At 54.7% G+C, this 57,888-nt stretch overlaps 1 protein-coding gene across 1 annotated transcript; it reads right to left on the bottom strand.

Annotated features, from left to right (window-relative positions):
- Positions 1 to 27,057: 27,057 nt before the first annotated feature.
- LOC102445197 (programmed cell death protein 1-like) lies at positions 27,058 to 40,801 on the bottom strand. The gene is made up of 5 exons (XM_014578548.3): positions 40,267 to 40,801; positions 32,628 to 32,966; positions 30,893 to 31,066; positions 29,752 to 29,786; positions 27,058 to 27,771 (listed from the first exon to the last, which is right to left on the bottom strand). Exons 1-5 carry the CDS (start codon positions 40,337 to 40,339, stop codon positions 27,565 to 27,567), a joined length of 828 nt encoding a protein of 275 aa, XP_014434034.2. The 5' UTR covers positions 40,340 to 40,801; the 3' UTR covers positions 27,058 to 27,564.
- Positions 40,802 to 57,888: the final 17,087 nt, after the last annotated feature.

Below are 57,888 nucleotides of genomic sequence, written 5' to 3'. Positions count from 1 at the left end.
TGTTGGCGGATGTGGTTGCCTCAGCTCCAAAAAGATCGATTGGCATTGGAAAAGGTTCCAAAAAGGGCAACAAAAAAGATGAGGGGTTTGGAATGAGGAGAGATTAAAAAGCCTGGGACTTTTCAGCTTAGCAAAGAGGAGACTTAAGGGAGGATAGGATAGAGGTCTGTAAAATCATGAGTGGTGTAGAGAAGGTGAATAAGGAATAGTTACTTAATTGCTTCCATAGCAAAAGAAGTAGGGTTTGCCAAATGAAATGACTAGCTGACAGGCTTAAAACAAACAAAAGGAAGTTTTTCTTTGTGCAGTGCACAGTCAACCTGTGGAACTCCTTGCCAGAGGATGGTGTAAAGACCAGCATTTTAACAGGGTTCAAAAAAGAACGAGATATGTTCATGGAGGAGAGGCCCATCAATATTTATTAGCCAGGATGGGTAGGAATGATGTCCCTCAGCTCTGTGTGTCAGAGGCTGGAAATGGGTGACAGGGGAGGGATCATTGGTCACTGTCAGCAGACAGGACACTGAGCTGGATGGACCTTTGGTCTGACCCAGTCTGGCTGTTCTGATGTTCTTGTGAATTAGTGGAGGTGCATGCTGGTGGGTCTGTCTCACTGTGCCTCTGTGTGTTTCCCACGTCAGCTCAGCACTCACCTGTACCTCTAGTTCCAGCACCTCTGCCAGTGTTCCCTGCAAGCTGAGCACTTGGGCAGCCACCCAGATGGCGCCCAGCTGATCAGCAAAACGCCCAAAGTACCTACAGCTGGCAGCATATGTTTCTACGGGTGGTGCACATCTGCATATGCCTCAGTGCATATAACAACATTTATTCTGCACAGATATGGAAACAAGGTAAGAGGAAACACGGCTCCAAAGCATCGACAGTCGAGATAGATGACACTCAGGAGAGGACCCAGCAAACGCCCCTCACTCCGTTCCTTGCTAGTTTCATTTTGTTTTAACTCACTTCCTACAAATTTGTCCACCCCAAGCTAAGGTGCATAATCTCCGTAGGCCAACACTGGTTATGTGGCTCATCCTTTATCACCTCCTGCTACGACTTCCCCTCCCTACCTCCATAACCTCTTAGGGTCGTTCCCCTCCCCCGCCACAAATGCCTTGCAAAGGTTCTTACCAGAATGTTGTTTGCATCTCATGTTCCTTTCCGCCACGTCTTGCCTGACGCTGCCATTTTGATCCTGCCCATCTCTTAGGGACCTTTGCCCTGTGTCCTCTGTATGCTGAGCATTTTGGCGGCCACCCAAGAGAGATTCCAATGAGCAGAGCGCCCCCAGCTGGCAGGCTGTGTTTCTACTGGTGGTGCACATCCGCACATCGGTGCACATAGTAAAATTTATTCTGCACGTAGCTGGAAAAAAATAGAGGAAACGCTGCCTGGAACCAATGACATTTCCTTTTGAAATGCAATGTCTTTGGCTGGCCTCAGCCTTCTCTCTAGGATCATTCCTATGAGCAAGCAAAAACCTGGCCAACAAGTTACACATCCGGGGGAAACGATTTTTTTCTTCCCCGTGGGGTGTTGTTTTTTGTTCATGTTCATATTGCACTCGTGACTTGCGTCTTCAGTCGCAGCTCAGAGTTGCCCTGTGCCGGGTGCTGCACAGGCACCGGGAAACAATTGCGACAGTCCTAGCGGGGGGCTGGAGGGGGCACGTGCCACCGCGCCTGTCCTGCTGTATTTGAAATGTGTTTGGAAAGCAGCACGCAGCAGGGCAGCTCTGGAGGGATGAAACCTCTCAGTGCAGGGTTTTGTAGGGTGTCCAGGGAGAGTAGATAAAAGCAGGAGTTTACTACTCATGCTTAGGTGGGGACGGGTCTACTCCGTAAGGGTGTTTCCTATTTATGCAAGTGTCTTAGGGTATGTCTGCACTTCCACCCTCTTTTGAGAGAGGGATGCCAATGACGACATTCGAAATTGCAAATGAAGCCGGGATTTAAATATCTTGAGCTTCATTTGCATATTCGCGTTATGGCGCTATTTCGAAATAACAGATGCTGTGTAGACGCGGTTATTTTGAGAGAAAACCCTTCTCTCGAAATACCCCTTATTCCTCATACACTGAGGTTTACCGGTGATTTCGAGAGAAGGGTTTTCTCTCGCAATAACCGTGTCTCAACAGCGTCTCTTATTTCGAAATAGCGCCATAATGCGAATATGCAAATGAAGGGCAGGATATTTAAATCCTGGCTTCATTTGCAATTTCGAATGTCTTCCTTGGCATCCCTCTCTCAAAAGGGGGTGCAAGTGTAAACATGCCCAAAATGAGTCTGAGGCCGGCTCCCCTGATGTGGACGGGCTACCTCGATTGAGAGCCCCAGGAGGTGCCGTAGAGTCATTACTCTGAATGGCCCTGGGAAGGCGCTAGTTCGAAATAGCAGCCGTGGGGCGTCCACATTACGGCTCTTCCGAAATCGCTATTTGGGAAGAGGCGCTATTCCTCGTGGAAGGAGGTTTACCAAAGCCGGAATCAGCCGCCCGTCCTTTTGGATCCATTTCGAAATAGCGGAATGGCCGCGTAGACGCGCGCGGTATTATTCCGGAATCACGCTGCTGTGTAGACGCATCCTGGGTGGAAACAAAAGGGCTGCAGGAAGCCAGAGCATCAATCCAAAGGGACGGTCCGTCCCCAGGAGGGCTCCTCGCGTGCAATCTTCCGCACGCACCCTAGTCCAGCTCTCTCCCGAAGGGCTTGGCTATGCTCACTGCTCCCCTTTCACGGGTTCTACCTGCCGCTTTCCCCCGCGCGGCGGTCTCCATAGCAGGGGCGGGCAGCTGCCTTGTTTTCGCTGCTCGGGGAGAGGCTGTTAACCCCCAGCGTGTACATCCCCGGCTGCTGCCAGCCCCAGCTCTCGCTCTCTGGCTGCCGGAGCCTTTCATGTGGTCCCGTCGAGTCCCGGAGCTGTTTTTCGAGGGCTGTGCCCTGAAACAGACTTTCCACGCTGGCAGCCGGGGCAGAGCCGTTTGTGGGCTGCTCGCTTTCTCCCCTTGTTTCCACGACAGGCCAGACAAAACACCGCCTACCTCCCTCTCCCCTGCTCAGCGTGTTCCTTGAATTCACAGTGGCACTGGTAGCTGACGCCCCGGCCCCAAGCCGAGCTCCTGCCACGGTCTGGGGGGACGCCAGGGACCCCGCAGCCGTTCCCGGGACACGCGAGTCACGGACACCAGAACAGGACCCCAACAGCAGAGTGTGAAACTCTAGATGTTCCCATGACCGATCCTTTTCCAGCAGCCCCTGCACCCGATGACAAGCCCCGGAGGACCCTTCCTTGGGGGCTCGGATGCCACTGCCAATAGGGACAGGGGAGCGATCAGGCAAAGACGGGCTGTGTTGTCTGCCTTAGAGAGCGCTTACCCCCCAGAGCCATTCCACGGGTGATCAGCAAAGCGCCCTGACCTTTGCAGCCAGAGCACGGGCCCCAGACAGACGCGTCTCCCTCCTACAGCGGAAACCAATGTGCTCTGGCAGCTAACGCACGCTGTGTCTGGGTGAGAATGGTCTTCACCATACCCAGCCCTTCCTTGTAATGCCGAGAGCACGCCAGGGAAGCAAACACTGAGCGGGGCTTCTTCGCATGGGTTCATCTAGCCCCCGGTGTTTGGACGTGGGGAGCCCGGGGGGACAATAATAAACTGATCAGTGGCATTAGGAGGAAGGAAAGGCCTGGCCAGTTAGCCATCGTCCCCGTGGAAGCCCCACGCACAGCCCCTCTCCCAGAGGACAAGACTCGCCTTCAGCCTTGCCTACAGCAGAACCCAAAACTTGGCACAAGCCCGGGACATGAATTTCCCCCTCTGATCCCGGCAACAGACCCGTGGGCCGATGGTCTCTGCGTGGGCCAGGGAGCAAGCCCGTCGTGGGGCCCGCAAGCCCCAGGTCCGTAGGGATGGGAAGAGAAACTGGCAGCATTACAGCCCCGGGCACCTGTCCGTTTCTCTCGCTGATCCGGGTTTTAGAGGGCCATAATTAGCATTTGCCAATTTCACCCTTGTCATCAAGGGCTGAACAAAGACATGAACTGGATCTGCCGCTACATTCAACGCCCTAAGGACAAGAGCAGGCTAGACAGACACCTGTCAGGGATGATCTAGACCAGGGGCAATAATTTTTACCTGGGGGCCACTGCCCCAGGCCACCCCAGAAGGGGCGGAGCTGCCCCACCCCCACACCATGATTGGTCTGGGGGAGGGGGAGCCCCTTTGTCCCCGCTTCCCACTAGGCACCCATGCCCTGAAAAATGCTTGGCACGCTCCCCCACCCCCAGGCCAATCATGGGCTTTGAAGTGCCCGGGCTCCTCGCAGGATGGGGGCAGAGTCGAGAAGGCTTCGGCTTTAATTGGTCTGGGGGCAAAGGAGCAGCAGAGCCTCTGTGGGCCGGATCCATCTGCTTTTTGGGGCAAATCCAGCCCACGAAGGCACTTCCCTCCCCCCCTCCCCCCTGATCTAGACCGTGCTTGGTCCTGCCATGAGGGCAGGAGACGACTTGGTGGGTCTCGAGATCCCTTCCCGTTCTAGCGTGCTATGCTTCTGTGGTTCTGACATCCAGTATCGGGCATTTACAGCCCGCTCGGTTAGCAGGGACACTCTCATTGACAAGAATCTTTTTCCTTCTCTTTCCCTCCCCATCTCCCCTCTGTTTCTGCGGTTTATTTGTCCCTGGGGACCCCTTGCTCCATTCACCGAAGGAAGTGGGCTGGGCCCACGAAAGCTCACGAGCCCATCGGCATGTTTTGTTCATCTCTCAGGTGCTGCAGGACCGTCCGTTGTTTTGAATATTTTTTTCCGGTTGCAGACTAACACGGCTGCCCTCCGAGACATGCGTGTCTATAGCGTGTATGCGGTGCCTTAGCGTGAGCCAGACACTGAGACGAACAAAGATACCGCCCCTGCCCTGAAGTGCTGGCAGGCTAACTCTATACGCTGGGCTGGGCTCTTTGGGGTGACTGGCTCTGGCTGTCTCCCACAGTGACAAGCAGCATACCCCTCCAGGAGTTGTGATCGCTCTGCACAACCACATGGGAAGCCCACGCCCGGATAGATCGCAGAGCCACTCCTGAATTGCACGGGGGGGAGGGGGAGGGACACCAGCCAGATCCCCCCAGCACTGTAGCTCAGGAAGATACGACCTTGCACTGTGGAAGGTGAGCCGTGCAAAGGTATTCATTGGTTCACCACTTCATCGGTGGAAATGATTCATTTCACCCAATGAAATGAATAGGCAGCAGGTTTTAAACAAACAAAAGGAAATTGTGCTTCACTCGGTGCACAGTCAACCTGTGGAACTCCTCGCCAGAGGATGTGGTGAAGGCTAGAACTTTGACAGGGTTCAAAAAAAAGCTAGATAGATTCCTGGAGGTGAGGTCCATCAATGGCTATTAGCCAGGATGGGTAGGAATGGTGTCCCTGGCCTCTGTTTGTCTGGAAATGGGTGACAGGGGAGGGATCATGTGAGGATTACCTGTTGTGATCCCTCCCTCTGGGGCACCTGGTGTTGGCCACTGTCAGCAGACAGGACACTGGGCTAGATGGACCTTTGGTCTGACCCAATGTGGCCGTTCTTATGACGGTGGATACACGCCAGCCTGTGCAAACCTGAGCAGATTTACCAAGCACTTCAGGCATGCTCCCTCGTACAGATCAGGAGTAAAACACATGTATTGACTGCAAACAAGATTGAAGTGACTGTAAGGGATAAGCACAAAGTCAGGGTTAGTTAGTTCCCAAAAGAAATAAAATATAAGCGCACAGGCTCTAAACTCTCCATCCAATTCAACTGGGCAACCGCGGGCCTAGATGAATCTGTTTTTTCTCACCCCACTGGATATTGCAGTGTGTAGGACACAGGTTTGACCTGTCCTGTCCCATCCTGACCTGACCCTGGGGAGGTAGGACTCGAACCCACAACCAGACTGGAAATTTGGGCCAGTTGCCTCCACTGGAGTCTTCTGAGTGTCCTCGTGGCTTGCAGCATAGGTGGGGAAAGGAGAAAGGCCCAGCCTGGAACTCCTGGGCTCACCTTTGTAACCTCAGTCCCTTGGGGGGTGCAAGCCCAGTGTGTCTGGTGGGCATTGCTGAGTCCCCAGGGAAGGCTGAACAAGTCCCCCGGTGTGGCCTCATGCAGGGGCATCAGGGAATTGTCTGAGGGACGGGGTGCACCGACCCCACACTGGGTTAAGCCGGGCGACCTGGCTGAGAAGGCCCCGCCCCACAGCTCTGCCGGGCATGCTCCAGCTGGTGGCCGGCTATAAAGGCTGGTGGAGCAGCTCAGTTTAGGCCCGCCGCCGCTGAGGAAGGAGGTGCCGCGGGAGCTCCCGCAGGAGAAGCAGAGGTGCACCCCAACGCTGTCGCCAGGGAACCGCCGCAGAGGCCCCCAGGCTGGAGGAGGGAGACGGAGCAGCCGACGAAGGAGACAGGCAGGAAGTAGCCCAAGGTGGGGAGTTGTAGCATGGGTGCTTGGCGTGTCTTGGCAGGATTCCCTGCTGAGCGAGTGGTGGTCTGCTCCACCACTGACAGGGCCCTGGACTGGGACCCAGTGGAGAGGGTGGGCCCGGGTCCCCCTACCCCTTGTGCACCAACCCCACAAGGGGCTCTAGCCTTTCCTGTACTATTGACTCTGGCTGCTAGGCTGCACTGCCCTCTGCGCAGGGAGCCGTACTATTGACTCTGGCTGCTAGGCCGCACTGCCCTGTGTGCAGGGAGTGGTACTACTGACTCTGGCTGCTAGGCCGCACTGCCCTGTGTGCAGGGAGTGGTACTACTGTCTGGCTGTTAGGCCTTGTTGCCCTGTGTGCAGGGAGCTGTACTACTGACTCTGGCTGCTAGGCTGCACTGCCCTGTGTGCAGGGAGCGGTACTATTGACTCTGGCTGCTAGGCCGCACTGCCCTGTGTGCAGGGAGCGGTACTACTGTCTCTGGCTGTTAGGCCTTGTTGCCCTGTGTGCAGGGAGCTGTACTACTGACTCTGGCTGCTAGGCTGCACTGCCCTGTGTGCAGGGAGCGGTACTATTGAATCTGGCTGCTAGGCCGCACTGCCCTCTGCGCAGGGAGCGGTACTATTGACTCTGGCTGCTAGGCTGCACTGCCCTGTGTGCAGGGAGTGGTACTACTGACTCTGGCTGCTAGGCCGCACTGCCCTGTGTGCAGGGAGCTGTACTACTGTCTCTGGCTGTTAGGCCTTGTTGCCCTGTGTGCAGGGAGCTGTACTACTGACTCTGGCTGCTAGGCCGCACTGCCCTGAGGCAAGGGAGTGGTGATGGATTCCCCCTCTTCCCACCCACAGGGGTTATGAAATGGACTCATGGACATGAACTACATAACTCAAAGGTGGTTTGAGCGAATTATTTCATGTAACCCATCGAACTTCATGTCATGACCTGCTGGTTCTGTTGATCTTACTCTGTTGTATGTATCATTTGTGTGTGTAAAATCAGACACGTGGAGTGGGGAATACTCGGTGAGTTTCCAATGTGTGAATGGGAGACACGGAGGGTGTTACCTGCAACTTCTAGCTGAGCCCCTGTTAAACAATCTTTGCCCTTCAGTCTGAGCAGTGGTTGGTAGGGAGAGGCCTTAACTCCTTCACAAAAGGAATAGGAAAGGCGATGCCGAGGTCCTTTGGCTGGGCTGCACCTGAAGGAAGGGGCCAGGGGCCCCAGGGTGGGGGCGAGAGCCCTGGTTTGGAGGGGCAGCTGGAAAGAGGTTTTAGGGTGAGTTTGACTAAGTTTGCGCTGAGGTTTCAGTGGCGAATTAGTCAAGCGGTTTTGTGTCTTTTGATTCGTAACCTACTTTGCTCTGCCGACTTTCACTTATTCCTACTGAAATCCTGCTGCTTCAACTTAATAAAACCACTTTTATTTTCTATCAAACCCAGTGGAAGCGATTGTTACCGGCGGGGGGGCAACCGGTGGGCACATTCCCCCTTTCCTTGCTAAAGGGGGCTCACCTAATTCTTAGGGGTCTGATCCCATCTGGGGAGTGTCTCTCCGGAGGCTGGGCCCTGAACGGCACTCTCCTTGGACCTGAGGAGGTTCAGTGTCTGTGCTGCGTCTCCATGGGGGCAGGGACCTCAGCTCGGGGCCTGGGCTGGGGGAGACCAGAGGAGCTGGCCCAGCAGGACCGGGCGGTGAGGGGCCACAGAGAATGGGAAGGCGAGAGGCAGTGGCCATGTCAGCACCCCGGGAGGTGCCCCCGAGGGGTCGTCTGTGACCGCACCCCGTCACAAGCGGCACCACTAACTTTGGACATTAGGAGACCAGAGTTGAGCCCCAAAGGAGGGGACTCAGAGGCCTGACGCCCCCCCTGAGGGGAACAGGCGGACTCGCCCCGCGACAGTAACACTCTCACTTCTCCTAGTCACACACGCTCTAAAGACAGGCAGAATTAGCCTGAGCCGTGACTTTCGGTGGTTCCTCATTGTCCCCCTGATCCTTTACACAATGCGCGTGGCATGCAAGATCACAGGTCTGTGCAAATGACGAGATGGGAGGAATGTAAAAGAGTCGTCGACTAGTCGATTCTCGGGTAGTCGAGTCAACTACTCGCCTCCCCCCCTTGCTGCCTCGATATCAGAGACAGCAGGGAGGAGGGAACAGGAGCGGGTGCGCTGGGGAGGCAGAGGTGCAGCACTCCGGGACCTGGCACAAGCCGGGACTGCACAGTCTCCCTTATCGACTAATCATGTAGCCCAGCGTTTCTCAAACTGTGGGTCGCGGCCCCCGGGGGGGTTGCAAGCAACTAAGAGGAAGGTCACAGCTGGATTCGGTTTGGCACATGCGACCCCTCTCCCCCGGGCCGCTGGCAAGCTGTTCAGCATGGCCGGGGCTGTGGGATTCCAGGATTCAGCTGCAGCAGGAGGCAAGGCGGCGGGAGAGTGAGGCCGGCGCAGGAGCGGATGCATGAGGGGCCGGGCGACCGAACACTTCCAGCTGGGAGAGGGCGGGGTCCCTCAGACAGAGGGATGGGGATTGGATGGGGGCAGAGGACCCGGAGGTCTATAAGGGCACGTGGGGGTCAGAGGAGGAGGCAGAGGAGACACAGGAGAGGAGAGGAAGGAACCAACTAAGCAACGGGATGCAGAGCGGCAAAGAGGCACAGAAGAGAAAGAGACGGGGGAAGGAGCCTGCAGGGGGAAGGGCGTTGAGGTCCGCAAACGCCGTGAAGGAACCCCAGGAGGGCAAGAAGTCTGGTGAGAAGGGGGCAGGAAGCGACCCAGGGCAGTGGGCGGGGGGGGGGGTCACAAATTTATTTAGCATTTTAGGGGGGGTCGTGGTATCACAAAGTTTGAGAACCCCTGGTGTAGTTGATACAAATTGTGGCTGCTGTTACCCCAGCCCTGTGCTCTTGGGGAGCCAGGGGGTGACATTCATGGAAAACCATCCCCCCCCCTTCCCCCAGCCCTCTGCTAGAATCAAAGCAAGGAAAGTAATTAAGGAAACACCCCAGCCTCATTTGCATTGAAGATAGAACAGAGGGACATCTCATTAGCATACAGAATGGAGAGCAGCTCTTCCAAAGCAGGAACCGCATTGAACTATGGGATACCGAAAGCAGAGAAGCACTGCCTGATGGGAAATCCCTGCTCCAGATGCTAATGAACCCAGGCCTGCTCACCCCCCAATTAGTCATTATCAGACCAATTCTAGTAACGATCCTATTGACATCCAAAATACTCAAACTGCCCAGTTGCAGTGTGAGCTCGTTCAAGGAACATCCCCCAGAACCGGGGTGATCCGTCTCTAGTGTCTCTCTTTGAACTATTGTCCTAGCCCTATAAAAACTCCTCCTCTTGCCCAAGAAAAACTGTTCTGATACCTGGATTTAAACTGCATCGGTTCCATTGAGACTCCTTCATCTCCTGTCTGATCGTGCGGGGGGCTCTGCTCTGCTGGTCTGCTGCCCTCTGGACCCCCGGCTCCCATCACCATCTGGGAACCCCGATCAGTGCAAGCTCCGTGGAGTGGTGAGGTCTCTCTCTCTCTTCCCCCTTCTCCGTTCCCCTCTTCCCCCCCAAGCCTAGCCTCTTGACTCTTCCCTATGTAAACTGTTATATGGTTAGCTAGCCCTAACATTTGTAATCAGTTTCAATTTAGATTTAATATGGTAACTGTTCTGTGTGTTTGGCTCTCTCTCGATAGATAGATAGATAGATAGATAGATAGATAGATAGATAGATAGATAGATAGATAGATAGATAGATAGATAGATAGATAGATAGATAGTAGCCCAATGTCTGTGACTCTGTAATGCTGAAACGCTGGCTGTTCCCTCTGGGCAGCACAGTTGCTTCCCACCATGGTGCTCAGCTGACTTCTGCGCCGCTCAGCCAGGCCGCCGCGCGGGAGCAAGCGATGTAAGTGGCCGTTTGGGTTCCGTGCTCCCCATGCAGCACGGGGGTGCTGCATGGGGAGCGCGGGGCCCAAACAGCCGCTTGCTTCTGCGCAGCAGCCCCGCTGAGTGGCGCAGAAGTCAGCCAAGCGCCACGGTGGGAGGTGAAGGGGGGGGGGCGGTGACGTACATACCCAGGGGGCGGGGCCTGGACAAGCATGCATCCCCAACGGAGATAGAGGAGAGCAGAGAGAGTGAGAGGCAGGAGGAGGAGAAGAGAAAGAACGAGAGAGAGAGAGAGAGAGGCAGGAGGCGGAGAAGAGATAGAGAGAGGCAGGAGGCGGAGGAGAGCTGAGGGGGGGGGAGGCAGGAGGAGAGAGAGACGCAGCGAGAGACCGGAGGCTCAGGAGAGAAGGCTGACGAGGAGGAGAGATCTGAAAATCCCATCTTATGACGGGCTAATTGGCTAGTGTGTATATATAATAACTTCCATTGTTAAGCTGGTTGCTTCTCTCTCTTTCTCTCTCTTTCGCTCACTCTTCCTCAAGGGGTGTTTTGGCTTCCCCATTTGCTCTGCAACAACGCTTCTTGTACCCAAGTTACAGATCCCTGTAGTGCCCAAAATCCTGTGGGGTTTGCTCATCGTGTGGTTGACCAGTGAATGACTGTGGGGTGAAAGTGGGGATAGGGGGTGCTGAACCTGGGGGCGTATGAGGATGGCAGCTTAACGTGCTGTTTAATTCAACCCACTGAGTCCAAAGGCACATGAGGGTGCAGTGTGGCATTGCTGTTAAACCAGTCTGCTGAATCCAGGGACATATGAGGGGTCAGCGTGTGAGTGCTGAGTACCCAGTCCTCTCAGACGTGCTCTGTTAGCGGGTGTGAGTGTCTGGGTGTGTCGCTAAGGTGGGAAGAACCCCATCCTGAGGAACCTAGTTCCTGCAGGAGAGCTCCAGTGGGAGGGGGAATTGGCAGCAGGGAGAATTCGGCTCCATATGAGAGCACAAGTAAGCACAAGCAGCACACGGATAGAATTGTGAACCTCCCCCCAGACCCATCAGAGTAACCCTAATCAATGAGCATACCTCGGAGTATTGGGCAGATCTGGTAACACTGCTAGGTTACAGTAAAAACAAGTAGTTCCGTGGCACTTAAGACTAACACATCTATTAGGGTTTTAGAGTAAACTTTCATGAGCTACAACAGAGCCCTTGTTTACACCGGCACGTTTTGTCACCAAAAACTGTCTTTTTGGCAACAAAACAGTGAGAATGCAACTTTTGTCGGGAAAAACACAGCTGTGGCGACAAAACACTTCCAGCCCTGTGAGAGACTTTTGTCTTTTCCCCTCCCTTTATTGTCCACAAAGAGCCAGTGGGGACTCTGCTGTTTGTTTTGTCAAGAGAATTGGCTTCAATCAGTGTCCCACAATGCCTGCCCCGATGGCTCTGCTCAGTGTTTCGTGATCTCTGCGGCCCTGCAGGCCCGTGCCCCTTCCCTTTCAAAGTTCCGGGAAGTATCTGATAGCTGAGTGAGCTGCTCTGTTTGGGGAACAATCAAAGAGCAAATCTTTGGAATGCTCCTGTTCTGCCCTGCTAGGAACACAGCGGCAGGGAGGCTGCTGCTGCAGGGGGAGGACTGGAGAGACGGCTGCTGCTTTGACGTTCCTCAGCACAGAGAACTCCCAGAGCTAGGAGGGCATCCCAAAAAGCATAGGGATCAGCTCTGCATTCCCACAGCACTGCACTTTGGGATGCTTACCCACAATGCTTTGCTCTCTCTGTGCACAGAGAGCAACCTATGTGGCCACAAAATGTTGACAATGCGAGGCAGAAAAATCTGGTTTGACCGGCTTTCACTTTTGGTGACCTTTGCATGTCAACAGCACTTTTGTTGCCAAACCTCCCAGTGTAGACAGAGCCTCAGAGACTGACGAGAAAAAGAAACATAGAAAAAAAAACAGATGCAGAGATGGCCCTGTGACATCACTGCTAATTAAACCAGAGTGGATGTGGCTCATCTCCAACAGTGGTGAGAAGCTGAGAATACCTGAATGGGAAATTACCGATTGTGATGTGAGAACCATTCCATGTGGTTGTTTAGACCGTGGTTTCGGGTGTGACATTTGCATATGGATTCCAGCTCAGCAGTTTCTCCCTGCAGCCTGTTTCTGAAGTTTTTCTGTCTGCGAATGGCAATTTGCAAGTCCGAAACTGTGTGCCCAGAGAGGCCAAAATACTCCCTCCCTGGGTTTTGTATGTTGCTGTTCATAATGTCTGATCTGTGACCCTTTATTCTTGTGATAGAATCCTAGGACTGGCAGACACCTCAGGAGTCATCAAGTCCAGCTCCCTACCCAAAGCAGGACTAATTCCAACTAAATCAACCCAGCCAGGGCTTGGTCAAGTTGGGACTTAAACACCTCTAGGGATGGAGATTCCACCCTCTCCCTCGGGAACCCATCCCAGTGCTTCCCACCTGCCTCGGGAAATAGTTTTTCCTAATCTCCAACCTAGACCTCCCCTACTGTAACTTGAGCCCATTGCTCCTCGATCTGCCACCTGCCCCCACTGAGAACAGCCTCTCTCCATCCTCTTTGGAACCCCCCTTCAGGGAGTTGAAGGCTGCTCTCAAATCCCCCCTCGCTCTTCTCTTCTGCAGACTCAACAAGCCCAAATCCCTCAGCCTCTCCTCGTAGGTCATACAAAAGACAGGACTATGTAGCACTTTAAAGACTAACACGCTGATTTATTAGGTGAGGAGCTTTCGTGGGCCAGACCCGCTTCCTCAGATCAAATAGTGGAAGAAAATTGTCACAACCAGACTAACACGGCTACATTTCTATCACTACTCATAGGTCATGTGCTCCAGCCTCCTCATCATTTTGGTTGCCCTCTGCTGCACACTCTCCAATACGCCCACATCCTTTCTATAGTGGGGGGCCCAGAAATGGACGCAATACTCCAGATGTGGCCTCGTCAGTGCCAAATAAAGGGGAATGATGACATCTCTGGATCTGCCGGCAATGCTCCTCCTAATGCAGCCTAATATGCCACTAGCCTTCTTGGCTACAAGGGCACTCTGACTCATATCCAGCTTCTCATCCACTGTAACTCCCAGGTCTTTTTCTGCAGAATTACTACTTAGCTGGTAGGTCCCCAGTCTATAACAATGCTTGGGATTCTTCCGTCCCAAATGCAGGACTCTGCACTTGTCCTTGTTAAACCTCATCAGATTTCTTGTGGCCCAATCCTCCAATTTGTCTAAGTCACTCTGGACCCTATCTCTGCCCTCAGGCATATCTACCTCTCCCTCTAGCTTAGTGTCATCCGCAAACTTGCTGAGGGTGCAATCCATCCCCTCATCCAGGTCATTAATAAAGATATTGAACAAAACCGGTCCTAGAACTGAACCTTGGGGCACTCTGCTAGAAACCGACCTCCATCCTGACATCGAGCCGTTGATCACTACACACTGGGCCCGGCCTTCTAGCCAGCTTTTTATCCATCTTACCGTCCATTTATCCTATCCACATTCCCTTATTCTTGCCAGCAAGTTATTGTGGGAGACCGTATCAAAAGCCTTGCTAAAGTCAAGGTATATCACATCCACTGACTTTGCCATGTCCACCGAGCCAGTTACCTCATCATAGAAGCTAATCAGATTGGCCAGGCACGACTTTCTCTTTGTGAATCTATGCTGACTATTCCTAATCACTTTCCACTCTTCCAAGTGCCTCAAAATGGATTCCGTAAGGGTCCCTTCCATGATTTTTCCAGGAATCGAGGTAAGACTGACCGGCCTATAGTTCCCTGTATTGTCCTTCTTCCCTTTTTTGAAGATGGTCACTACATTTGCCCTTTTCCAATCGTCCGGGATTTCTCACAATCTCCACGACTTTTCAAAGATAATGGCCAAAGGCTCCTCAATGACATTTGCCAACTCCCTCAGTAACCTTGGATGCATTAAGTCCGGACCCATGGATTTGTGTACGTTTAGCTTTTCTAAATAGTTCCTATCCTGTTCTTTACCTACCAAGGGCTGTCCATCTTCATCCCATCTTGCGTCACTTAGTGCATTAGTCCGGGAGCCCACCCTGTCCGTGAATACAGAGGCAAAGAAAGCATTGAGTACTTCAGCTTTCCCCACATCATCTGTCACTAGGTTACCTCCATCATCCAGTAAGGGCCCCACACCCTCTCTGATCACCCTGGTATTGCTAACATGCCTGTAGAAACCTTTCTTGTTACCCTTCACATCCCTTGCTAGCTGCAATTCCAATTGTGCTTTCACCTTCCTGATTACTCCCCTGCATTCTCGAGCAATATATTTATATTCCTCCCTAGTCATCTGTCCAAGTTTCCACTTCTTATAAACTTCCATTTTGTGTTTACGCTTGCCAAGGATTTCCCTGGTAAGCCAATCTCGTCTCCTACTATATTTGCTTTTCTTACTGAGCATCGGGATGGTTTCTTCCTGTGCCTTCAATAAGGCTTCTTTAAAATACTGCCAGCACTCCTGGACTCCTTCTCTCTTCATGTTAGCCTCCATGGGGATCCTGCCCATCAGTTCTCGGAGGGAGTCAAAGTCTGCTCTTCTGCACTCCAGGGTGTCTATTTTGCTTCACTCCTTCCTTTTGTCAGGATCCTGAAATCAACCCTCTCATGATCACTACTTTCCAGCTTGCCACCCACGTCTACTTTCCCTCTTAGTTCCTCCCTGTTTGTGAGCAGCAGGTCAAGCTTTTGCGTAGACAGTCCAGTTTGTCCAATGTCCGTGGCAGAGGGGCATTGTTGGCACATGGTGGCATAGATCACATTAGTGTATGTGGTTAGGTCCTGTGATGGTGTCACTAGGGTGGACTAGATGTGTAGACAGAGTTGGCAACCGGGTTTGTTGCAGGGATAAGTTCCTGGATTAGTGTTGTGGGATGTGAAGCTGTTGTTTTTGCTGACAGACTAAGACGGCTATCCTCTGACACTTAGGTGATAGTACCCACTCATCTTCTATTGGTATAATTGGTGAAGATTTTCAGAGCGGCCTAGGGGATTTAGACACATGCCTTCCATTTATTTGAATGGCAGAGGTGTCCAAATCCTCTAGTCTGGACTGAAAATCTCAGTGTATTTTTGAATGGTAGTAAAATGCCCATGAAGTTAGCCATTGCGCATTGTAACTTTTCTTCTTTGTACCCCTATAAGCCTGCCTTTCGAGAAGGGGTAGATGTGGTGTGGATACAACAGACTTTCCCCCAGCCTCTGCTACCGCTGCAGAGGAAGGAGCGTGGTAATTGACTCTATTTCCCCCCTGAAGTAATGGGTTTCAAATGCCCTTTAATCTCCAAACTGGTGATGAAAAAAGTGCCTGTCGCAGATCGAAAGTAACCCAGCATCTCTTTCTAGACCCTGCGCCTGAAATACTCCCCACCTTAGAAAAGTGGGTGTCATGGAAATCAGCCTCACTGTTATTAGTCGCAACACTCAAATCATTACTCCTCGCGTCCTGAGACTCCAGAGTCACTGCTGGGCTTATTAAAGTCTCTGATTTGCTGTTACTACAGGGGACTTTCCTATCACCGCCCACGAGGCTGAAAGTGTGATGACGTCCTAGTCCACCTACCAGCCCTGTCCAGGCGCCCTGCCTCTTCCCGGCAGTTGCCGTGGAAACGGAAGCACTCTCCCCCTCTAGTACCAGTGGTGATATCTCCTGGGGGGGTAGAAGGCCCTGCCCCTACCTCATTCATGGCTGCTCATCAGAATAAATGGAGCTTTAAAAAGACAGACACCCCTGGCCAGCGTGTGGCTTCCTTGCTGATTCACATCCCCTGAAACTGTTTGTGCATAAAAATAAGCATCCGTCTTAATCAAACCTCAGCGCTGTTGATGAGGCAGGGTTCCTAACTGACAGGCCTCTCCTTCACCCTACCCCTCCATTTCTTCCTTCTCTCTTATCCGGCCTCCCTTGGGGCACAGCAGCCCACGGCCTCCAGTCACCTCTGGCTCCCTCTCTTTGTGACCCACCCCCATGGGCAGTGGGTAGCCTTGGAAGGGGAAGGCTGTGCCTCCCCAAACTGCCTGGCGTGGCCATGCCCACCCTCTGCCCCCAGGCCCCTTCCTGCCTGCAGCCAGTAGTTCCCCAGTTCCCAGTTCTTCTGTGGCTGAGAGACTGGGGCAGGCAGGCTGAGGTTGGGGTGCTCCCCCATCTGGAGGTGTTGGAACTGCACCGTCCCCCCCCCCCACCACCACCATCACCAACGTTCCTGCCCACTCCGGCCACACCACCAGTCTGGGGCCAGAGCTGCCTCAGAGGGATGTGCGCTCCAGGCTCTGGTGGGGGAGGAGGGTGGAAGAGGAAGGGTGGAGGAGGGGCCAAGGCCTAGTCTCCCCAATGTTCACCCATCAGCCATGCCCACCCCCTGCCCTGCAGGGCCCAGTAGTTCTCTGTTCCCTGTACCACACGAACTGCTCAGTCTCTTGGGGGCCTCCCTATGTGCTGCAGGCTCCCTGCACCCCACTCCGCCCCACATCTGGCTTTCAAGGGTCCTCTCTCTGTTTCCATCCAAAGCCTGCGGGGGGGGGGGGGGTATACAGGCACCACACATGTAGCTACCTGCCACGATGAACGGCTCTGGCATGGGAGAACGGCTCCAGCAAGGTAGCAAGACAGTACAGTGCTAAAAACAGCAAGGTGAGCAAGGGTGCCATGGCTCAGGCATGTAGACAGCCAGGCAGGGTTCATACGCTGGTGTTCAGGCATGTAGGACCCTCTGGTCTGCCCACATACACTGGGCCTTACTGTTATTTGCTGCTGTGCTTGCCGGACCTGCGGTGTCTACACTCTGCAGCCTGTCCTAGGTGTAGCTGTACCTAGGAAGGCTATCCTAGTGGTTACGGCAGCAGGTGCGTGTGCAGGAGGCTAGAGCTCAGGTCTGCGCTCTGCCACTGCTGCCCTGTGTGACCTTGGGCACGTCACTTATTCTGTATGTACCTCTGCTCCCCCTCTGCCCAAGCATCCTGCCCTGGCTCCCAGAGAAGCGCTCCGAGGGGGGCCGGTTGGTAGCTCAATCAACATGCTCCTTCAGTTCTCATTGGCAATGTACTGGGAGAGCCCAGCCGTGATGTAGCAGCCTGAACAGGAACGCCAACCTCCTTTCACACAGAGCTGCCAGCTCCCGCCCGAGCCGGGTTCAAGTCCGTCCTGTAACCACGGAGGAAGATTCTGCCAACCCTCCAAGCCGCCCTCTTCCCCCCGCCCCCTCCCAACGGCGTGGAATTTGAACTCTGACGGAGGAAGGGGCCGAGACACCTCAGGGCACGGCAGAGAGGAACGCGGGCTCCTCGAGGTTCTGGAAAGGACACAGAAGTTGAGGGGACAGACGTGAAGAGGGGACCTGAAAGTCAGGCTCCGTTGCCATGGAAACCGTAAAGTACCACAGGCCTCCTTAGGGAAGGGGGGCTGTGGCTGCCCCCTCAACGCCAGCACCCCAGGGAGATTTTCCCTCCCATTGGGAGGCGCTTCCTTTCCAAACCCCGCCAGCGGGTGTCTTTCCAGGACGGGGTCCTGCTGAGCCGGATCACTCCCGCCACGTGCAGGGCCGATCCCACGGCCCCGAGGAAGGAAGGAAGGAAGCCACAGACTAACGAGCAAACTCAAAGCAGAACTAGAGAAAGCCAAGCGCGTCAACGGGGAGGAAATGCGGAGCGGCGCGTGCTCAGTGGAAGGCAGCCAAAGCTCTCAGGGGAGTGTGGGGGAAGATGGAGGGGAGGTTTCTGACTGAGGGAAATGTGAGAGCGAGAACTCTCTGGTTAGAAGACACCTGCCCACAGCGAGCCGGTGAACCTCTCCAGAGCGGGCCTTCCGGCACCGAATAGCCCCGGCTGCCCACATGAACCACGGCTCCCAGTCCGCACCGGAGCAGGGGCCTAGCGTGGTCACTCCTAAGCGGGAGGACAGCAAATTTGGGAAACACTGACACTTCTAAACAACCCAGAATCCCCCGGTGTCAGGCCCCTCCCTTCGGGAGTAACGCCACTGGAGTCGGAGGCTGGTCACCCGTCTCGACAACAGGAGCCAAAGGGGGGGAGCCCGCAATGTGGTCACCCCCTGGAGGAGCCCCGTGTGCTGGGGACGGGTGTGATGGCTCCTCGTAAGACCTGCCACAGCGGGGAGAACTGCAGCTGAGGGAGGGGCTGGGGCCACGTTGGAGGGGGAGTCTCTTAATCGAGTCTGAGCTTGAGTTTGGCCAAGGATGGGGAGCCAACAGCCCACGCAGGCCCTGGGCAACATGGGGGGTGTCTCTGAGCTCCTGGAAGGGGCAGAGTCTTGGGCTAGAGGGGGCGGGACCTGGAGCAGCCCGGAGTGGCCCCCCCTAGCCCTCGGAGCCGCATGGAGCATGTAGCCTGGCAGTGATTTAATGGGGCAGCTGCCGTTTTCCTCCCCACTTCCCCCCCCCCCCCCCATCAGCAAGGAGCAGAGGGAAGCTGGAGGGAGTTGCACTGCAGGGAGCTCAGGGCGTTGATCCCGGCGGCTAGGAGAGTGACACCGCAAGCCGGAGTGGGGCTAGGCCTGGCCCACTCGTCAGAGCGGCTCAGGGCAGGTGGTCGGACGTGGTTGCTCTGACAGCCCAGGAAAGGGGGAAGCGGCGCTGGAGACCACACTGCTGGGGGGGGGGTGCAATCGGCAAGAGGCTGAACCAGGCGTGAGCGTTGGGGGGTGCCCACGTAGCCACGTCTAGCTCCAGGGGCCCGCTGCCCTGCACAGGCACAGACCCCTCTCCGCTCATCAGGGCTGCGGGTGGGGGGATGTGGGGGGGTCGGTACACGCACGTGCAGGTGTGGGGAGCTCAGGAAACATTTCCCAGCAGGGAGCGCGGCTCGGCTATTGGACTGTGCGGGAGTCTCCCCGGGGAAGGGGGGAATCCATCCCCTTCAGGGCAAAGCTCTGTAGAACAGACTGTCAGGAGCAGCGCTTCATTCCTCAGGAAAGAGAGATCGGGCTTAAGCTAACACGACCAGGCCCGGTGGGAGCCGGGGGCCCTGAGCCGCCAGGCCCGGTGGGAGCCGGGGGCCTTGAGCCGCCAGGCCCGGTGGCTGCCAGGGGCAGGGTTCAGGAAGTGCCAGGAAGTGCCAGGATTCAGCTATGGCACAAATTAAGCCCTGGTCAGGAATAATTTTGCTTTAGCTACTGGTATAGGCTGGAGCAAATGTAATGGGCCTGTTGTACCCAGTGCTTAATTTGTGCCAAGCCTGCCAAAGCTGAGCCCTGCACCTCTCGGCCTGGCAGCTCAGAGGCCTGGCACCAGGGTTGCCAGATGGTTTAACCAAAAATACCAAACACCCCTCTTCCCCCACCAAAAAAACACCTGGGGGGAAAAATCTGTTGGGGGAGGAAAGGGGAGGAGACCAAAGTTGTTGAGTGAAAAAAAATAATGAAAAAAAGGACCCCAAGTGTTGTTAAGCAAATAAATGCAGCCTCTCTCCCGAGTTACGAACGAGTTACGGACCAAACACTTGGCCGTAACTCGAGCTGTTCGTAACTCGGACCCCATTGAGTTCCACGCGACCGCGCTGTTCGTAAGCGCGGGTCGCGTTGGTAACTCGGGGACTGCCTTTACGACCACTTTGGGGAGTTTTGGTCGTAAGTGCGAATGGTCGTAACTCGACCGTTGGCAACTCGGTAGGCTGTAAATAAAATAAAATAAAACAGCATTAAAACAGCATGGCCCCTTTAAGTGCATGCAGAGTCAGAATAGGGATCGGAAGAGGAGAGGCTGAGCACTAAGACCCAGGGCAGGCATTGCTTCCCCTTGCTCAGGTCTTTAGGCTTTTTGCTGGCGGCCACCTTGTTTTCTTGGTTGAGCCAGAAGGCAGCTTCCCTCCGGAACCAGGTAAGCAGGGGGTCCGGTGGCCTGGACTGGGCCCAGTTCCCGAGTGTGTCATAGGGTTGCCAGGTGTCCAGTATTTTCGCCTCCTGGCAGGGGAAAAACCCCAGAAAATACTGGACATTTTAGGTGTCCAGTGTTTTCTGAAGTTTTTTACTGGACAGGAGGTAAAAATACCAGACTGCCTGGGTCAATTCCAGACACCTGGCAACCCTACCTGGCACCCATGGGCCTGCCATGTCCGTTATGCATGTGAAAAAAATGGCTTGAGTCCAGCACCATTGGCTGAGCCCTGGCAGCTCTCGTTACAAGCAGAGCCCTGGTGAGGCCCTTTCTGGGTCCCTGGCCTGGTGCAGGTGTGAACGCTGGCCCCAGGTGCTAGAGGCAGCTGTTCTCAAACCGGGGGGTAGGACCCTAAAGCGCGTCCCGATCAGGCCCACCAATGGGGAGGGCAAAAGGGGGCACTTGCCCTAGGCCCCCGGCTGCCACTGCCACAATGCCGAGGGCCCTGACCTCTTTACATCACCCCGGAGTGCCAGCTGGCACGGCGGGGGAGGCGTGGTGCTCCAGGAGGCGCTGAGGGCTGGCTTCCTCTGGGAGCGTGGCGCTCCCCTCCACTCACCCCACCTTGCCCGGAGCCCCGACGTAGCTTTCGGCTCCCCACCACCCAGGGCCAAAGCTGACGGTTTCAGCGCTGGGTGGTGGGCTCAGGTTACAGGCCGCTGGCCTGGGGCTGATGCCCTTTGGCTTCAGTTTTGACCCCCCCCACAGGCCCCGGGAGGAGGGTCTCGGGTGTTGACTTTGTTGTCGTCCCCCCCAGGTGGCCAGGCTTGTCTTGTCTCCAGCTTCAGTCCCCCTCCTGGTGGCGCACAGTAATTTTTGTTATCGGACGTGAGCGGGGCGCTGCCTCACGCTGGCACATTGGACAAGCGAACCCGCTGGGTTGCCTCGGTCTGTAACTGGCTGCTCCTCGCCCTTACGTCAGCGTGACTCGGGAGTAACTCCGCCCGAGGAAGTGCAGCCACGCCGCTGTGAAACTGTAGCAAGGCCAGCCGGAGGCCTAACTGTGCAACCGCAGGCGAGCTACACCTCTCAGCGCCGGGCAGTGGTGACTTCGGTCAGTCGCTCTAGACGAGGGCTACTCAACTTTGGAAGCCCCAGGAGCCAGAATGATACTCACAGCACATGCCCAAGGCAGTGACTGAAGTGTGGTTGCGTAGACATGCAAATATGCAAATAGCACCCAGCACCTCTTCCCTGGGGGCTAGAAATGCCGACGCCCTGTACCCGTCTGTTCTAGCCAACCCAGCCGCTTGCGTCTTTCAGGGTATGTTACACTACAAAGTTAATTCGAGCTAACTGCCGCTAGTTCGAATTAACTTTCATAGTGTCTATACATACAAACCACTAGCTCGAACTTAATTCGAACTAGGTAAACCTCACTGTACGAGGACCTACTCCTAGTTCGAATTAAGTAGTTCAAATTAAGTTAGTTCAAATTAGTGCTGTAGTGTAGACATACCCTCAGGGCTCAACCTGCCCGGGAGACGCCTTGCCATTATGGAGCGTGTTCCCAGTGGAGGCCACGTTCAAAGGATCCCACCCATGGGCCACATGTTGAGCCCCACATAAACCCAAACCGCACCATGGGCCGTGGGCCACGTGTTGAGAAGCCCTGCTCTAGAGCGAGGCAAACCTAGCTACAAATTCTAGCCAAACCTATTCCCACTAAAACCACACAGCCCACCCTCTCTTCTCTCTGTTGCAAGCAAGAAACCCACCTTTTTTCAGATGAGGCAGCCACATCTGTACGTAGTACTCGAGTGCCTTCAGAGGGTCCCTTTTCCTGCTTTCCTAGTGCGGGAGCCAGGGCTAACCCTGGGGCAGCTGGTGTTGGTTATCCAGCTGCTGCCTGAGTGGGTGGAGGGGGAATCGATCCCACCCACCCAGACGAATCCCTGCCCTAGCCCTGAGTTCACTGGCAGGGGAGATTATGCCCTCAGCACGCACGCCCTCGGCCTGAGCCACGATCAAACCCGGGACCGCAGCCTGCGTCGGGTGCGAAGCCACAGCAGCCGAGAGGCGCGTGGGGAGAGATTGCCCCGCGAGCTCCCAGACATGCCATGAGCTCGCCCACCGGTGCACCTTGAGGGGGACCCCGCCTGCTCCCCGCTGTATCCCGGCTGGCTGGGACAGATGAGCTGGGCCGCGGCCTTGCCTCTTCCCTGCCCCTTCCTTAATGGTTTCATATGTCTCTGAGCGCAGCGCTTCGGGGGTCCAGTCGGGATCGGCGGCCATGTTGTGCTGGGCGTGGACAGACCCGGTTCCTTCCCCCGCTGAGGACCGTTCCCTGAGCTCAGGGCTGCCTAGCTTCCGTGTTGGGGGCACAAGCAGGGAAAGTTCTTTGTGCCTGCCTCACACCCGGTCGGACCCTCCTGGGTTCTCCCCCCTCGGTGCATCGCTTCACCACGCCATGGGCGGCCCCCTCCTCTCCACGCCAGGCCCGGGACGCCTCAGAGACACGGCCGGGACATGCCCCGGTTGCTGGCACCTTGCTGCCAAAGCTCTGATGCTGGAGAATTGCAGCCCTGCATTCCCAGTGCTGCTGCCCAAACGGGGGGCCCAGCAGAGGAGCAAAATCGTGGCCAGTCTCCTGCGGGTGCGAGGGGGAGAAAATGGAGGGAAAGACCCTTCCCCAGCTCAACGGCTCCGGAGCAGGGAGGCCAACCACCCCATGCCCGCTGGGGGTGATACCGCTGGTACGGCAGGGCAGACGTGTGCTGCACTAGAGTGGGGGAGGGCGGTCTGGCTACACCCCTCCCCGTGCATCATGTCTCCAGAGCCAGAAGGCAGGAACCCACAGCCAGACTTCCAGAAAAGCCGGTTCTGGGAACACCGCTCCCAACGACAGCCGGGAGCACAGCCCCTTGGCTGTCCTGCGCTACCCTGCCCTGGGCAAGCAGATTGGCGGAGGAACCCCCTGAAAGCCCCCTGGCCCAGAGTCTGCGTGCTGTCCCATGCTAGCGCTGTCTGCAAGGAGGAGAAGAGCCTACTACTGCTACTGCTGATGGAGTTTGCCTTTTAGCCGACGTGGTTATGAGGCTCATGCTACAGCCCCCAATTCGGTCTCTTTGGCAGGCAGAAGGCACAGTGAGGCATAAACAAGCGCTGGGCAGGGTCCATCCACGAACCCTCGGGTGTGCTCATCAAACCGCAGCAGCCAGCCCTCCACAGCGCGGCCGGTGGCACCTCGCCGCTCCAATTCCCCGCTCTGCTACGGAGGCAGAGTGGAAAAAGTGAGCCAGTCCCGAGGCTGCATCGAGAAAGTGTCAGTCTTACGGGAAAGCAAGAAACAAAACTGCTGACTGAGGTAGCACTTCACCCCCGCGGCCTCCACAGCTTCTGGGGCTTTTCTGAAGCGCTCAGCAAATAAAGCCCAGGCTGGCTATTAAAAGCAAAGGGCTGATATTTATCAGCACTCTTTCTGTGGGGGCACTTGTCCCCGGCCCGCTTGCCCTACAGGCTTTGGGTCTGAGGCTGCAAAGTATAGCTTGTGCAAGACGCCCTTTGTGACATGTGAATACCTCCCTTGGCACACACTCCGGCGGGAGCAGAAGAGCAGTATCCTCAGCCCTCTTCCCAGACCGCATTCTGGGGGATGGGGCAGGCTTAGAATTCACAATCACCTGGGCAAATGGGAGAATCAGTCTGAATTCAGCACAGACAAGTGCAAAGGACCCTCCCTCAGGAAAGAAATATCAAATGCATCGCTAGAAAATGGGGAGTAAATGGCCAGGCAGCAGCACTGGTGACAAGGAGCGGGGGTGATAGTGGACCACGCGAGTCACCAGTATGATGCTGCAGTGAAAAGTCATTCGGGGGCGTGTCGTATGTAAGACACGGGAGGGGATTGTCCTGCTCTCCTCAGCACCAGTGAGGTCCCAGCTGGCGTCCTGTGTCCAGTCCTAGGCATGTTTAGGGTTGAGAAAAGAAGACAGAGGGGGAATCTGAGAACAGATTTCATATAAAATGATCAGGGAGGAACACAAATGCTTTGGGGGCTGGAGCACATGGCTTACGGGGAGAGGCTGAGGGATTTGGGCTTGTTTAGGCTGCAGAAGAGAAGAGTGAGGGGGGATTTGAGAGCAGCCTGCAACTTCCTGAAGGGAGGTTCCAGAGAGGATGGCGAGAGTTTTTTCTCAGTGGTGGCAGATGGCAGAACGCGGAGCAGTGGTCTCAAGTTGCAGTGGGGGAGGTTTAGGTTGGACATTAGGAAAAGCCAGCGCTTTCTTTGTGACAGTACGCACCAGTCACCTTTTTTGGGGAGCACGCTTTCCCCCGACACAGCCCCCATCCGGCCCTCAGAAGCCTTGTGCCACACGGAAGTGCTCTCGGGACACATGACAATTAAAGGGGCAGCGACCACATTTCTCCCTGGAGCAATTTTTTTTGCTCAACAATTTTTGGCTGGGTAAGAGAAAGAAACCTGTGCAGTATCACTCAGTATGTGTGAGTTCTGGGTGACTAGTGATCATTTCCGAAGGCAGAGCTAATGCTGAGTTCCTTAAGCCTTGTCTACACGGGCCTATTTTGTTGCCAAACACTGCCTTTTGGTGACATAACAGCGAGAGCATACCCACTACAATGCAACTTTTGTCGGGAAAAACTCCCAGTTTTGGCGACAAAAAACTTCCAGCCCTCCGAGAGACTTTTGTCTCTCCCCCTCCCTTTATTGTCCACAAAGAGCCAGTGTGGACTCTGCTGTTTGTTTTGTGGAGAAAACTGGCTTCCGCCACTATCCCACAATGCCTGCTCTGATGGCTCTGCTCAGTGTTTTGTGATCTCTGCTGCCCTGCAGGCATGCGCCCCACCCCCACCCTTTCAAAGCTTCCAGAAGTACCCCCAGAGTCTCCACTGAAGTGAATGGGTCCAAAATTCAGCCCCCCAGGATCCAGCAGCAGGATTGGAGCCAAAGTTGGACGCTTTCCTCCTTCATGATCACCTGTTCGTGAACAGCCTCCTCTAACCTGGGAGAAAACAGCCCCGTGACCCACACCAGAACCACAGCCTGGTGGGAACCAGACCCAACTCCTGTTATTCTTTGCATTCCTGTAGCGCAGAGTAGCCTTAGCCCGAGACTCCACTGCCCCTAGGGGAAAGAATATAAGAGCGGCCATACAGGGTCAGACCAAAGGTCCATCTAGCTGACAGTGGCCAATGCCGGGTGTTCCAGAGGGAGTGAATCGAACAGGGAATGATCAAGCCATCTCTCTCCTGCCATCCATCTCCACCCTCTGACAAACAGACTAGAGACACCATTCCTTACCCATACTGGCTAATAGCCATGTACGGACTTCACCTCCATGAATTGATCTAGTTCTCTTTTAAACCCTGTTATAGTTCTAGCCTTCACAGCCTCCTCAGGCAAGGAGTTCCACAGATTAACTATGCACTAGGTGAAGAAGAACTTCTTTTTATTTGTTTTAAACCTGCTGCCCATTAGTTTCATTTGGTGGCCCCTAGTTCTTATAGTATGGGAACAAGTAAATAACTTTTCCTTATTGACTTTCTCCAATCACTCATGATTGTATAGACCTCTATCCTATCCCCCCTCAGTCTCCTCTTTTCCAAGCTGAAAAGTTGCACTCTCTTTAATCTCTCCTCATCTAGGACCCGATCCAAACTCCTCATCATTTTAGTTGCCCTTCTCTGAACCTTTTCTAATGCCAGTAGATCTTTTTTGAGAGGAACTTTTTCAGGTCGGGGGCCGCACACGAGTGAGAAGCAAAACAAAAAAAAGCCCTCACGGACATGGCCCCTGACTGAGAGGCAGAAAGACACTCCCCACACTGTCAGAGCCTGGAAGGCCCCATGCTAGTAGATTTTGGAGCGCCAGATTTTGGGGGGCCCTGAGCCTTGGGGGCAAGATCCAGGCAAGCCGGGGGCCGTATCCGCCCCCGGGCCTTAGATTCCCCACCCCTGCATGCTGTCCAGAAGCCCCAGACTCCAAACAATCTCCAGCATTTTCCTCATCACCTACGTCAGGAAGCAGGGAACCAAACCGAAGGGCAAGTGAAAGCTTCTTTTTATTCACAGAGACCTTTGATCACTTCAGTGTAAACTCCTGGGCCTGCCCCCGGGGGTGCTGCCGCCGAGAGCCAAGCACCCTCTCAACAAGATCAGGCCCTCGGGGACCGTGAACCCCGGGAGTGACATGTCCTGCTCCCATAGTCCCCAGGATTCCAGCAGGGCGGGTCAGAAGCCAGGCGCGCCCAGTCCGTGCGCCGCCTAGAATCTGGATTTCCACCCCGTTGGGTTTCAATCCAGCTCCACTCACCTGGAGCTCTTAAATCTCAAGTGCAAATACGTGAAACTATGGAACAGGAAACCAAGCCGCTGCAGCCCGTTTCCCAGTCGTCTTTCGACACGCGGGGTTACACGCCAGGCAGCTTCTCCCGCAGAGCTCGCTTGGCACAGGACAGGAAGAGCAACCTTCTCCTGTCTGCTGCCCCCCCGAGCAGACCCCCTGCCCCCCACCTGGGTGCTGCAGCTCTTACGGAGGGCAGCACGCATCAGGGCTGTAGCCTGTTTCCTAGGGTCCTTGCACCCTGCCGCCAGGTGCGTGCATTTACAGCTATCTCCCAACGTTAAGATTTCTTAGTAGGTTCAAACCCAGCAGGCAGTCCAAAGAGGCACATTGGAGCTCCGGTTGGCCTGGGGAGACCAAGGACGGAGAGATCAGTGTCTGTGCAATGGCAAGTCCATGACGTGGACTTGCATCCAAGACGGCCCTGGTTGTCCATGGTAGTATCATCCTGGGGGTGCCCCTGCATCCACCTTTCCACCGATTTACCCTCTCCCAGACCCAGGCTTGGTATCAGCCTCCTAACAAAGGAGGAGGCCGGGGAAGGCCTCTCTTTGGAGCCCACCTGACTCCAATGACTCCACTTCTTCCCCACCACCCCAGGGACGGATCATGCTGCCGCTGCAATCCACCTCTGCAGCGCAAGAAACCAAAGCCAAGGACCCCACATGGGGCAGCGTCGGGCTCCCGCCGCGGGCCCGTTGGTCCGGCGAATCCGCGTGAACGCCTCCCTGAGCAGCAACCAATGGCTTGCCACCTCCCGGAGAAGGGACGGTCCCCACGGAAGACGGCCCGGTGCCGTAAAGTGTCCGTCATGAATGTGGTCGCCCGAGACGGGGAGGCAGGAGAGCCGGGGCTGGTGCACATCCATGACCAGCGTGTCCAAAGAGGGCCACCTCCCAGTGTGAGCGCCTCCAAGAAAGCTGTCGAGTGGTGACCACCAGGAAGAAGCGGCCTGGCGGGGCTCCCCGCCCGTCAGCAAGGCTGTGCTTGGGTAGAGGGGCTTTTCGTTCTCTTCCCCCTCTCTGGGGTTACAGGCTTCTCTTCCGCGAACACGATGGTGGCGTATTCCGTGTGGTCAGACGTGGGGCTCTCCACCAGGGCCTTTAGCTTCTCCTGCTGGAACTCCAACACGCCGTAATCCACCGTGTACACCGTTATCCCCGGGGGCTGGTCGTCCTTCTGCACAACAAGAGGGGCCATTTTTACTCAGCATCCCAGCCACACACGACTGACTTCTCTATGGATCCCCCCCCCCCCCCCACGCACAGATTCACCCCGTGGAAGGCCAGAAGGGACCATGCTGCGCGTCCCTTCGGAGCGCCTGTTTAGCACCAGCTCTAGAGCTGCCGCTGTTCGCTGGGGATCAAGTATACGTTTTTAAACCCCCCCCCCCCGCCTTGATTTAAAGCAGTGTTTCTTAAGCCGTGTTCTGGTGTGCTGCGGAGAACAACAGAGTTCAAAACAGCCATCCTTAAAGGGGCAGGCTACTCTTTTTTTTTTTTGCTCAACAAAAAAATCCTTGGTCTTAAAAAGTTTAAGATACACTGATTTAAAGGCTCCATGGGACGGCAAACCCACCTCCTCTCCCAGGGCTGGCCTTACCATGAGGCAAACTGAGGCAGCCACCTATGGAGTGAGGGAGGGTGCCACTAGGACCCAGAGTGTAGAAAATTGTGTCTGCTGCTGGTGCATAGGTAGGTAGCAGAGTGGTACCAGGAGAGGAGTAGAACAGGAAGAAGGCAGAATTGAGACCTTTCAAAGTTTTGGCCCAAGCGAGGGGACACGGGGGCGTCATTTGAGCTCCCCGCCTCAGGTGCCAAAATGTTGTGGGCCAAGGGGGTTAAGGAGGGCCCGGGGGTTAAGGAGGGCCCAAGGGTTAAGGACTCTGAATTTAAAACGTGCACCTTGTTTCTGGTCTGGTCGAGCTTTGGCTTCCAGCCACTGGATCTCATCACAGTGTTTTTTGTGTGTTTGTTTTGTTGCTATATTCAAGCTCTTCCCTGGATGGGTACCACTTAACCTTGTCTTGGATCAACGAAGAAGCCTGAGCTTCTGTAGACTCTCACGACAAGGCATTATAAGAGAGCAGCCAATGCTTGGAAATCAGCAAGGCTGCAATCAAAACTCCTGGCACTATAACCCCATGAGCGCTCACAAACTCACAGGGTCGGACCTGTCTCGTAACTGGATGAGACCGGTGTTCCCTGTAAGCCAAGCGCTTGGGTGGCCACCCAGGAGAAAGCCAGGTGATTAGCCCCTCCTGCCCATAGCCGGCAGCGTGCGTATCTATTGGTCGTGCAGGTCGGCACCTGCCTTGGTGCACGTGTAACTCACACACCTAGTGTGGTTACTGACTACTGCAAGTGGCACCTAGACCACTGCAACAGTTAAGATCAAGAGATCGCTACAGCATGGGCTGGGAGCTAGCTGGCTTTTAGCTCAGAGGGTAGAGGCTTCTATAGTCAGCTCCCGAGATCCCAGGTTCAAATCTGCCTTGGTGGTGGTTACACACGGAACAAAATTTATTCTGCACATGGGTGGAAAAAGTTAGAGGGAACATGGGCTGAGACGTCTACATGGAGGTGCTAGTGATTTTGCAGGGAGCACTCCCCTGAGTCAGGGCTGGCCCAGGTAGGGGCAGTCAGACACATCATGGGCTGCACTTTTCGAGCCTGATGGAGGTCCACACACCCTTTTAGCAAAAGGAGGGCTGTTGAGCCAATCGTCCTGGCCTGACTCCAGCTGGGAGAACTGCATTCGCTCCCTGCCTGTTTCCAGCACGCGGCGCTGTGCAGTGCAAGGGGGCTGGCGTGTTTGTGTCTCTGCTCGGTGTGCTGGGGGGGTGTTTGGGGACAGCGATGGAAATGTACCGTCAATCAGTTACTGTGACGGATACCAATGCTACACGGGCTGCAAGCCAAGGTATTTGGCCGACTCCACGAGTCTCACAATCGCTTGTTTCTCCCTCTGCTTTCTCGTTGGTTGCTGGCGGGTTGCACTGCCCCAGGAGAAATCGGCCTGGGGATCGACCAGCCATTCTCCCCGCAGCCCTTGCGAGGAACAAGGCACTTGCTCCTAACGCCCCGGCAAGCCCCGGCCCTTTCCTGCCTCGCCTCGCGCCCCAGCCGCGCAGCCGCCTGTGCACGGCGGGGAACTTACCAAGGGTGCGTTTTCACTTTGTGGTTTCTGCTGCCCTGCAAAGTAACACATTTGGTTAGACCCGGCACAGGTGCTGGGCTCCACCGGGGGAGGGGACGGGGGGAGTGAGCCGTGTTATACCTCCCGCCCAGCAAATCTATGAATGACTCTGGCACTGCATGGACCCTGCCGCCTGCAGCATCTTCCCCGGGCGTTTCCTGAGGCCCCCCGGCGCGTGTGCCCCATCCAGACACGGCTCCCCAAAGCCCCTCTCAAAGCCAGCGCCAGCTTCCCCAGCTGCGCCCTGGTTTTTTACCCAAACGCTCCGCTCAGGAGCAAAGGGCCCACTCAGGTTCTCGCCCCACCAGCCTGGCCGAGGACACGGAGCTGCTGGCTCCTCCTGTAGAAGGGCCGGGCCCCATGTAAGACGGCCGGTGCCTTACAGCATCCATCATTAGCGGGGAAGAGGACGGGTGGGCTGGGGTCTCCTCACAGCTCGCTGGCCCCAGCCAGCGCTCTCCCCAGCTAGGGGAGTGGCCAGCTCGGAGCTGCCCCATAAACGCACCCCCGGCTCTGCACCTCAACCTCTCTGGGCCCCGGCCTCTGCTGGCCGGGGCCAGGCGCCGCCCTGAGGGGCTGTGGGGCAGAGGGACCGGACAGGCCTGGCCTGGCTCTGGCTCAGCTGATCCGCCGGGGACGCTGCCCTGAAACAGCCCTGGCCCCCGGGGCGCTCACGGAGGCCTGTGCCTGAGGAAGGGGCAGCATGGAGGGGAGCCACGGCAGCCACTGCCCCTCCCCTTGAGACCGCCCGGCCAGCTCCTCCGGCCACAGCCAGGCCCGCTCTCCGCCCCGCCTCGCCCAGGCCCCACGCCTTGGGCTGACCGTCCTTCACACAGGGACGTCGGAGAGTTCCTGGTACCGTCCCCCTCTGGCCTCCCATGGGCCGAGCCAGGCTCCCGTGGGGCCGAGGGGACGTCCGCCCTCTGGGGCCTGAGCCTGGGAGGCAGGGAGCACTGCAACCCGGCGGGGCCTCGGGATGGAGGCAGAATGGCGGAGCTCGCCCTCCCCTCCCCTCCCCAGCAGCCCTGGGGGGGTCCCTCCAGCGCCCCACCCTCTCTCCAGCTCGCCCAGACAGACAGGCCGGGGCCCCGCCACGACGCACCTCGCATCCGGCACGAGAGCATGTAGGCGATCAGCCCCAGCAGCATGGCCCCGGCGACGCTGGGGATGACGATCAGAGGCACGTTAAAGTCCCCTGTCCAGCTGTTGTCTTCCACCTCGTCCTCGGTCCCGTCCTTGGTCCCGCTGGGCGAGGATTCGTTTGAGACGAGGATTCCTTTAGGGGGTGGCAAACAGAAAGGAGACACAGTGTCATCTCTGGGACACGCCTGGCAACCCAACGCCCCTCCTCCGGCACGACAGGCCGCCCCCCCGCCTCGACTCTGTCTCGACAGGGCCTGGGAGTAGGGTCCCGGCCCTCGCGGGGGGCTCAGCAGAGCGCCCATGATCCAGAGACAACACTCCCTGCGTGGCCACGCGGCTGAGATCAACTTCTGCCTGCAGCACCTGCCTGCAGCCACGGCAGCTGCAAACATACAGGCCCCGGGGTGGTGGGGGCGGGAGTTTCCTGCCGCTGAAACAGACCACGCAGAGGAGCTGGGATTGGGCAGCAGAGCGAGAGAGGGTGATGGATTTGGGCATCTGCCTCCAGGCATGCAGCTGGGGGAGAGAGGTCCTTGCAGCAGCAGATCGTGAGGCGGGGGACGGGGTGGAGTGACAGTAGCACAGAAAAATATCCATGGCCCAGTGTCACCTCCCAGGGCTTATGCCCCGAGTTCACATTTCTGCAGCCGCACCACTGTGCACCAGGCGCTCGATATGGGTCAAGCTCTCCCCACCTACATGCTTTCCGATACCCGCCGCGAGCCCAGCGGGGCCGCCCCAGCCCTGGTTTGGTTTTGACTCAGGTCAGCTGCTGGAAATGTGGCTGTGTGGTTTATAAACTCTGCACCAGAGGCGGTCACGACATGCGCTGTGGCCAGGAAAGCACATGTAACCGCGGCTAGCCCTGGGGCCCTCGCCCCGAGCGGTGTCTTCGGATGCTGCCCTCATGTCCTGGTTGGAAAGCGGGGGCCTGGCGTATAGCTGGCAAGCAGCAAGCCTAGACTTTGGCTGGCCACCTGCAAAAGCAAACACCACAGCCAGAGATGCTGGCTGATGTGAGCAGCTAGAAACGGCACATTCTAACCTGGCTCCCTGGGCCATCGCGGCGACGGCGGGAGGGGGAAGAGATGCTGGACTTAAAATTTTCAGGCCAGTAAAGAGAGCATTGTAACAAAACTTCAACTTCACTGTGTAGCACAGACGCCTGGGATTTCCCCGCAGCCTTAATAGGTGGCAGGTTTAAAACAAGCAAAAGAAAGTATTTCCTCACCCAACACGCATTTAACCTGTGGAACTCCTTGCCACAGGAGGTTGTGAAGACCAGGATTTTGACAGGGTTCAAAAAAGAACTAGATCAATTCCTGTAGGTTAGGTCCATCAATGGCTGTTAGCCAGGGTGGGTAGGGATGGTGTCCCCAGCCTCTGTTTGTCAGAATCAGGGAACAGATCAATGGATTCCCTGTTCTGTTAATTCCTTCTGGGGCACCGGCACTGGCCAGTCGGAAGGCAGGATGCTGGGCTAGATGGGCCTTTGGCCTGACCCAGTGTGGCTGTTCTGGCATTCTTATGCAGCCCCGAGGACACAGCTCAGACTTGCTTCTCGAAAAACACAAGCTCCTACCACTAGAGCTCACGCAGGGTCTACGGGCCACAGCTGGGCTGCTCTGAGCCCCTCCAGCAGGGGGCGGCAATAGACACACCGGCACGCTTGTTCGTTACACTCAGAAACAAACCTGTCACCGTGAGCTGAGACACGTTGCTTTCCAGCACTTTGCTGAACGAGGAGAAAATGATCAGCCCGCAGTAGTAATGCCCCGAGTCGCTCTTGGTGAGGTTCAGGATCTTTATTTCCACCGTGGAAGTGTGGTTGATGAGGACGAAATTCTCCTTCTGGAGTTGTTGTTCGTTCCCATTCAACTCTGCAATTTTTTGGTTGTGGGAGGAATTGATCTTTTTGTACCAGTTTAAGCTGTAGTCCGACCGAGAGAAGCTCGCCGTGGAGATGTTGCAGAAGAAGCTGGCGTTGCTGCCCTCCGGCATGGACAGCTCCTCCGGGTAAAACGTCACTGTGTCTGGGAAAGAGACAAAGGACAGCACACGGGGATCAGCCGGAGCCAGTGCAGAACAAACAGAGCATGGTTATTATTGCCACGGTGGCAGCCTCTAGAAGCGTCTCTCTGGGATCAGGGCCCTGGCATGCAAGGATATGAGGATCCAGCCTGAATGTACATGCTGACAACCTGAGACACCGCCTACCTCACAGCTGCACAGAGAGGCAGTGTGAGCCAATGGGCAGCACACTACCCTGGGACTCAGGTTACATTCCTGGCTCTGCCACTGGCGGGTCGAGAGACCTTGGGCAAGTCACGTGCCTCAGTTTTCCCACCTTTAAAATGGGAATAAGAATCTCTCCTCCTTTAAGTGCTTTGAGGCCGACTGATAGGAGTGCTGCAAGGCATGGGGACAATGAAAAGTTCTGCATGTGGGTGGTTAATTGATTCGATTTATTGCTGGCTTACGATGGCCAGACAGAACCGTGCCGCGAGTCTACGCCGGACTGCTTTATGCCCTCTGTGGTGCGTCTGCAGAGCAGCGCCCAGAATTCAAAGTGACAACAATCAGCATTGGTTCTTTGCCTCATTTATCAGCAATATGGGGCCTAGGCAGAGTCTAGGAAGTTGACAAGGACGTTTCTCCTGCCCTTGTGTGGGTACTGAAGCTCGTTATCTGAATGTCCCACACAGCACTAAATACAAAATCCTTCTGGCCTATAGCCATTGAAATCAACGGCCTCTGGACAGCAAAGGATCTGGTATTGGGAGATATTACTAGCTAATATTTAATCCCTTGTAATAACCGTCCCATTGCATGTTTATATGGGGCCAAATTTTGCTCTCGATTTGCACCCCCTTGACCACAGAGGAACTTCCAGCTGTTCCATATGTAAATGAGGATCTATTTTTACACCCGGTGCGTCATCCTTTCTGTTGCTGATTGTGCTTCTGAAAGGCAGCAGGTGAAACTGACGCAGAGGCACTTGCCAGGGTGGGGTGGTGGTATAACTGATCCGCGGCAGGTGCTTTCTGACACCTCTTTGCCGGCGGGTGTCGGATGGGTAACGACAACACACTCAGCCCCGCGGCAACCGACTGACGCCCTGTCCTCAGACTTCTGGGTCCTATTGTGTCTGTGCTCGGCCGCCTGTCAGTTGCAGGGGCCAGGCCAACGACTGAGGGGAGAGTACAGCCTGTGGGGTCAGGGAGGCTCGTGGGGATTCAAGGGCACAGAGAGGACTGTGGACTTTTGATCACACCCAGAGGCCCTCTAGGGCCAAGGACCTGGCCTTCAGACGCCGATCCAGAGAACTCTCAGGCGCCCAGCCCCAGCAGGTCAGGCATGCCTGCCTCAGTTTCCCCCTCAGGTAACTCAAGTGCCAGGCGTTCTTGCTTCAATAACGCCCTTTCTGGAGGACAGTGCGTTACAAGGCATGATGCAAATAAGCCGCTCACCCCCAGAAGCACCGAACACTGTCCGTTTCCTGGGTAAGCTCCAGACATCTCGTCCCTCCCTGTCCCACGTAACACAACCTGGCGCCTGGGACCACAGCCGGACTTTCTGTACGTCCTTGTCTTGTCCTCTAGCCCAAGCCAGTCACGTCAGTCCTTCTAAGTAGAGGGCCACCCTGCTCTTCCCAGCGGGATCCCTCCCAGCTTAGCTTCCCTGCCTGCCCCGCCGCTCTCCCGGTTCCTCGGAGCCCTGCGCTCTAGCCCTGGAGATTTCAGCAGGTCGCCCCTTCCACTGCGCTCCTGCCAGGTCCCAAACACGCCCCTCTGGCAGCTTCCATCTCCTGCTGCCTCTCCGTCTCCATCTCCTCTGGCTCACCGGGCCTCTCTTGCACCGGGACTGGGCCCTCCACAGACTCGAACGGTCACTCCCAGGGACCTGCCTGCTTCTGGCCTCTCTCCCTACTCCCCATGAGTACCCCTCACTTGTTCTCTCTCTCCGCCCCCATCCCATTGTTCTTTCTCCGGATGGGCCACGCAGCACCGCACTAAATACAGAGTCCAGCAGGCCTGCTGCCATTGGCATCAACGGCCTCTGGACAGCAAAGCGCCTGGCATTGGGGCGAAATAACCGGCTCACGTTGAATCCCTGCTCATCACTGGTCTATGGAACAGTGGGGCCAATGTCTGCTCTCAGCGGCACCCACCCGACCGCAGAGGAATTTCCAGCTGTTACCGATGCAAACTAGGGTTTATTTTTACAGCCAGTGTGTCATCCTCCTCTCGTACCCACTGGGCCAGCTGGCCCCGCGCAGGTGCTCTGCCCCCTCCCCCCAGATCTTGGTCTCATACTTTGCTTGTCTCCCCCCACCCTTGCGTCATCCTAGCTTGGGCAGCGAAGGGTCTGGCACCGGGGCCGCCTTCTCCCTGCTGGTCTGCGGAGGGCCTAGACGAAGGGGGCAGCTAACTGTCCCTGTCTACCCCTGCGACCCCTAGTCATCACTCTCATGCACCCCCGCGCTGGAGGGACAAGGGGAAGAGCTGAATCACCATGGGAACGCCGGTCCTCAGACACTCCACTGAGACAGCCAGCAACCTGTCCAAGGTGCCCGCTAGGCCCCGGACTCGGCCCACCAGCTCCTTTCCCCGAGGTGCTGGCCGGCAGTGACCCGCCCGTGGCTTGAACTTGCGGCCTGGGCTCCATCCCTGTGGCAGTGACCTGGGACAAAATGGGCATTCCGGGCAGTATTTCGAAGTCGCCACTGCGTGCCTCAGTTTCCCCCGTGGTTTGCATGGTTACCCGGGCAGGAGGGAAGAATGAAGCTGGCTCTGCAGGCAGGCCAAGAGCCATCAGGGTGGCTGAGCTGTCTGCACACATGCAACGGCTCATTAACAGGACCGACCGAGGACGACCCGTGTCAGAGGAAAACGGGAGGAGACAATGGGAGATTGACAGCCCAGATGCTCCTGTCACTTCAGGACGAGCCGTCCCCACCCGGGTGCCCATCTGCACGGAGGTGCCCGTTTGATCTCACTAGTGTTTATCCGCTGGGCACCTGTGACCGAGGGGTGTGGACTCCACCTGGCCCTGGCGGGACAGTGAAGGGCTGAAGGAAGACTGGTGAGGGATAGAAAAGCTGGTTGCCAGAAGAGGCTGCTACTGTCTGTGATGCTGGCAGACCGGCCGCCAGTGCATGCCAGCATCCCCGTGGCTGGCATGACACAGAACGGGAACCGCTCTGGCTCCTTGGTGGGCTAGTGTTATTAAAGCCAGCCTGAGACTTTGTGTTTAGATTTCCCTGCTTGTGTGTGAGTTGCTGCCGGCATTCATCTCGCTCTGCATCCCACAGGCTAAGGGTGTGTCTACACAGCCCCCTAAACTCCAAATAAGACACGCCACTTGTGCAACGCACACCGCGTACCTTACTGCCGTCGTATTGCAAAATAGCATCTTTCGAAATTTGGCGCGTCTACACAGCGCCACATTTTGAAATAACGTGCTATTTCGAGACAGCCCCTCATCCTCCTGGAACAAGAGTTACAGGGATGCCGGAAGAGCATGCCCGTTATTTTGAAAAACATTTCGAAAGAACGGGCACGTTTAAAAGACATGGGGGAGCTATTTCGGGATGCCTCTGGTAACCCGGAACAGGCCCGCGGTCTAGATGTACCCGAAGAGAATATGTGTAGTGTGAGCCGCGGCACTTATGTAACGCGCCCGAGAGGAAAGAGACATGCACTAGTGCAAAGAAGGTGGAACGCCCTGCCCAAATATTGTCATTAAAATGGACAAAAGACTCCGTTCTCCTGCTCTTGCTCTCACCCCCTGCATGGAGAGGAGTCATGGAAGGGAATTCCTGCCATCAGCTGAGTTTGCAGGCCCAGCACGTGGAAGGGAGATAAAAACCAGAAAGAGGAGAAACTGCTTGGAGCAACATTTCTAGACACAAGCAAGAGATCCCCAGTAGCCCCGGAGAGCATGCTGGTTATAGAAGCTTCTAGTACCTTTTGAAACTTAAGCTCATAACTCGTTTGTGTTTGATGATCGTCTCCTTTCGCCTTGGGAATCACTCCCCTCTTGCCTTTACCCGCTTTATAAATCTGTGCGGAGTTCATTTCAGGATTGGCTCCCAATGTTTGTTGCCTTTGATGGAAGATCTAAGGTGCAATTGACCGAGGTCCGTGACTGGTCCTTTGGGGCTGGAAGCAACTTGAATGTCGCTGTGATTCGTGGTGGCAGGGGCCCTCCGTCACACAGGCAGGGGCAGCGGGGTGGCGAGAGCTCGGGGGCCATCCGGTTAAGGTCGTCCCCGGGCCTGAAGAGTTTGCCCTTGACACTGGTGGGTGTAGCGCTCGCATTCCTGCGTCCTGCCAGTGTGCCCTGTGGGTGGTCTCCCGCTCTCACGTCTTTGCGCGAAGGCAAGCACTTCCGACGCTGTGCGCCAGGGGACCGATAAACCCCAGGCTGCCTCCCAAAGGCTGCGCGGGTGTCGCTGCAGACGCAAGGGAGGGGCACCAGCCCCCGAGAGGGGCCGAGTCCCTCCCCGATATCTCCGCTGGGCTCCCCGTGCAGAGTCCAGGGTGTGAAACAGGGAGGCTGGAGCTGAGTAGCTCAGGCGAGGAGGCAGGGAGGCTGCGTGGCCAAGCCTGAAGGAAGAGCAGGACCCCGTGGGGACCTGGGGCACTAAGGGGCTTCCTCCAAGAGCCTGTTCCACGTGTGCATGGATACCGCCCCTTTTAATCAGTTAATGGTCACGTCTCAGGTTTAACCGGTTCACCAGTTCATCAGGAGTTTACACCCCTAGATCAGAACGGACGCGTCCTTGCAGACGGACACGCGGGTGGGCACTAAGCTTGCCCGGGGCAGCTGCCTTTTGCAGCGTGTCTCCCGGGACATGCACATGAACCCGCACAACCCGGCCACTCAGGCCCCTCTGGCATGAGCCTTTGAACCGCTGCCGAGCGTCACCGGCAAAACACACACCCAGAGCGAGGCCCTGGCGCCGCGGCTGACTGAACCCCGGGGGCTGGATTCAGGCTGGTCACACTCACTGCTGGGAAGGAGCCGCCCCACCATTAATTACCGATAATAAGCTTCCCCTGTGCTTTCCCCAGGAAACCCGTCTAGCTCTCCGGATTGGAGACGGACTTCAGCCTGCTTACAGGGCCGTGTCTGAAACCTAGATCTAAACCCAGATTTTTAGGTGAGCCCCTTCCTAGCCCAGCCCGAGGGACAGTTGTTTCAGGCCAATTCCACGAGCCAAACACACAGAGAAGGGCTGGAACTTAACTTCGTTTACAAGTTTAATTCTTATGCAAGTGGTATGAACAGCAGCATCAGCTGGCTCGCACACTGCCTTCCACTTCCTAATGACTTAATCAACCAACTAACTAATGGAGGTGCTAATTGTTCTTATCGGCCTTTTGTAACTACTTGAAACATCTACTCACTGTCTCGCTCTCTTCCCCCTCCCCCTTTTTTCTCTTTTTTTTCCTCCCCCCTGCCCCTTATTTATTCTTGGATCTGGACTTCTAATACTCCAGTCATCTGAAGAAGTGGGCTGTGCCCCCGAAAGCTCATGATCCCAGTTACATGTTTTGTTAGTCTAGAAAGTGCTACAAGACCATTTGTTGTTTTTTCTTCAGTTTTTTCTTGTTAAATTGATGGCCATTCCCCAATAAAAAACGCAACAACAGGGCATTTTTCTACCAGGTTCCAAGAGCCAGTGATCCAAACCGACCATCCCATGGAAAGCTCTGGAGATTAATAAACCTTGTTATTAACCACAGAAGATCAAAACCTCTCGGATCCAACCCTGAATTCTCGCACACAATTCCCTCCGCTTCTATGGTACTTTCCGGTAGACAAGGAACACAACACCGGGACTATGAATGGCTTACAGAAAGTGTGAGGCTTTCTTACGAGATACGATTAGAAGGACAATTGGTCTGTTGTAACATGGTCATGAATACGTAACTAAGGACATTCATATGAGCAGAGACAACTGGGACATGATTGCAGGGAGGTTCAGGGAGGTTGGACATTAGGAAAAACTCCCTACCTGTCCGGGTGGTGAAACACTGGGATAAATTGCCCAGGGAAGCTGTGGAATCTCCATCCCTGGAGATATTTAAGAGCAGGTTGGACAGACACCTGTCAGGGATGGTCTAGATGGTGCTTTGTCCTGCCATGAGGGCAGGGGACTGGACTTGATGACCTCTCGAGGTCCCTTCCCGTTCTATGGTCCTATGATTCCCATGCTGATAATAATATGATTCTTTTCACTCCATGTCTGTGCCATACTTGCTCCCGTAATGCAGCAATACAATAACAATAACGAATAAGTCGGTAAAGAGGTTTGTGTGGGGTTTGCATGTGTTGAGATTTTTAATTTGTGTGGGTGGGATGGAATTTTATTTGACATCGGAATTTTTAGGCAGGTTTTGGGGGGGGTTGATTTTTACACGATTCAGCAGTTTGCACTGAATGAAGCAGGCAGAGGAGTTTGTAACCGGGCACTGGGGGTTTTATTTCTAGTTCTGAAACAAAATCCAGACCGTGCTCATTTCCAGAACTGATTTTGCCCTCTTTAGAATCCCTCGCAAACTTGGCCTGGTTGGCATTCGTTAGGGCTCCGACCAGCACGAATTCTATGCTCTGGCGCGGCTTTGATTTCCTTTCTCTTTTCCTTAGCTCACCCGAGAAGCCAGGCACTGACTCTCAAGCCCCAGGCTTTATTGTTTCCATAGCACAAGGTGCCCGTCACTTACAGCCGTGTGGCCTTGTGGCTGGAGGTCTAGAAGTGCTTTACAAAGGTGGACATGTCTTATTACACCCCTTCTGCTGACAGGAGCCCTGGGCCACAGAGACAGGACGTGGCCTGCTCGCACACCAAGTTAGCGGCAAAGCGGGCACCAAAGCTCGGGGTCTCCAGGTTCCCTGCCCTGTGCCACGTTCCATTTTCAGAAGATCCCCAGAACAACCGTGTCTTACGGGCCGAACGGTAGAGATCAGGCCCTGAACGAAGGGGGAAAGCCAGGGGAAACTCCAGCGTGTTTTGCTAACCCTGCCTTTCAGTCTTATCACAACATCCAGCAGTTCCACTGATCCCCCCCCAGACAATCCGCTTCCCCGGCCCCTATTCCCAGGCTGCAGTGGGGGGGCAGAGCAGGGCCCCACATCCACCCTGAGTGTTTGTGTTTCTTTCTGTCCCAGTGCCCGGGCTGCCTTGGCATTGCAGGCCCGGTGTTGGGCTTTCCTGCCTTCTGGCTGCCAGGACTACTTCCACCGCGCAGGCAGCTCTCCGCCGAGCTGACCCTCCCCGGCGGGCGTCAGCCACACGGCCGTTGTGCAGGCGCAGATACGTACCCGGCAGGGAGAGCAGCAGCGCAGGCCCGCAGGTCAGCAGCACCGCACAGAGGCAGACTGCCCTCAGGAGCATCGTCCCAGGTGTCGCCGTCGAGGAGCCGGGAGCTCTCTGGGGGTCGGCTTCCTCCCCGGCACGTGCAACGCACCGCTCCGGTTGCCAGCCGCGACGCCCGGGCTACGTGGAGGGAGGACGCGCCGGGGGCCTGCGTCCTGGCCAGCCCACCCCGTGCCTTGCGCCCCGCGTCGCTGTCCCCCGGGCGGCTGGGTCCGACTGCCACCAAAGCACGCGGGGAAATGAAACGTGCCCATCTCGGCTTGAGAGGGAAACCCTCCCTGCCTCTCGCCCCCGTCTTCCCCTTCCTCCTCCTCCGCCGCAGCTGCACCCAGCCCCGCTCCCCCGCCCCGTGGCCTCGGCAGGTTCCCACACACCCTGCACCCGGCACAGAAGGGAAAGCGGCCTCGGCAGAGCGTTAGGGGTCTGAGGCGCGAGACCACAAGAGGAGGAGGGGGCCCTACGCCGCATTTCCTCTGCCGCAGGCGTGACGTCACCCACAGGCTGCTCCTGCCGGGCAAACGGCTCCGGGGCGGGGGAGCGCTTCTCTCTGCATTATTTATTCGGATTTGTACAGGCCTGGGGGCAGCTCCCAGCCTGACAGGCCGCCTCCGTGTATCCAGCCAGCGAGTCCATCGCACGACCCCTACGGTCTCCTCAGCCTTGGCTCGCAAGTGGCCACCTCTCGCGGGGGAAAGGGTCTGCGGTCCCACGGCCCCGTCCACTCCTTGGAGTCTCGGCTGAGATTCCCAAGCCGGGCATTGGCTAGTAGGGTGGCCAGGTGTCCGGTTTGCAACCGGACAGTCCGGTATTTGAGCTTCCTGTTCGGGAAACTAATGGAGAAAATCGAAATGAGAAAATAGAACTGTCCGGTGTTTTCTAATCGATGGTGATGTCACGTCAAGTGTGTCCGGTATTTTTGTGGAACCATCTGGCAGCCCGGCTAGCGCGAAAGGCCCTGTTCGGCTGTGAGATGGGGACGCTCGTCAGCGGGGAACTGGAGGGAGGCCACCAGGAGGCGGCCATTTTGATTCACCGTCCTCCAAGCCTGGACCTACAGGCCTTTGTCAATCCCCGGAGTCATCGAGGGAGGGAAAGAGGGATGGGAGGGGGGCACGGGGAGCCGGAGAGAGAGGGATGTCAAAGCGCATTTCATCCCTTAACTGGTTAAACGTTATTTGTAACCAGTTAACTGCTAAATGGGGTTGGGGGGCTGGAGCACCCCTCCCGGTAGCTCACCGGGCCGGGCCTGCAATGGGCAGACCCCCTGCCCACACGGGGTGGGGGGCTGTTGCAGCCCCCACCGGTTAACCGTAATCGGCACGTCTCACCCTGTGCGGTGAGGCTCACCAGCGAACCGGTTCACCAGTCGCATCCTGACAGAGAGCGCTAGATCTTCAGAACCTGAGCCCACCCACGGGAGAGCCGGCATGAAGACGATACAGGTGGCAGTTTTCAACCATGCCACCTCCCAAGCTACAGCTGTAGCGTCTACACCAGTGGTCCCCAATGTGGTGCCCACGGGCGCCATGGCGCCCACCGGGCCATTTCTATGCGCCCTCTGAGTGATTGGGGCCGGCCCTGCCCCATGGCACGTGGGGAATGGGCGGTGTCAGCCCGGGCGCGCGGCACAGGGGCAGTGCTGGCCCTGGGCATGCAGCACATGGGCAGCCCTACCCCCAGGTACACGGCGCAAGGGCTGTGCCAGCCCCAGCCATGCGGCATATGGGTGGCGCCGACCCAGGCGCACAGCACATGGATGGCCCCGCCCCTGGGCGCATGGCACAGGAATGGCGCCAGCCCCTGGAGTGCGGCGCATCGGTGGCGCCGGCACCAGGCGCGCGGCGTATGGGTGGCCCCGCCCCTGGGCACAGGTGTGGCCCCGCTCCCAAGTGCCCGGCATGTGAGCGGCCCCGCCCCCGGGCGCCCAACAGCCCCACAGGGTTGGGGACCACTGATCTACACTGAAGCGGGCTGAAGAGAAATGCTGCATGTGACGAGACCGGAGGATCTCGAACCCGTCACCATATAAACAGGAGGTGCTTGCCCCCTGCACGAGGGAGCTGTCTACAGAACGCTTAAGGCCAGTTTGGCAAGACCATCCCCATCCCCAACGGTTTGCTGTGCTGAGGCAAGTAAGGCCCAGATCACGGAGTACGGCTTGGATGATGAGTTGAGCCTGGCGGAGGCAGCCCGGGTGCGGATCCCCATTTCTGTATCCGCACAGGGCTCTAGCTACCGCAGGGCAAGGGGCCTTAGGAAAACCTATGACGAATTATTAGACCGGCGGCCGCTAGCACATGGCTCTTGTCTGCCTTGACCCACTTTGCGTCTCTGTGTCTGCTGTGCTGACTCAGAGCCGCATAGGAAATCGAGGATGATGAAACCGCCCCGTTCTCTGGCTCTCCCTGTGTCTCTCGAATGGAATCTCCTTACCTTTCAAGAGGCTCAGGGGAAAATGTGTGATTTGTTCTTGTTTGTCGTTGTGATCTGGTAAATTTCCATGCCTGCAGCTATGAACCGGGCTGTTGCGGTTTGCACAGTGACAGCATTCAAAGCCAGCATCAGGGTGGTTTAAACCGGCAGTTCTCAGGTAGAGGTACACGTATCTCTGGGAATACACAGTGGTCTTCCAGGGGGTTCATCAACTCCTCCAGATATTTGCCTAGTTGTGCAGCAGGCTACACCGAAAGCACTAGCAAAATCAGCACACATTCCAATTTCATGCAGTGCTTTGTGTGCCCTGCTCTCTACACCGTACGTTGACACGTAAGCGCAACAGCGATAGGCTCGTCATTTTATTTTTATAATTAGATGATCGCACGAGAACAAATGTTTCAGTTACCTACCCACCCTCGCTAATAAATATTGATGGACCTAACCCCCATGTGTTCCGAGACAGAACGTAATTTCGAGCCTTCAGGAGAGGCGCCCTCTCTCCGGCATCCATCTAACCCAGTGGTTCCCAAATTTTTCAGCATCACGCCCCCTTTTTGATTTTTTTAAAACCCTCATGCCCCCCCCCCCCTCCCAAATAGCAGCAAAACTTGAGCGGAAAAAAAGGGAACTGAAACCAGGGCTGAAAAACAAAAATAGCAGCAAAACGTGGGGGGGAGATTAGCGGGTGGGGGGGAGCGCTGGGTCGCCTCGTGCCCCCCCTGGAATTTCTTCACACCACCCGGGGGGGCACGCTCCCCAGTTTGGGAACCCATGATCTAACCGAGGTAGAAAAGTTCAAGCTCATCCAAAATCCCACCTGGTTTTAGTTCCAGGGGCTTGGAGCCCAGTTTTGTCAGGAACATGTAAAAATTGGTCCCCGAGATGGACCAGGCCCGAGCTCTTAGTGACGCTAAGGCCTGGCCCGGCTGCCACGTCACAGTGCCACTGAGCTGCCGAATCCGGAGCAGCACTGACCCATGCACCAGGTCACAAAACCCAGAGCAGGAGCCAGGCCCAGCCCTGTGAGACAGGAGCCGCTGCTATGGGGGGGAGTGGGTTTGCCTAGAGCCGGCTTCTCCAGCCCCCCATTCTGCCTGCCCCCTGCCCCGACTCTACAGGGTGGCCCCTCCGCAACACCTCAGAAATTTCCCTGCCCTCTGCCACAGGCAGGGCGCCATTTTTTGCCACAAGGCAAAAATGGCCTTGCCCTGCTGTGAAAACTGAGAGGCCCGGAGCCGAGCTCCCTCAGGGCACCAGCTTTCTCCCCAGTGCGGCAGCCGCCCACGCCAGCCAGGCTTGTGTGATTCGAGTTTTACCAGCTGTGGAAAAAAAAAAAAAAAGTCTGATTGTGCTAAACGTGAGGCCTGTGACAGCACGTGCGCGTGAGCAGGGGGGAGGGGCAGTGTCAGGCACGGAGTCTGGGGGAAAGAAAGGCCCCAAAAGGGTTTGAAATGTCAAACCCAAGCTGAGGCGGTTCCCCGCTGCTTCTGCTTTTCCCGGGCCCCCGTCTGGGGGAGACGCTCCCTGCAGCCCAGCCCGCAGCATTTTACCACAGAGCAGTGGCCATCTGGGCCGCTGGCTAGCTCTTAATTTGGGTGACTCGATTCTGCCTCCCTCAGGTCCCCCCGGAGCTGGGCCACAGCAGCTCTCCGCCTTCAGGGCTCGTTGGTAAACCTGCCTGGCCAGCTGCAAGCCGGTAAATAGCTTTTGTGCCAAATACCCAAGCACGTAACCCGGGATATATACTACAGCACAGTCTGCTGTATATCGGAGGGTGTTTGTCTCCATCGATTTGTCCGTCTGTCCAAGAACCCCTCCTCAAGGTAAAGTCAGGGTTTGGGTGTGTCAGGAAAACGGGATGAACCTGGAAGGGGGTTACTTCTCATCCGCTCTATATTTGAGAGAGTGTGTGCGTCTGTCTGCGTGTCCCTCCGTCCGTGAGTCAATTTGTTCAAGAACCCCTCCTAAACAGTAAGAGCTAGGACCACCAAATTTGGTAGGAAGCGTCCTCTTCTCGTAACGTGAAGCAAGGGTCAGGGTTTGGTTACGCCAGGACAATGGGATGTGTGTGGAATGGGATTGGTTGCACCAGGACAATGGGATGTGTGTGGAATGGGATTGGTGGCGCCAGGACAATGGGATGTGTGTGGAATGGGGTTGGTTACGCCAGGACAATGGGATGTGTGTGGAATGGGATTGGTGGCGCCAGGACAATGGGATGTGTGTGGAATGGGATTGGTGGCGCCAGGACAATGGGATGTGTGTGGAATGGGATTGGTGGCGCCAGGACAATGGGATGTGTGTGGAATGGGATTGGTTGCACCAGGACAATGGGATGTGTGTGGAATGGGATTGGTTGCACCAGGACAATGGGATGTGTGTGGAATGGGATTGGTGGCGCCAGGACAATGGGATGTGTGTGGAATGGGATTGGTGGCGCCAGGACAATGGGATGTGTGTGGAATGGGATTGGTGGCGCCAGGACAATGGGATGTGTGTGGAATGGGATTGGTGGCGCCAGGACAATGGGATGTGTGTGGAATGGGATTGGTTGCACCAGGACAATGGGATGTGTGTGGAATGGGATTGGTGGCGCCAGGACAATGGGATGTGTGGGGAATGGGATTGGTGGCGCCAGGACAATGGGATGTGTGTGGAATGGGATTGGTGGCGCCAGGACAATGGGATGTGTGTGGAATGGGATTGGTGGCGCCAGGACAATGGGATGTGTGTGGAATGGGGTTGGTTATGCCAGGACAATGGGATGTGTATGGAATGGGATTGGTGGCGCCAGGACAATGGGATGTGTGTGGAATGGGATTGGTGGCACCAGGACAATGGGATGTGTGTGGAATGGGATTGGTGGCGCCAGGACAATGGGATGTGTGTGGAATGGGATTGGTGGCGCCAGGACAATGGGATGTGTGTGGAATGGGATTGGTGGCGCCAGGACAATGGGATGTGTGTGGAATGGGATTGGTGGCGCCAGGACAATGGGATGTGTGTGGAATGGGATTGGTGGCGCCAGGACAATGGGATGTGTGTGGAATGGGATTGGTTGCGCCAGGACAATGGGATGTGTGTGGAATGGGATTGGTGGCGCCAGGACAATGGGATGTGTGTGGAATGGGATTGGTGGCGCCAGGACAATGGGATGTGTGTGGAATGGGGTTGGTTATGCCAGGACAATGGGATGTGTGTGGAATGGGATTGGTGGCGCCAGGACAATGGGATGTGTGTGGAATGGGATTGGTGGCGCCAGGACAATGGGATGTGTGTGGAATGGGATTGGTGGCGCCAGGACAATGGGATGTGTGTGGAATGGGGTTGGTTATGCCAGGACAATGGGATGTGTGGGGAATGGGATTGGTGGCGCCAGGACAATGGGATGTGTGGGGAATGGGATTGGTGGCGCCAGGACAATGGGATGTGTGTGGAATGGGATTGGTGGCGCCAGGACAATGGGATGTGTGTGGAATGGGATTGGTGGCGCCAGGACAATGGGATGTGTGTGGAATGGGATTGGTGGCGCCAGGACAATGGGATGTGTGGGGAATGGGATTGGTGGCGCCAGGACAATGGGATGTGTGGGGAATGGGATTGGTGGCGCCAGGACAATGGGATGTGTGTGGAATGGGATTGGTGGCGCCAGGACAATGGGATGTGTGTGGAATGGGGTTGGTTATGCCAGGACAATGGGATGTGTATGGAATGGGATTGGTGGCGCCAGGACAATGGGATGTGTGTGGAATGGGATTGGTTGCACCAGGACAATGGGATGTGTGTGGAATGGGATTGGTGGCGCCAGGACAATGGGATGTGTGGGGAATGGGATTGGTGGCGCCAGGACAATGGGATGTGTGTGGAATGGGATTGGTGGCGCCAGGACAATGGGATGTGTGGGGAATGGGCTTGTGTCTCAACAAAGGGAAGTGAGGGGTCTGAAATCAGGGACAGTTGTACTCCGGAGTGACCACAGGGGGCAGCAAGCATGGAGGACAGTTATACTTCAGACTGATCACAGGGGGGCAGCGCGCCCTGCCAATCCCAGAGAGCCATTGGAGCAGCTGCCAACTAGGCAGCACAGTTCCCAGTGCTTTGGCCCGGCTCCCTGTGGATGGGAAACCTGGTGTTCAAATTGGAGCTCCTTCCTGGTTCTCCCACTGCCCGTTTCACACACCTAGATGCTCCCGGGGGTATCCTGCCTGCAGGGTTTTGACAGCCTGTTAAGGGGCCCACGTAGGAAACCGGGTGAAGTTTCTAAAGTTCTTTTGGGATCCTTCTCAAGGGAAAGTGCTACCCACTGGTCAAATCCTGGGCCAACCACGCTTGTCAGGATCGCTTCCCGTTCCAACCAGCCCTGGTCTTTCTCTGCGCTCATTGCAAACGTTCTGCGGTAGGGATTCTTTCTCCCATGAGCGGGAAGGACTGCTTTTCGTGCCGACACCCACATCGCACGGAAGCCGGAGCGCGTGCTGATCGCTCTTCGCGAGTTTCCCATTTTCAAAGTTGGCACCCTCCGATCCGCAACCTAGACGGGGTACCATGTGACGTACGCGACCCGTCGCACATCAGGAATAACGATGCCGTTGACGTTCACAGACATTCCCTAGCACAAGCACTGGGCGCGAAGAAAGACATTTGCATGATGAGGGCCCGTTTGGCAATCAAATCCAAGGCTACATGTACCTCACAGCTTCTTCACAACAAATAATTCAACCAGTCCTAGTAACTGTCACAAGCTAATTCTACTAGCCAGATATACAGAGAAGCATTGGCATTAGAGCTCATCCGCAAATTCAATTTGCATGCTAATGGACTCAGTCGTGATGAAGGCTGGTTGGAGCTCTATCTACTTAACTTTCAATAGAGGTGCAAACTAGGAAGCCTAGTTCGAACTACCTAGTTCGTGCCATGTGTAGCCGCGCTGCACGGGGTTCGAACGAGCGGGGATTTAAAAATGGCGGCACCCCGCTTATGCAAATGAAGCCCGGGAAATTCAAATCCCGGGCTTCATTTGCAAGTGCGGTATGCCTACATTACCCTCCTAATTCAAATTAGGAGGGTAGTGTAGACATACCCTGATTCCCTTAACCCCCCTATTTTCTATACCCTCTGCTCCTTGTCTCCCACCCCACTTCTTTTTTTTCTCCCTCCCCTTCTCTCCTATTTATTTTGGGTCTGCACATCCTAAACTCAGAACTCTGGTCATCTGAAGAAGTGGGCAGTGCCCCCGAAAGCTCATGATACCAGCTACATGTTTTGTTAGTCTAGAAAGTGCTATCAGACCAATTGTTGTTTTTTTCTGTACAGACTAACTCGGCTACCCCCTGAAGCTTCTGAATAGCAGAGGTGAGACAGGTTCACGGTCAAGGCCCAGGTCTGGGAGTCTGGAGATCTGGCTCTGTTCCTGACTCTACCACAGTGTGTGATCTCTCTGGGCCTCAGTTTGACCTCCTCTAAAATGGGGGTAAAAACTCTTGCCTCCCACAGAGGAGGTGAGAGTTCCTTGGTGCTTGGGTATCGGTAGAGGCAAGATGCTCCAGAAGTACAAATCATTACACTGTATCTCAAATAATTCGGCATTTGCTGGAAACAAGGGCTCATCACCACATACGTGCCATGTGCTTGCACGATGACCTTACCGCTAAGCATAGAAAGTCTGAGTCTGATTCAAACCGTAGCATGATTGCTCAAACTTTCCAGCACCTGTTCTAAAAATAAGGAGCAAGGGAATTGTTTTCAGCTAGGGTGAGGAAACTGCTGTATCCACGCAAAACTCGGCTTCTAAATTTAGACCAGAACTCAGTGATTTTGATGCTGGGATTCCATTTGACTCAGGCAAAATTGATGCCAGGCTGGTACCTATCTTTTTTGTTTCATTTCCTGTAGCACTAGACGCTAAGGCAACCATTACTTGCAAAGAAGAATCTGTCTGGCTTGTGTAGTGGGCTATCGTTGTTTAGAAATGCAGCTGATGCGCCCTGTGTACATGTTTCCAGAGCCTTTAACGAGCAATTATGGCCATGCCTTTTCTACTTCGCCATGTCATATTTATCTACTGCCAAAATTATAGGCATTTTTACAGAAAAAAAGAGGGACTCCTACTCTGCACTTTGTAGGAAATCATTTTACTTGAAAAGACAAGGAGATCGTCGAGGGCAAATCAAGACACATATCAACTCTTTGCTAGCCTTGAATGTTTCCCTTTTCATCATGCCTACCAAAAAAACCCATCGAATCCTAGGTCTGGAAGGGTATGTCTACACTAGCCACCCTAGTTAGCAGTAGGGTGGTTAATATAGTCATACGGAGTTGCAAATGAAGCCCGGGATTTTAATTTCCCGGGCTTCATTTACATGATCCCGCCGGCGCCATTTTTAAATGCCGGCTAGTTCGGACTGCGTGCCGCACGGCTACACGCGGCACGAGCTAGCTAGTTCAGACTAGGCTTCCTAATCCGAACTAGCTGTACACCTCGTTCCACTAGCTGACATACCCGAAGAGACCTCAGGAGTCATCGAGTCCAGCCCCCTGCCCAAAGCAGGACCAACCTCAACTCAATCAACCCAGCCAGGGCTTTGTCAAGACGGGACTTAAACACGTCTAGGAAAGAAGATTCCACCCCCTCCCTAGGGAACCCATCCCAGCGCTTTCCCACCTACCTAGGGAAATAGTTTTTCCTCATCTCCAACCCAGACCTCCCCCACTGCAACTTGAGCCCATTGCTCCTTGTTCTGCCATCTGCCCCCACTGAGAACAGCCTCTCTCCATCCTCTTTGGAACCCCCCTTCAGGGAGCTGCAGGCTGCTCTCAAATCCCCCCTCACTCTTCTCTTCTGCAGACGAAACAAGCCCAAATCCCTCAGCCTCTCCTCATAGGTCATGTGCTCCAGCCTCCCACCCCCCATCATTTTGGTCACCCTCCACTGGACTCTCTCCAATGCATCCACATCTTTTCTGGAGTGGAGGACCCAGAACTGGATGCAATACTCCAGATGTGGCCTCACCAGAGCTGAATAAAGAGGAATAATCACTTCCCTAGATCTGCTGGCAATGCTCCTCCTAATGCAGCCTAATATGCCATTAGCCTTCTTGGCTACAAGGACACCCTGTTGACTCATATCCAGCTTCCCACCCACTGTAACCTCCAGGTCCTTTTCTGCTGAACTGCTACTTAGCCTCTTAGATAAAAATCTAAGAGGCCAGATTCTTATCTGGTACAAAAGAGCAGAGCTCCACTGACTTCAGTGCCTGTTTACAACAGACGAAAGTCTTATTTTGCAACACAATTCAGTTGGGTGTTGCTCTTCTCTGGACCCTCTCCACTTTCCCCACACCTTTCTTGAAACGGGTTGCCCAGAACTGGACTCTATACTCCAGCTGAGGCCTAATCAGCGCAGAGTAGAGTGGAAGAATGACTGTATGGCCTAGGCCTGGAGCAGACATGCCAGCTACGTCTAGACTGACATGATTTTCCGGAAATGCTTTTAACGGAAACATTTTCCATTAAAAGCATTTTCGGAACAGAGCATCTAGATTGGCACGGACGCTTTTCCACAAAAAAGTCCCAATCGCCATTTTCGCGATTGGGGCTTTTTTGCGGAAAACAAATCCGAGCTGTCTACACTGGCTCTTTTGCGCAAAAGGACTTTTGCCGGAACGGGAGCAGCATAGTATTTCCGCAAGAAGCACTGACAATCTTACATGCGATCATCAGTGCTTTTGCGGAAATTCAAGCGGCCAGTATAGACAGCTGGCAAGTTTTTCCGGAAAAGCGGCTGATTTTCCGGAAAAACTGGCCAGTCTAGACACAGCCGCCCAGTGTGACTCCAGAGAGTCCATATGATTTAGAGACCCCTGGCTCCAGCCCTTATGTCCCAAGACAATGGCTCCTCCCAGTTGTGCGGCAATTGAATTTATCTAGCAAGTCCAGCGTCTGGCGCACAAAGCCACAATTCATTTCTATCCCCAGCGCTGGTCCTGGCCGGCTGTGTCATTTTGGGCACAGTCACGTCTCTCTGTGCGCTCTTCTGCCATCTGCACAGTGGGGATAAGAGATCTTTGAGATCTGCAGGTGAAAGCTCTGAGCAAGAGCTTATTAGTATTAATTATTGTCTTAACCGTTAACACCTCTTACCGGGGACCAAGCGGATCATTCTCTTCCGAATCACTGGGAATCTCGACTCCAGTGGGTTTGGAATTGGCCCCTCATTAATTAGAGTGTTGAGTGAAAGAAACAAAGCCGCCCACAAGCACAAACCAACTATGTACGTCTTGCAAACCTCAGCAGTTAGCTGCTGGTTGGGCCTGATCCTGCGAGGTGCAGCGCAACTCCTGCAGTCACTCAAGCCCCAGGGTTATCGAGGGCACTTGGCAGCTAATAGGATCTGATCCATTACCAGCACAGGAAATGCAGATGAGGTGTCAAGATATCTGTTGTGCAAAGAATAAACCACCACAAGGAGGGCCAGCAAAGCGCTGAGGTCAGCCAGTTTCCTTCCTGGTCCGCCAGATTGTGGCTCCGCGCAACAAACGGAACCCCCCAAGTAGAACATTTCCCCCCGTTAGCTGTAACCGGTAAGCGGGAGCTGGGACAGCAGCAGGCAGGACCGCGGGGAAAGAGGGACTCAGCCAGGGCTGAGCGTGTTTGCCAGGGAACACAAAGCGCCTTTGCTCTCGAGGCGCGTTCCCGTCAGCCAGCAATTGGCTAATCCTAATCCTAAGTGCCCTGCCATCAAGGGCAACATGTCGCTGGGCCTGCCATCGGACCATGAGCTATCGCGCCGCTGGACCAGCTGGAAGCAGAACAGCTCAGCTGTGTGTCATAGGCCTTGTAGTGGCAAAAGGGGATTCTCCGTCTGCTCCATGGGGCAAGAAGGATTGAGGTTCTACCCTCGCCATTTGCATGAGATGGTCAGTGGCTGCAAAGGAGACCATTCTCTGCTTCTTGCGCCCATTTTTCCTTCTCTAGCACCTACACAATGGATCTGGTAGGCGTTTTGAAGGTTAGCCATTCGGCCGCCGCCACCAGCAGACAGGGAAAGGGCATTGTCCCTGCCTCACAGGGGCAGGGTCCAAAGCACAATGTAATCAGCGTGGTCTGTGATGGTTCCCCCCCATGTGTATGAAATTGACTTATGGATACAAATATGCATAGCTTGGGACAAAATGCCGCATGCCACCGATCGGTCTTAATGTCACGATGCGCTGGGTCTGGATTTCTTATTTTGGTGTGTTTCTCACTCTGGTGTGTAAAGATAGAGACACGGGTAGGGAATGGTTTATGGTTTGAAATGTGCAAATGGAAGCCACCAAGGGGGTTTCCCCCACTGTCTGGGTGGTTACCTGAAAACAGCCTCCTTTGTCCTTTTGGTCTTGGCCATGGTTGGGCTGAGGAATTCATGTGACTGCCCTCATGGGTAGGATCTGACCAGGTAATTTTCCAAGGCAGGGTGGAATGCAGAGAGGAAGAATTCCCATGCAAAAGGAAGGCTCTTTACGATGCAAAAATGCAAACGTTTCAGCCCTTGGTCTTTGGCTGGCAGGACACACCCAAGAGGATAACCAGAGACCCCCAGGGAAAAAAGATCTTCCCTGGCTTGGAGGTTTAGCTGAAATACGAACAGTTTTAGGGTAAGTTTGCAATAAGTTTTAGGGTGTTAGAACGAGCTCTGTGCTTTCTGTTATTTTAAATGTGTAACTCGCTTCGCTCTGCCTGTTTTTACTTGCAGCCACTTAAACCCTCCTGCTTGTAATTAGTAACATCGCTTTTCTTTACTGTCAAGCTCTGTGTAAATAATTGTTCCCTGGGAGAGCCATCCGGATACACACCCTCCTGTGATTGGCAAAGGGGGCGTGCCTGGGTGGTGTATTTGGGGTTCGGATCCCAGTTGGGGTTAGGATTCCTGGATGTTGGGCCCAAAATTGCATTCGCCTCAGAGATGAGGTCATTCAGTGTTTGTATTGCTCTTCAAGGAGGCGGGGGGTGATCTCATCTTTGTGCCTTGGTGGGGAAGACCAGGAGATCTGGCCCAGCAGGCCAGGGAGGTGAGAAGCCCCAAGGAGCAAGAAGTGGCTTTCTCAGCACTTCGGGAAGCAGCCCCAAGGAGTCTTCTATGACCGCTCCTCGTCACAGCATCTTCCATTGTTTTTTGTCTCCCTCTCTTGCAAAACCCAGCAGGAATAGGACCACCCCACACACCCTGCAAGCCAGCCTGGCCATGTGCAATGCCGTGCAGCAATTAGACCCTATGTCCAGAAAGCTATGGAGCAGCTACCGAGCAGCCGGTGCACACTGAGTCCTGGCTGCACCTTACCAAATACCACATCACATTTGCACCTAGCAGCTATGCAGTGCGACCCAGGAGCTGTATTTAATCAGTCCACGTGAGTGATAAACAAACGCCTACGTGGCTACTGCAGAAACTGCTAACCTTGCAAATAAAGCCCCACTAGCCAGGTATTATTCTAAAAGTGCTCTGATAACTATCACCCAGATGTAATTATTTTCCCTTCCAAAAATACCTGACATTTTCTGTAATGTCACAGCTCTTGAGCACATAACAGAAACTGCTCAGCCCCTACAAAACTCCTGGCAAACTTTCCTTATTAGGTAATAGCTCTCTAAGAGGAAATAATAGCCAGTCGGGGCAGGACCAAAATGTCTAAGTAGGCATGATTGTTGTTCGACCATTTTAATATACATTGTACAATTGTCGTTTCTAGGCTTGTGCATCCACCACACCTGAAGAAGTGGGCTGTGCCCACGAAAGCTCACGATACCATCTACATGGTTTGTTACTCTTTAAAGGGCGACCAAACTATTTGTTGTTTTTTAAGTTTATCCTGTACAGACTAACTCGGCTACCCTCTGAAGCTTTTCACCACACCACGGTGCATCACCAGCTTAAAACAATCAGCGGTGATAATGAATAATGACAATAATAATTAGCAACTCTGCATTTAAACCCAGAAAAAACTTAAAAATCAACGACTAGTCTTGCAGCACCTTAAAGACTAACAAAACATTTAAGCTCATGATACCATCTACATGTTTTGTTAGTCTTTAAGGTACTGCAAGACTATTTGTTCGTTTTTTTAAAGTTTTTCCAGTTACAAACTAACTCGGCTCCCCTTCTGAAGCTTTTAAACCCAGAGTCATTCTATTAAAGTCAAAGCACAACCTTCAGGTTTGAGTCCCAGTTTCACTGAGATCCAAATTTGCCTGGCCAACTCCTCCATTCTGAAACAGCAGCCACCAAAAATGGGGGGACCCATGATTTTTGCTACATTTGGATCACTACAAAATTGGCTAATCAGAAAGTTCTTTCTAAGCCACAACCGTGGCATCGTGGCTGGAATCCTTGGATAGCAGTAAGACTCTATACCTTGTTCTACACTAGAGCTTTATTTTGAAATAACCCCCTCTTAGGTCAAATTAATAAGCGCGGCGGCCACACTCCCAAGCCTGCTATTTTGAAATAAGGGGCCTCTAATTTCAAAATCTGTTCTCCTGCTTTTCTTGGGGAATAGCGCCAATTCCGAAATAGGTATTTCAAAATAGTGGTTGGGTGGACGCTCCAGTGATGCTATTTCGAAATAACAAAATAACGACTCCCAGAATATTTTGAACTAATAACTCCCCAGTGCTTCCTGGGGCTCTAAGTCGAGGTAGCATATCAACATTAATGGAGCCTGCCTTGGACTAATTTTGAGGCTTCCCTGTAGTGAGGACATGCTAAGTCGATTTAAGTCATTTCAAAGTAGTTTCCTAGTGTAGACATGTCCTATGATATTACAAGGATGGAGAAAGAAAGAAAGAAAGAAAGAAAGAAAGAAAGAAAGAAAGAAAGAAAGAAAGAAAGAAAGAAAGAAAGAAAGAAAGAAAGAAAGAAAGAAAGAAAGAAAGAAAGAAAGAAAGACTGCAGGGTTTTTTCGAAAAAAGTAGCCTTTTTTCGAAAAAACTTCACCTGCGTCTAGACTACAGCCACGTTCTTTCGAAATTAAATCGAAAGAACGCGGGTTTTCTTTCGACGGCGGTAGTCCTCATTTCATGAGGAAGAACACCTTTTTTTGAAAGTGCTCTTTCGAAAAAAGGCGTTCTTGAATGCAAACAGGGCTTTTTCGAAAGAGAGCATCCAGACTGCCTGGGTGCTCTCTTTCGAAAAGGCGCTTGTTTTTTCGAAAGTACTGCTTGCAGTCTAGATGCTCTTTTTCGAAAGAGGCTTTTTCGAAAGTATCTTGCAGTCTAGACGGAAAGAAAAAGAAAGAAAGAAAGAAAGAAAGAAAGAAAGAAAGAAAGAAAGAAAGAAAGAAAGAAAGAAAGAAAGAAAGAAAGAAAGAAAGAAAGAAAGAAAGAAAGAAAGAAAGAAAGAAAGAAAGAAAGAAAGAAGGTAGGTGGGAGGAAGGAAATATGATAGAACATTTCAGAAAATGAACTTTTTAAAAAAAAAAGGGGAGGACCATTTTTCACCCAGCTCAAACCTCCAAACAGAGGAATGGCTACAAGGACAATACCATACTGCGATTTTGTAAGAATGATGATGATGGTGGTGGATTATTTCCATCCTAGTCTGGGGACCCTGCCCACCCTTTGTAACCACACCACAAAGCCCTAGCATTAGGAGAGTAGCTGCCTGCCAGTCCCCTCCAGGAAGGAAAGGGTTAAACGTATGAGGTCTTCAAGGGACCAGATCCATCCTCCTAAAACTCCCAGAGAAGACTCCCCCAGAGTTGGATCAGGCCCCTGGCTCTCAGGGAAATTGCTCACAGTCCCGTAGTTGTGGGCGGGGCCTTCTGCCCTCATTTCCATCAGGCCCAGAGGGGCTAAAAATGTCACCGTTGTTTTTAGGGAGTATCATCATGGCGGGGGGACTCTTGGAGACACTTGCCTCACACACAAGGCGTTCTCAGTCTCAGCTGCAATTTGCAGGCCATGTGGTGGCTCTGCTCAGCAGGGGACCGCGACTGTCCTCAGCTCCCTCCCCACGGCACTTCCCCTCGCCCTGGCCAGGAAAAGGGAAGGGCCCGGAACCGGGGGGGGAGGGCTGGGCTCTCCTTGGGAGAGGGCAGCAGGGAGCTGGAGAGAAGCTCCGGGACTCGGGAGTGGTGCCCGGAGCCGCCTGGGAAGCACATGGTACTCATGGGGGAGCAGCGGCAGCGAGGCAGGGCTGAAGGGCCCCAGCGAGAGACAGAAACGGAGCCCGGCTTGGAAACCCACCAATGCTCATTGGCTTGACTAGCGACGACTGAAGCGGGCACCCCAAGCCCCAGGCTGAAGAGCCCTGACTGGACTTCCCCGGGGACCCCAATGGGAACGGGGATTGCTCCCTTTGAACTGTCGCTTTTCGGTCCTTCCCTCAGGCAGGTGTCTGAGGGCGAGTCCACACTAGACCAGGCAGGTCGGCTTAAGCTACGCAACTCCAGCTGGAATCGGCTTCCCTTAAGCCGAGCCCTGGCACCATCCACACTACGGGCGGCCGTTTGTCGGCTTCCCTTACTCCTCGCAGAAGGAGAGCCGCGGTCGCCGGCGGGAGCTGCCCTCAGCGTTCGATTCACAGGCCTGCTAAATCGAACTCCAGAAGCTCGACCTCTGGAACGTCCATCTTCCAGTAAGTATAGACATGCCCTGAGTGGTTATTGGGAGCTGTAGTAGTCAGGCGTCCGCGGCGTGGTGACCTGACAGGCCTCCTGCTCCATCGGTGGTGATCACCATTCGGCTGCGTGCGTGTGCCCCTCCGTGTGTTGTGCTGGCCTGCGCAAGTTGCCAACACAGCAGACTCCGAGAGAGCCCCAAAGACTGCAAATTAGCAAAAGATCGAAGGCGCCAGGCCAGGCGTATTGTCAAACGAAGGGCAGTCATCGTTGTCAGTAGACTCTACCAAAACTCTACGCATCAGTTCCCCCCAACGACGGACACGGCTCCTGCAGTGCCAGGCATGAGACACTGCCCCCTCGGCTGGACAAAGACAGCTCTTGGGGGGATGCTGGTACAAACGAGGTACACATCACTCCTGACATATCGGGGTGCCACCCTCTGACCTCACCTAGCTCCACCCGTTACCTCGTACGTGGGGGCTGGATCACTATCATGCAGTCAGTTTAGGCCCATGGTGTCCAACCAAACATCCATGGTGTGTAGCGAACTAGCCACACTCAACTGGCCAAATAGCCACATTGTTTAAGCCAACGAGTGTGGCTAGTGGCTAGCGTATTGGACACGGGTTTAGTGTCCCTGTCCTGAACCTAGGCTGGTATGTTCCTGTTATCTTGGGGGCAGGTTGATACCGAGATGTTTCTTTGTGAGTTGTTCTGTTACCACCCCTCTGGACCGTGTTTACGGCCTGTGCCTAGCACCTCTGAGGGGCTGAGTGGTTCTGTATTAAATGCATCCAGGTCCTGATGAAATGCATCCCAGGATACTCAAGGAGCTGATAGAGGAGGTATCTGAGCCTTTAGCTATGATCTTTGAAAAATCATGGCAGACAGGGGAGATTCCAGAAGACTGGAAAAGGGCAAATATTGTGCCCATCTATAAAAAGGGGAATAAGAACAACCCAGGAAACTACAGACCGGTCAGTTTAACGTCTGTCCCAGGGAAGATAATGGAGCAGGTAATTAAGGAAATCATATGCAAACACTTGGAAGGTAATAAAGTGATAGGGAATAGCCAGCATGGGTTTGTGAAGAACAAGTCATGCCAAACTAATCTGATAGCTTTCTTTGATAAGATAACGAGCCTTGTGGATAAGGGAGAAGCGGTGGATGTCATATACCTAGACTTTAGTAAGGCATTTGATACGGTCTCGCATGATATTCTTATTGATAAACTAGGCAAATATAACTTAGATAGGGCCACGATAAGGTGGGTGCATAATTGGCTGGATAACCGTAGTCAGAGAGTGGTTATTAACGGTTCTAAATCCTGCTGGAAAGGGATAACAAGTGGAGTTCCTCAAGGGTCTGTTTTGGGACCCATACTGTTCAATATCTTCATCAATGATGTAGATATTGGGATAGAGAGTACGCTTATTAAGTTTGCAGATGATACCAAACTGGGTGGGGTTGCGACTTCTTTGGAGGATAGGGACATAATTCAGAATGACCTTAGCAAGTTAGAGAAATGGTCGG

This window comes from Pelodiscus sinensis, chromosome 10 (genome assembly GCF_049634645.1).
Source record: "Pelodiscus sinensis isolate JC-2024 chromosome 10, ASM4963464v1, whole genome shotgun sequence".
Lineage (NCBI taxonomy): Eukaryota > Metazoa > Chordata > Testudines > Trionychidae > Pelodiscus > Pelodiscus sinensis.
Note: the sequence above shows the minus strand (reverse complement) of the source record. Positions and strands in the feature narration are given on the sequence as shown.

Excerpts from the sequence above, each read along its gene's own strand:
- LOC102445197 (XM_014578548.3), bottom strand. The coding sequence starts at position 40,339 with ATGCTCCTGAGGGCAGTCTGCCTCTGTGCGGTGCTGCTGACCTGCGGG. Across the intron at positions 32,967-40,266 it reads GCTGCTGCTCTCCCTGCCGG|ACACAGTGACGTTTTACCCG; the intron begins GTACGTATCTGC and ends TCTCTTTCCCAG. Across the intron at positions 31,067-32,627 it reads GTCTCAGCTCACGGTGACAG|GAATCCTCGTCTCAAACGAA; the intron begins GTTTGTTTCTGA and ends CACCCCCTAAAG.